This window comes from Taudactylus pleione, unplaced genomic scaffold (genome assembly GCF_031769625.1).
Source record: "Taudactylus pleione unplaced genomic scaffold, aTauple2 ptg000615l, whole genome shotgun sequence".
Lineage (NCBI taxonomy): Eukaryota > Metazoa > Chordata > Amphibia > Anura > Myobatrachidae > Taudactylus > Taudactylus pleione.
The window spans coordinates 302,246-374,334 of NW_028285017.1; positions in this window are offsets into that span (position 1 = coordinate 302,246).

The window sequence follows — 72,089 nt, forward strand, 5'->3', positions numbered from 1 at the left end:
CTTCACCAAGCAAGCCATGCCCCCAAGTCATTCTTTTCAAATGTCTTAATTATCTCCATAAGATGGCATTCTGGTCAGCATCCCGGCACAAGAAATATTTGACCTGGGAGGGTCATATACTCTTTATTTTTCAAGACTACTCCATAGAGCTAACTAAGGCCCCTAAAGCATTCTCGCCTATTTGCTCACAATTAATTTTGGAAGGCCGCAAATTTAGTCTATTGTACCTGGCTCATCTCTGTATTTATGAGGAATCCTCCCACAAAGATTTTACCACCACTGCTGATGCTAAAGCATACGTGGAAGAATTGTCTCTTGCTGCAAATGCCGATATCAGTGACTTTCCCACTGGCTGAAATTCACTAATGTATCCAATTACAGGCTGGCCATTTCTATATTTCTACATTAAAATCCTCCTAAATTCCTTTTTGAACATTTGAATGTACAACTCTGCTATTTTTCACTATGACCTTTAATGCTCATATTCCAATGATGATAGACCATATTGGGTCTATTTGTTTGTATACTAATACATATGGTTCTTCTTAGCTGCATAAAGATTCACCTAGATGATTCTCTCATTTGTTTCGAAATTATTAAGCATTTTCATGATGATTAATGCAGTCTAACACCAGTTCATTATTTATTTTGACCGACTGTTAAATAGCTGTTTGCACCCAGTTACATACAGATATTCACCATTTCCTGATACCCTGGTAATTTGGTCAGAGCCGAATCCCACACATGTTGCCTGATATTAATGTTTGCTTTCAAATACTTACATTGTTATTTAGATTAATCTCCTGTTAGTATGGTTCCTTAACAGTAACCCGACTAGAATATCCTTTTCATTTATTTTCTTTTTTTATTCTGAACTGCATTTATTGTGCCCTTTTTCTTGTTATGTCTATATCCTCCCCAACCTTCCATCCCTTCTCCTCCATCCCCCTTCCTTTTATGACTGATAATAACAAATTCATATCAACGTCTGTCTGCCAACTTTCCAAACTTTATATTGAAATATGGCTCATTTAAAAATAGGATCACTAAATGTGGGTGGATTCAATTCTCCTGCCAAAAGGCGGAACATTCTTATTTACCTAAACAAACAAAATGTAGACATATCATTCCTCCAAGAGACACACTTGACCCCAAAAAACTCAACATGCTAAACTTGGTTGTAATGGGTTCTAGTGCTTACAACTCCAAAGCACGAGGGGTAGCTATATTGATCAAACACCACATTCCAATGGAAGTTTTAAATACATACAGTATGTGAATAAGGAGGGCAGATATGTGATAACTTCCCTAAAAATCAGAGGATGTGTCTACTTACCGGCCAATATTTATGCACCAAATAAATATTCAAAATTGTTTTTCCGTAAAATACTAGCTGTTATTACCCCCCTCCTACCAACCTCCTTGATTATGTGTGGAGATTTTAATCTGATTTCTTTGGGGATTCTAGATAAGTATCAACAACCATGCCGACCACTCTCTTTACCAAAATTAGGTGTTCCATCGATAGCTAAACTCCTTCAATCTGTAGATGTATGGTGAGCCTTGCACCAGACGGAAAGGGAATACACTTGCTTGTCAGCAGCACACCATACTCTCTCCCGCTTAGATTACATATTAGTCTCACATACATTATTTCCTAATATAAAAGGGTTACGAATAGAATCAATTTCACTATCAGATCACACCCTAGTTACAGCTACCTTACATATTCCTGAACTCTCTGGTATATCTAAAACCTGGAAATTTCCTCCTATCTCTCTCGAAGTCAATAAAATTTCTAAACAAATTAGAGGTGGCCTGGGAGGAATACAAGAGTAACAACATGTCCCACCTGGAGTCTGATCCAATACTGTTCTGGATGACAGCTAAGTCAGTCATTAGGGGCATTATCATATCCTATGTCTCAGCTACTAACAAATGTTATGCCACACAATATCCAGTCATCTTTGACAATGGCTTTCCAGCAATACAAAATAGACCCCAACCCTTGCACTAAACACCTCTATGTCTTGGCTAAGACACACTTTGAGGAATTTATGGAGGGGTTGGGTAAGAGATATCTTTTCTCAGTAAGTCATCACTTTTATAGATTTGGCAATAAGACTGGTAAACTCTCACAAACCTCCTCAACAACTCTCACACTCCCAAGATAATTCACCCTCTCAAAACCCCTCAGGGCCCTCTTACTACTTCTAATGCTGAAATTGCTGAAACAATGAACTCATTCTATGCAGGCCTCTATTCCAATAGTTGCCCTCCCTCAAATACAAGTTTGGAAATCCCTACCCCTCCTCTCTTCTGGGAGACCCTGTCTTGTCCCAAACTCACAGATGAGATGGCACAGACGCAGCTCCTACAACTTTGGAAGAGATGTAAAAATACCATTTGCCATCTTAAAAGTGATAAAGCCCCGGGACCTGATGGTTATAGCAGAGACTTATACATATTACTCCTCCCGCATATTGGAGACTCCTTAGTTTTGGTACTTAACTCAATACTAGGTGTAGAAACCTTACCCCCACATTTTAATTCTGCGGTTTTAAAAATTCTCCAAAAACAAGGTAGAGATCTTACACTCCCAGGGTCATACCGACCTATCTCTTTATTAAACTTAAACTACAAACTACTCACAAAAATCCTGGCTGACCAAGTAAAACACCTGCTCCCCAACATAGTACATGCTGGGCCTGATTCAGACCCGGTCGCAAGCGCTGTGCGCTCGCAACCAGGTCGATGGTGGCCCAGAGCGCATGTGCACGACAGAGCCAGCTCTGTTGTGCACATGGGTGAGACCAGGATAGCGACGGGCAATCTGTTGCTCCGGGTCTCGTACCAAAGGGGGTGTGCTGTCAATGTTGAGTGATAGCATACCCCTTTTGGTGACCGGGCCGGGGGGGTGGGGTGGCTGCCCAGATGGAGGCGTTCCCGTGAGAACACCTACTGTCTGGGGCTGGCTCCACTGACATCACAAATAATCTCAGTGGAGAGATTCTAGCTCTGTTAGAGCGAAATCTCTCTGGGGCTTGTGGCAGCAAGACCCTTCCTCAAGAGTTTCGTCCCAAGCCCTATGGTCGCAATGGTCTTGACCATTGCGACCATCTTCCTGGCCACTCACTATAGCTGTGGGTGGTCACCCACAGCTATGCGACTGGCCAGGAGGCCGTTCGAAAAAAAAAAAAAAGACCGGCCCTGATTCAGAGCAAGCGGATTCATTATGGGCTGACACTCCGCAGTAAATATGAGAAGGGTCATCTCAGCCATCCATGCATCTACCTCCTCTACTGACTCACAAACAAAAGATATTCTCTCCCTAGATGCCAAAAAGTCATTTGATTTAAAAGAATGGGACCATCTCTTTTAGACTCTGGCTCACTTTGGTTTCCCGTTATCATTTATTGACCTCATCAAAAAATTGTATCTGAACTCTAAGACACAAATAGCATGCAATGGGATTTTTTTCCACCCCTATCACCGTCGCCTTGGAGCCCTTGGCAATAGCACTACGGGCTCCAAGTCTTTTTCAAGGTATTAAAATTAGGGACTTTGAACTAAAACTAAGTCTATTTGCCAACGACATGCTTTTATTCGTTACAAATCCGAATACTTCTAACCCAGAGACTTTACATTTAATCACTTCCTTTAGTATGAAAGCTGGATATCGTATTAACGTCACAAAATCTGAATTACTGCAACTCCCTACATCACTACCTTCATTTAAAATGGCTTCTACTAAAATTACTTATCTAGGGATTCAGGTATTGGCATGTCTGTCTAGACTCTATGAGGAGAACATCACTACTTTGATTGCCAAGGTTGTAAAACTCTTAGATGACTGGAAATCACTCCCATTCTCCATATTGGGTGAGTGGCAGTGCTCAAAAGCATTGTCTTCCCAAAAATATTGGATTTAATACAAATGCTCACAATATCCTTATCTAAGAAAGACATTGCTCTTTTACGCAAGAAAATGACACAATTTATATGGAACTCAAAAAAAAAATCACCTTTAATAAACTAATAGCTGAAAGAAAAATGGGAGTCACAGGAGTTCCTGATATTGCCTCCTACTCACTCTCCATCTTTTTTAGATACGTTTTAGACTGGCTGCTGGACAGGGCTGTGTACACAGACTCTAGGTTGGACAGAGCCCTCTTTTTCCCATTCTCCCTGGGAGCCTTACTACACTCGAAGGCCTCTGATATTCCTGCAGATATACTCTGCAACCCCCTATTCCATAACATTTATTACTCGTGGCTATCAATAAACAAAAAATTCCAGAGCAACCCGTTATCATCATCTTCCCACACTCCCTTATGGGGCAATCCAGCCTTTCCCCCATCCTTTACCAACACTAATTTTATTGTCTGGAGACAGAAAGGCCTCACCGATCTTCCAAGGTATTCGATCCTGTAGGGAAACTTTATCAGTTTGCGGATATCAGGAAAAAATACAATCTACCTTAATCCCACTGCTACATGTATGTACAAGGAAGACACTACTTCTCCTCACTTCAAACCACACATATCAAATCAGCCCCATCCTCCCCTGATATAATCCTATTGATCATCAGTCTATGCGAAAAGGTTGACTTCCGTCTCAAATACTGTACATCTATTTACTTCTTATTGGAATTCTCACTGATACCAATGGAACTAAAATGATTCTGCAATGGCAGAAGGATATCCCCTCTCTTACTTCGCCTAACCAACTATTATCACACTATGATTCCGCGATGAGAATTCTTAGCTCCTCATATCTCCAGGAGGTACAGTTATGTACGATACATAGCGTGTATATATCACCTTCGCAATATGCTCATTTTAATCCTGATGTAACAGGAGAGTTTCCTAAATGTCACTGCATGTCCACTTCCTTTGTCCACAGCATTTGGGAATGCAGGAAGGTTAAACATTTTTGGAACAAAGTTATAATGTATATAAATGATATCAATATCTCCCCTGACTCATTAGCATGTTTATGCGCAAATTTTTCTAACTGGGATTTGAAATCTTCCTTCCCAATCTCAATTGATCCCAATCCTCACTATGTTTATGACAACATAAAAAAAATTACATTAACACATTGGGTCTTTAAATCCTCCCCTTCCCTCACAGAGGTTAAGGAGAAATTTTCCAACTTCTGTATTACGACAGGAAATCCACACAACCGCACATAGAAACAAAAGAAGTGGCATTTTACAGAAAGTGGGGAAAATATATTGAAAAATATAATCAACACACTCAAACTCAGATATTTTAAATTTTTGAAACAACAGAATGGTTCTTGCACAGACAAATGTTGATGAATGCTTAAATTATTTACGGTCACCCAGTTACCTCTAATTATTGCTATTTCTTCTTATGATATAGAAGCTGCCTTTCTACTATGGACATAACTGTAATGTTTACAGATTATCTCTATGCCCCTCTCACCCTCTGTGTTTTTTCCCTCCTACCCCTCTGTCTCCATTTATGTTTTAGCGTTCTCCCCCCCCTTCGCCACTTGCATATTTTTCTGTTAGTATCACTTATATTTACGGTTGTTAGACATTTCTATCTACTCTCGTTGCTATGCCTTTTTTAGATTTATGTCTACTAGACAAGATGTACTTGTTTACATTTACCACGGGAGGAACTTCAATACCCTGTAACCTGATAAAAAACATATAACTGTATAAAATAGATATCTGGTCGAAGGGTAGACATACTGCTTATAGTCTTGTAATGAATATGCACACTGGTATTAGGCACAATTCTAGGTAATTCCTACAAGTTTTATATACTGTAGTGCAACTTTGGTTAATTTTTGGGGCAAGGGGCCCCCTGGATTGTCTTTGTTGATCTGTTTCAGGGCACCGCATTATAACACATTTTTCTTTTTTGACACATTTTAACCCTTCACTGTTTGTTTATTTTATATGTACCTCACTTTTTTTTTCATTCTTTATATGCAGCAGTAGCTGCTCCTAACTATCTTTCACACTGCACTTTTCTTACTATGGCGGTGCCCTGGGGCAGCTTAGCTTGGCTAGTTTGGGTTGTCCTGCACTCTGGATTTGAATCGTAGCATGCTAGGGACCTAGCCTATAGAGGTTACCTGGATATGGTGGGTAGGCCCATAACCTTGGCCAAGATTATGCTAAAAACCTCTGTTGATTGCAAAATTGTATTGCATTTATATATTATTAATAATTTGGAGTTGTGCACCTGAGATCTGTCTGTTTTTGTGCCTACAATTAGTCTCATCAGGAAGCACCTCCCATTATATATATTCAGGGTGTGCAGTCCAGGAACCTTCTCATATACTCCATTTAATGTGCTTTATTGCACACCTGAGGGAAAGGAGACGCCCTCAGTCTGGATTAGTACCCCTACCTTATTGGTTTAAAAGCATGGAGTCTTGTAATGAATATGCACACTGGTATTAGGCACAATTCTAGGTAAGTCCTACAAGTTTTATATACTGTAGTGCAACTTTGGTTCATTTTTGGGGCATGGGGCCCCCTGGATTGCCATTGCTGATCTGTTTCAGGGCACCGCATTATAACACATTTTTCTTTTATGACACATTTTAACCCTTCACTGTTTGATTATTATATATGTACCTCATTTTTTTTTCATTCTTTATATGCAGCAAAAGAAAAAAGAAGACCAGGCGCCGTCTTACTAGCCAATTATACCACAATTATTAAAATTAATTTAACCTTTGTTCAGCTGCTGTCAAAGAATGTGTAAATGCCACTACCCACAAAAAAGATCCCAAGGAAAATGTAATTTATAAAGACAGCGCTTTTTGACAAAAGATTTAATACATAAAAATGACCTTACATACAGATACTAAGACATTACTTTACAATACACAAAAAATGGTGTTTTACACAAAACCGGCTGGTATATACACTCATCAATCAGCTAATAGCACCTTAAAATTTTTTTGGTCTTATGGTATTGAGAATACACCTTATTTGGTGTTATATGGAGACCATTTTTTCCGGAAGCATGAAAAAAATGAATAACATAAGACTTTATCTGTTTAGAAAAAACAGATTGTTTTTTTCCAGAGATAGGGGTATTAGTCAATATTCATTGCAGATAATTCCGTGCACTAGCTTGTTTAATGATTAGTACATGCATGCATCCAAGTTTTCAGCTCTATGAATGTTAGTTGTTATGACCCAGTTGTTAGTAAACACTTATGCCAAGAGGGATAATAGGCAAGAGGACATTCAGAGCAAGCAATGAAGACAGTTTTTAAATCAATTATTCATGCAGGATGGAGTTTAAGACAAATTAACTCCTTTTGGGAACTCAGGAGCGTAACTAGGTCAGTTTATTGCTCCCGTACTCACAGTTCACCCGGGTGATGTGACGATGTGACAAGTTTTATAGCGCCAGCTGGTTTGGATAAGCAGATCCTTAACGCATTTCTCCGCCTCCGTCTATGCTCGGCGGCTTCCTCAGAAGTTCTTCTGAGGGAGCCGCCGAGCATAGACGGAGGCAGAGAAAAGCGTTAAGGATCTGCTTATCCAAACCAGCTGGCGCTATAACACTTGTCACATCGTCACATCACACCGGGTGAACTGTGAGTACGGGAGCAATAAACTGACCTAGTTACGCTCCTGAGTTCCCAAATGGAGTTAATTTGTCTTAAACTCCATCCTGCATGAATAAGGGATTTAAAAACTGTCTTCATTGCTTGCTCTGAATGTCCTCTTGCCTATTAACCCTCTTGGCATAAGTGTTTACTAACAACTGGGGCATAACAACTAACATTCATAGAGCTGAAAACTTGGATGCATGCATGTACTAATCACTAAATAAGCTAGTGCACGGAATTATCTGCAATGAATATTGGCTAATACCCCTATCTCTGGAACAAACCAATCTGGTTTTTCTAAGCAGATAAAGTCTTATGTTATTCATTTTTTTCATGCTTCCGGAAAAAATGGTCTCCATATAACACCAAATAAGGTGTATTCTCAATACCATATGACCCAAAAAATTTTAAGGTGCTATTAGCTGATTGATGAGTGTATATACCGGCTGGTTTTGTGTAAAACACCATTTTTTGTGTATTGTAATGTAATGTCTTAGTATCTGTAAGTAAGGTCATTTTTATGTATTAAATCTTTTGTCCAAAAGCGCTGTCTTTATAAATTACATTTATATGCAGCAGTAGCTGCTCCTAACTATGTTTCACACTGCACTTTTTTTTACTATGGCGGTGCCCTGGGGCAGCTTAGCTGGGCTAGTTTGGGGTGTCCTGCACTCTAGATTTGAATCATAGTATGTTAGGGAACTACCCTACAGAGGTTACCTGGATATGGTGGGTAGGCCCATAACCTTGGCCAAGATTATGCTAAAAACCTCTATTGATTGCAAAATTGTATTGCATTTATATGTTATTAATAATTTGGAGTTGTGCACCTGAGATCTGTCTGTTTTTGTGCCTACAATTAGTCTCATCAGGTAGCACCTCCCATTATATATATTCAGGGTGTGCAGTCCAGAAGCCTTCCCATAAACTCCATTTAATGTGCTTTATTGCACACCTGAGGGAAAGGAGACGCCCTCAGTCTGGATTAGCACCCCTACCTTATTGGTTTAAAAGCATGGAGTCTTTTAATGAATATGCACACTGGTATTAGGCACAATTCTAGGTAAGTCCTACAAGTTTTATATACTGTAGTGCAACTTTGGTTCATTTTTGGGGCATGGGGCCCCCTGGATTGCCTTTGTTGATCTGTTTCAGGGCACCGCATTATAACACATTTTTCTTTTATGACACATTTTAACCCTTCACTGTTTGTTTATTATATATGTACCTCACTTTTTTTTCATTCTTTATATGCAGCAGTAGCTGCTCCTAACTATCTTTCACACTGCACTTTTCTTACTATGGCGGTACCCTTGGGCAGCTTAGCTGGGCTAGTTTGGGGTGTCCTGCACTCTGGATTTGAATCGTAGTATGTTAGGGACCTACCCTACAGAGGTTACCTGGATATGGTGGGTAGGCCCATAACCTTGGCCAAGATTATACTAAAAACCTCTATTGATTGCAAAATTGTATTGCATTTATATATTATTAATAATTTTGAGTTGTGCACCTGAGATTTGTCTGTTTTTGTGCCTACAATTACTCTCATCAGGTAGCACCTCCCATAATATATATTCAGAGTGTGCAGTCCAGAAACCTTCCCATATACTTCTTATATTATAATACAAAAATGTCTACTCCTTCTTTTCTTTGTATATTGCATTGACAAACTTTTTATTTGAAAATCCAATAAAAAGAATTTGAAAAAAAAGAATGTTTTCATTAATCAAGAACTAGGTCAGAGGCCCGAGGGAGTTGGAATATGTTTAAGGACTAAAGTCATGAAATGGACAGAAGGATTGATTAGTTTTTAATTTATTTATTTTAATGTTTTGATTCTTAAAAAAATACAAGGGAAGATCAATGTAGGAACAAGTTTTCAGTTCATGAAGAAATAGAAATAGAAATATGGTGGCCTCACTTGTGGAGGTGCTGATAGTACACACTGTAAACAGATGATTACTTTGTGCTCAGGGATAGCAGCCTGAAGCTCTCCAGATGAAATAGATCTCCCAGCATCTGTGATGTTTGCCAGGCCTCCTGGAAGTTATTTGTCAACAATATGTGGCATGCCTCAGTTTACTTCAGCTTGCTTTATGTACTTTTTGTGATTTCTGGACATATTTGGCATTCAGAAACCACATGTAGATTTTAGTGGCTGTAGCAGATCAACTTCCAACAATGCACATCAGGAAACAAATGTTTTTATTATTCAAGAGGCCTGAGGGAGTTGGAGTATGTATGTAGTTGAAGGCAGGCAAAGGAAGGATTGATTAGCAGTAAATGTAATTAATTTTTTTGATTCTGAAGCAAAATTATGAGGGAGGAAAGGAGGGGACGAGGCATTTACAAAAAATATAAAATCATTATCATCAGTCATTACCCTAGAAGAATCCTTGAGTGCTATGCCTGCTGATGCTCTTGGGAGTGGATATTCATCCCATTAGTAGTTTTTTTTTAAATGACTGTTAAACAATCTTCTGTAACGGGGAGCCAGTATGACAGCAGTCACCTAGTTGCACAGCGGATTGCTGACACCATAACATCTATGCTGGTATTAGATGTGTGTCCAATATCCACCAATAATGCAGTGGTTTTAGTTTTAGACAGTTAATTAAGGACTGGTGTTCCTGCTATCAAATCCATTCTAGATTCCACTTCACTAGAAAAACAATTCCAGGATGGATGTTAAATAATTCCCCAGGAATGTTAAATAAAATTAATTAGTGTCCTCCAAAATGCCATTGTACCCACTGTCTGCTTCACCCCAGATATGTAGACAAGAAGAATAGAACAAACGCAAGATTACTTGACTCTAACAGCCCACTGGGTGGGTGTATTGCCTTCAGTGACACCAACAGCAGCAGCATCTAAGAAACAGCAGCTCATTCTGAGGAAGGCTACTCTGTGTATCACTGATTTCACTAAGAGGCATACCACTGACAACCTTTTATAAAAACTCAGGGAAGTCATTGCAAAATGGCTTACCCTGCTTGGACTCTTCTCAGTATTTGTAATTTCTGACAATGCCACCAACAGCTGGGTGGATTCCAAAATGTCCTATGTTTATCTCATGCAATCAAATTGTGGTGCATTTTTGTAAAAAAATGACAGGCCATGCTGGAGATACTCTCCCTGACCCAAAAAAAAGTCTGGACATTTTCACCATTCAGCAGGTGCATGTAGAAGTTTGCAGCACCTGCAAGAAATTTTGAATTTCCCCTGCCACCAGCTTAAGTGAGAGGTAGTTACAAGGTAGAACTCCACCCTTTATATGCTTCAGTGGATGGAGGAACAGCAAAAAGCCATCCAAAGCTACACAGTGAACTATGACATAGGAAGAGGAGGGGGAATGCACCTCACTCAAGCTAAGTGGAAACTATTTTCCATAATGTGCAAAGTGATGAAACCCTTCAAAGTAGTCACTTGTGAGTTTAGATGCTGCCAGCTTGAGTCAGGTAATACCCCTAATTAGACTGTTGGTAAAGCAACTTGAGAAACTGAAGGTGGAGCTAAAATGAAGTGGTTCTGTTGGACTTGTAGATCAAGTCCTTCAGTCACTTCACCAGGAACCAAGGATTGTCAGGACCTTCCAATCAGATCAATACATTTTGGTAACTGTGCTCGATCCTAGGATTAAGTCATATGTTGTGTCTTTCTTCCCAACAGACACAGATTTCAAGAGATGCAAAGACCTGTTGGTAAGCAAATTGTCAGTTCAAGTGGCACGTGATGCAGCAATGGCTCCTCCTTCAGTTTTTCAAGCAAGTGTGGCAGCCAAGAGAAAACTAAGCTTTCCCAAAAGACCAACTGGTGATGCAGGTGAGTCAACACAATCAAGTTTTGATATCTGGTCAGGTCCAAAAGAATTACCTACAATTAAATTAATTAGACCTCTAACATTACTTCATCTGATATGACATTCAAATAATGGTTGAGGACTATTTTTAATGATAGCATCCAAATAGGCATGTCATACAGTCTGTTTGACTACTAGCGGAAAAAAAAAGCAATTTGTAGGCCCTTGCACAAACTGGCTTTGCATTACTAGAGCTGCCCACCCTCCAGTGTGTACTCTAAAAGAGTTTTCAGCACAGCCAGGAACCTTGTCAGTGAAAGGCATAGGAGGCTACTTCCTCAAAATGTGGAAAATATGATGCTCATTAAAATGAACTACAAATTCCACAAGGAAGACCTTTACTGCCAATTACATCCTAAAATTTCAGAGGCTCCTGTAGTGGTGGATTCCAGCAGGGACAAATTAATATTGTGTGAAGAAAGATGATGTAGACACTGATGAGGTTGAGGAAAAGGATGTTAATGGCAACAACATCTTGCCTCTGTAAAGCCAGTTTATGCACATAGAGATCATTGCCAGCAATGTCAGCTGCCCGTTGGTAGCTTGTCTTTTCGGAGCCCAAACAAACCAATTACTTAATGATTGAGGATATTGTTGACGAAGGTATTGGTGGTGAAGATGGCAGGTGCTTGGATCTAGCAGAGAGAAGGGAGCTAGTTGTCATTGGACTGTTGGTACTTTTTTAGTCAAATTTTCTGAAATTTGAATAAACTGTTTTGATGGATGTGCTGTAGATGACTTTTCATGGAGGAGGTTCCTAGATGGTTAGGGTTCCCACCTCTACTTGTTCTGGCTTTATGAAGGGTACAGATGGCTTGACAATTGTTGTCCGGATTTGGGTAGAAATAATTCCACACATAAGAAGATGTGGATACTTTTATCTTATGACCAGACATGACAATGGGCTTTTCCTTATCATGGGCAACAACTGTATTTCAACTGGTGACTGATTTACACAAACAACATCCTCATCATCAACATCATCATCATCATCTTCATACTTATCATCAACATCCTTAATAGCATCAGCTACACAAATAACCTCCTCATCCTGGTGCACTTCCACATAAGCATTCTCAATTTATATCTCAGCATGTACACTTGTGCTTAAATCATCATAAAAGGCAGAACCTCCAGTTAAAAATAAAGGCCAAGGCCTTAAGCCTTTTCTTGCCACTTTGTGTGGTGAAAGGCATATTGGCAATTTATATCTTTCTGCAGCTAACTTTCCCTGTGATGTTTTTTCTTTAGTACTGTAAAATATTGTTTTTTTATTTTAGATGCCCTGACTTAAGTCTTATACGCCCTTGGGCATTGGCTTTAGTAGATTATGTAAACAAACTAGTATCATCATGACTGGTGGCACTGACAGCAGCTCCAGCACTAGTCTGAGGTTCCTGATCATACTCCATATCAACAAACACGAATTAAGTGGGGTAAGCACACATGTCAATTTGTACCATTTTTAAATATTACACTGTGTATCAATGACCTACAGTGTCACAATATTTTTTATGAATTAGAAAAGAATAACACACTGCACTACCACTTAGTGTCACAATATTTTTTCTAAAAAGAAGAAAAGAGTAACAAACTTTGCTACCACTTAGTGTCACAAGTTTTTTATGAATAACAATAACACACTTCCCTATTACTTATAGTGTCACAATATGTGGATGATAAATTGCGGTCTAGCCGGCAATGTCACCAAACAATATATTTTTACACTGGGGAGGAGCTCCCCTGGACGAAGCTGCAACCTCTTGATGAACAACACAGCACCCCTTTATGGACAACAAAGCACTCCTGCAGAGTGCATATGGACCACCTGCAGAGTTACAAATACGTTGATGATAAATTGCGGTCTAGCCAGCAGTGTCAACAATAATAGCGTAGCTAGCAAACACAAAAGAAAATAAAAAAATATATATATTTTTTATTTTTTTTGGAATGATAATTATTAATCTTAGCTTTTAATTTTTTACACTGAAAAAGAGCACCCCTGGATTGACAGAGCACCCCTGGACCACACAGCACCTCTTTATGAACTGCAGCCCTATCCCCTTGATTGATAGGACAACAGTGACACTGCAGAACCCCCTACATTATGTACTGCAGCCCCAGCCTGACAACACTGCACCCTAGAACAACAGTGAAAAACAGAGCATGTCTGTTCTGTACACTCTCCACAGCCGGAGTGAAAATAATGCAGATCATCGGGACCTTTATAGAATAGAGAACCCGCGAGAATCTGACAACATGATGATGATGTTTTGCTCATTTTGGAATCTGAATTAGTTGGGAAAACCCGAGCCAGACTCGTATCCTACTTGGATCCCTTATGTTCAGGTGGGTCCAGTTCTTGGAGAACTGGACCTGCTCATCTCTATGCAATATATAGTTGAAATATTGATTTGAATAAAAAAATAAAATAAAACAAAGTAATGCTAGTAAGCACCATAAAATAACGCACTGGGCTAAGTGTATATATATATATATATATATATATATATTTTATATGTTATATCCATCTCACTACAATGTTTGTTATATCCATCTTGCTTTATATTTTATCCATTTCACAATATGTTATATCCATCTTGCTATGTGTCATATCCATCTTGCTATGTATTATATACATTTCACAATATGGTATATCAATCTTGTTATGTGTCATATCCACCTTGCTATATGTTATATCCCTCTCACTAAATCTTATAGCCATCTCCAGGGCCACCATCAGGGGGGGACTGTCGGGACTACTGTCCTGGGCCCGGATATTCCAACAGTAGAGGGGGGCCCGGGCCACTCCGACCACCTGCCCGTTACCGCTACTGTGGATGAATGTGAATGGGGAGAGAGTCCGCCCCCTTACCCACCCATTCTTCCGCGTGCCCAAGGTGAAAGAAGCCTGCCGCCCACTGCAAAAAAGGTGCCTGTCCGCTCCTTCTGCCGATGTATCTTTATTGTACAGCCTAGGCAAAAGGGGTGGACGGCAGGCTCCAGTCCTTAGCCGGCACGTGTTACGTCATTACTTCACCGCGCTAAAAAAGAAGAGAGGAGCCGCGCCATGACCAGCCTGGAGCAAAAGGGTAGGTTTGATATGCTGCCTGCCTTGGGGAGAAGGGGGCTGCAAGAACACTGTGCAGGGCTGGAGAGACAAAGCATAATACACAAACTGACTCTCTATATATGTAATGTGTGTACCAGGCACATATGCTGCATGTGCATAAGTAGTTGTTTACTGATATACAGGACTGTAAGCAGAGGTATGCGGGGGGTGTTGCTACACAGGGTGGGTTCGCCTGGGGGCGGTACTAAGTTTCCATGTTGTGGGTCTGGCGGGGGGCCCTGCCTAGTTTGTCAGTCCCGGGCCCCACAATTTCTAATGGCAGCCATGACCATCTCACTGTATGTTATATCCATCTTGCTATATAATTTATTACCATTTTGCTGTATATCATAACCATCTTGCTTTATGTTATATCCATTTCACTATAAGTCATAGCCATCTTCCATTTTTTTGCTGCCAAATTATTGTATATCCCTCCCTGTTTTATACTAACTTTATTATAAGGTACATTCTCTGCTGTTAATTTTATACATACAGTACATTATTGAAATATCACAAATGGAACTACCAGGCAACAGGCATCTTGATCATGATTCAAGATTAAAATTAAATGATGTTATAAATCAGTACAATGCATCCTTTTCCAACGATTTTCGGAAAACAAAAAATCTTGCTTGGATCATAATAATGATATATTATAATTTTTTTACTTTTTTAGAGATATTATTAAAAAAATATATTCTTTTGTCAAACCTTATAATCATTGGAACCGCACTTTTGTTACCATGTAAGTTTAAGGCACAGATTTATCAACAACTGATATTCATGTTATCACTCATTACTAATCTTATATCATGCTTCAACCAATCAGCTCATAACTGTAATTTATCAAACACATGACAGTTAGGAGATAATTGGTTGGAGCACAATTTAAGATTTATAACAAGTAATAACAAGAATATCACTCATTGATAAATCTAGGCCTAAGTAGCATAACTTTGTGAAGCATGCTGTCAAATTAGCTATACCCCCTCCCCCCCAAAAAAAATAAAATAAATAAAGCTAAGAAATAAAAAATATATTTATACTATTACATAAATCATAAACAGCAAAAATAGCATATTTCCTAAAAGCCTGGACATTAAAGTAATGGTTGTTAGGGGATTAATCTTTCTGCCAATGGAAAATGTTGTGCAGTCAGTAATTATAGAATGTATGAATATATACCATGCTAATATAATGAAAATGTAACTGTATTTTTGAATGGACAATTATTTATGTCCAAAGCTTATTAATGGCTTCATGGTGGTCTTCGCTTATGTTTGATCCACTTAATGCACTATTATTTAAATACAACCATAAATATTTTGTAATAGATTATTGTTTAAGGTTACACAATGATAACAGGAAGCTAAACAATAAATGGAATGTGTGTAATACCTTAATTTAGATCTTCTAACTATTGCACTTAATTGTGAAAATTATTACAATTTACAGTAATTTTCTTATTGGACAAGTATTTTCAATGCTCTTTTGCATAACAAATACATAAACATGAATTTACATTGTGGCTGATCGCGCCACAAACATGTGCACGCATCGCACCATGCGATTCCCCATGCCTGCATATGCTACGGTACACTATGGCATGTACTGCGATCGCTCCATGCATTCCTATGGAGATATGGGTGGGAATACGGGGCACCAGTCCACTCGCAGGTGTGCATCTATCGTGCTATGTATGGCGCGATTTGCTGTGCCTGCGTCAAGGATATAGCTGGGCATATCTGTATGGTATATAACAACCAATTATATTTGAACTTATTGAGGTGAAGCAGACCTTGTAGAGAGAGTGCTTTGTCAGGTTCTTTGTAGTTTACACCCCCTCTTTATTGTAGTATAGGTCATAAGATGTTATTTTACATTCAATATAAACATAGTTTCCATACCAGATGCTTACAAGTGACATCATATAGTAATTACTATAGAAGGAGATGTACAGCAAATTTAAAAACAGAAAATGTTGATGCCTAAATAGGCATCTTAATATAGAACTAAGGGGGAGATTTATCCAAACTTGTAAAGAGATAAAGTGGAGAGAGATAAAGGACCAACCAATCAGCTTCTAACTAGGGGTGTGCACCGGCCACTTTTCGTGTTTTGTGTTTTGGTTTTGGATCTGGATCTTTCTTCGTGTTTTGGATCTGGATTGGTTTTGCCAAAACCACCCTTCCGTGTTTTGGGTTCTGGGTTTTGTGTTTTGGATCTGTATTTTTTTGAAAAAAAGCATAAAAACAGCTAAAATCACAGAATTTGTAGCTTTTTCTGCTCCTATGCTATTATTAACCTCAATAACCTTAATTTCCACTCATTTCCAGTCTATTCTGAATACCTCACACCTCACAATAGTGTTTTTATGTCCAAAAGGTTGCACCGAGGTAGCTGGATGACTATGCTAAGCGACACGAGTGGGCGGCACAACCACGTGACCCATCTAGGCGTGAAACTGCAGTGGCAGACAGGATGGCATTGAAAAACTAGGCCCCAAACTGTACATAATGCAAAGAAAAAAAAGAGGTGCAAGATGGAATTGTCCTTGGGCCCTCCCACCCACCCTTGTGTTGTATAAACAGGACATGCACACTTTAACAAACCAATCATTTCAGCGCCAGGGTCTGCCACACAACTGTGGCTGAAATGATTGGTTCGTTTGGGCCCCCACAAAACAAGCTGGCAATTAATCTGTCCCTGCACAAACTGGCTCTACGGAGGAAAGATGTCATCCTCATCCTCCTCATCCACCGATTCCTCACCCTCTTCAGTGTGTACATCCTCATCCTCACAGAGTATTAATTTGTCCCTGCTGGAACCACAGGTCCCTCTGTACATTCTGGAGGCTGGTCTCCCTGGAAGAGTTGATAATTCATTTTATGAACATCATCTTCTCCACATTTTGTGGAAGCAACCTCCTACGCCTTTCGCTGACAAGGTTCCCGGCTGCACTAAACACTCTTTCGGAGTACACACTGGAGGGGGGGCAACTCAGGTAAAATAGAGCCAGTTTGTACAGGGACCTCCAAATTGCTTCTTTTTCCTGCCAGTACAGGTACGGACTGTCTGACATGCCTACTTGGATGCTGTCACCGATGTAATCCTTTAACAGACAGACGCACGCTTGTCGCTGCTGCTTTGAGGATTCAAGTGCGGCTACAGCCCACACATTTCACAAAGACAGAAAAAAAAGAAGAATATTTTTATTGTTTGTGTAGCACACTTTGAGGGTGTCACCACCCTTTAACAGACAGATGCACGCTTGTCGCTGCTGCTTTAAGGATGCAGGTGCGGCTACAGCCCACACAATTCACAAAGACAGAAAAAAGAAGAAGAATATTTTTATTGTTTGTGTAGCACACTTTGAGGGTGTCACCACCCTTTAACAGACAGACGCACGCTTGTCGCTGCTGCTTTGAGGATGCAAGTGCGGCTACAGCCCACACAATTCACAAAGACAGAAAAAAGAAGAATATTTTTATTGTTTGTGTAGCACACTTTGAGGGTGTCACCACCCTTTAACAGACAGACGCACGCTTGTCGCTGCTGCTTTAAGGATGCAGGTGCGGCTACAGCCCACACATTTCACAAAGACCGAAAACAAAAGAACAATATTTTAATTGTTTGTGTAGCACACTTTGAGGGTGTCACCACCCTTTAACAGACAGACGAACGCTTGTCGCTGCTGCTTTAAGGATGCAGGTGCGGCTACAGCCCACACAATTCACAAAGACAGAAAAAAGAAGAAGAATATTTTTATTGTTTGTGTAGCACACTTTGAGGGTGTCACCACCCTTTAACAGACAGACGCACGCTTGTCGCTGCTGCTTTGAGGATGCAAGTGTGGCTACATCGCACACAAGTCACAAACACATTAAAAAAAAAAATTTGATTTTTTGGAGCACTTTGAGAGTTACAACACCTTTTAACAGACAGACGCACGCTTGTCGCTGCTGCTTTGAGGATGCAAGTGCGGCTACAGCCCACACAATTCACAAAGACAGAAAAAAAAAGAACAATATTTTAATTGTTTGTGTAGCACACTTTGAGGGTGTCACCACCCTTTAACAGACAGACGCACGCTTGTCGCTGCTGCTTTAAGGATGCAGGTGCGGCTACAGCCCACACAATTCACAAAGACAGAAAAAAGAAGAAGAATATTTTTATTGTTTGTGTAGCACACTTTGAGGGTGTCACCACCCTTTAACAGACAGACGCACGCTTGTCGCTGCTGCTTTGAGGATGCAAGTGCGGCTACATCGCACACAAGTCACAAACACATTACAAAAATAGTTTTTTATTTTTTGGAGCACTTTGAGAGTTACATCACCCTTTAACAGACAGACGCACGCTTGTCGCTGCTGCTTTAAGGATGCAGGTGCGGCTACAGCCCACACATTTCACAAAGACCGAAAAAAAAAGAACAATATTTTAATTGTTTGTGTAGCACACTGTGAGGGTGTCACCACCCTTTAACAGACAGACGCACGCTTGTCGCTGCTGCTTTAAGGATGCAGGTGCGGCTACAGCCCACACAATTCACAAAGACAGAAAAAAGAAGAAGAATATTTTTATTGTTTGTGTAGCACACTTTGAGGGTGTCACCACCCTTTAACAGACAGACGCACGCTTGTCGCTGCTGCTTTGAGGATGCAAGTGTGGCTACATCGCACACAAGTCACAAACACATTAAAAAAAAAAATTTGATTTTTTGGAGCACTTTGAGAGTTACAACACCTTTTAACAGTCAGACGCACGCTTGTCGCTGCTGCTTTGAGGATGCAAGTGCGGCTACAGCCCACACAATTCACAAAGACAGAAAAAAAAAGAACAATATTTTAATTGTTTGTGTAGCACACTTTGAGGGTGTCACCACCCTTTAACAGACAGACGCACGCTTGTCGCTGCTGCTTTGAGGATGCAGGTGGAATCTAGACGGGATTTGGAACCGAGGACACACTACCTCCATCAATTGTCTAAATCCCACTGCACTAATGTCGGATACCGGACGCACGTCTAACACCAACATAGCAGTCAAGGCCTCAGTTATACGTTTTGCTTCAGGATGACTGCTGTCGTACTTCATCCTCATCGCTAGGGACTGTTGGAGGGTCAATTGTTTAGTAAAAGTAGTGATGTTCCTACTTCCTCTCTGGGATGATGAACAACTCCCAGCAGCAGCAACAGCACTAGGAGGAAGTGGTTCTTGATCTTTCCCTATTTTATTTTTATCGGAGAAAGTTTGGTCCTCCATTTATGTTATATTGATATATATACGTGCGGCTAAAGCGCACACAAACACAGAAAATATTTTTTTATTTTTGCTGGAGAGTAGTGCACTTTGTGGGTTACACCACCCTTTAAGAAATGAGCTAGCCGGCTCTTTACTTATGGGACACAGGCGCACGCTTGGCGCTGCTCCTTTGTTGATGCACGTGCAGCCACAGTGCACACAAGTCACAAACACAGAAAATATATATTTTATTGGTTTGGAGTGTACTTTGGGGGTTACAGAACCCTTTAACGGTCAAGCCAGCCGGCCCTTTACTTAAGACACAGGCGCACGCTTGGCACTACTTTGTTGATGCACGTGCAGCTGCTGCGCACACAATTCACAAACACAGAAAATAATTTTTTTTTTGGTTTGGACTGGAGTGTACTTTCGGGGGTTACAGCACCCTTTAACGGTCTAGCCAGCCGGCCCTTTACTTATGACACAGGCGCACGCTTGGCACTACTTTGTTGATGCACGTGCGGCTACTGCGCACACAATTCACAAACACAGAAAATAATTTTTTATTTGGTTTGGACTGGAGTGTACTTTGGGGGTTACAGCACCCTTTAATGGTCAAGCCAGCCGGCCCTTTACTTATGACACAGGCGCACGCTTGGCACTACTTTGTTGATGCACGTGCAGCTGCTGCTCACACAATTCACAAACACAGAAAATAATTTTTTTTTTGGTTTGGACTGGAGTGTACTTTCGGGGGTTACAGCACCCTTTAACGGTCTAGCCAGCCGGCCCTTTACTTATGACACAGGCGCACGCTTGGCACTACTTTGTTGATGCACGTGCGGCTACTGCGCACACAATTCACAAACACAGAAAATAATTTTTTTTTGGTTTGGACTGGAGTGTACTTTGGGGGTTACAGCACCCTTTAATGGTCAAGCCAGCCGGCCCTTTACTTATGACACAGGCGCACGCTTGGCACTACTTTGTTGATGCACGTGCGGCTACTGCGCACACAATTCACAAACACAGAAAATAATTTTTTTTTTGGTTTGGACTGGAGTGTAATTTCGGGGGTTACAGCACCCTTTAACGGTCTAGCCAGCCGGCCCTTTACTTATGACACAGGCGCACGCTTGGCACTACTTTGTTGATGCACGTGCGGCTACTGCGCACACAATTCACAAACACAGAAAATAATTTTTTTTTTGGTTTGGACTGGAGTGTACTTTGGGGGTTACAGCACCCTTTAATGGTCAAGCCAGCCGGCCCTTTACTTATGACACAGGCGCACGCTTGGCACTACTTTGTTGATGCACGTGCGGCTACTGCGCACACAATTCACAAACACAGAAAATAATTTTTTTTTTGGTTTGGACTGGAGTGTACTTTGGGGGTTACAGCACCCTTTAACGGTCAAGCCAGCCAGCCCTTTACTTGTGACACAGGCGCACGCTTGCACTACTTTGTTGATGCACGTGCGGCTACTGCGCACACAATTCACAAACACAGAAAATAATTTTTTTTTTGGTTTGGACTGGACTGTACTTTTGGGGGTTACAGCACCCTTTAACGGTCAAGCCAGCCGGCCCTTTACTTATGACACAGGCGCACACTTGGCACTACTTTGTTGATGCACTTGCGGCTACTGCGCACACAATTCACAAACACAGAAAATATTTTTTTTTTTGGTTTGGACTGGAGTGTACTTTGGGGGTTACAGCACCCATTAACGGTCAAGCCAGCCGGCCCTTTACTTATGACACAGGCGCACGCTTGGCACTACTTTGTTGATGCACATGCGGCTACTGCGCACACAATTCACAAACACAGAAAATAATTTTTTTTTTGGTTTGGACTGGAGTGTACTTTGGGGGTTACAGCACCCTTTAACGGTCAAGCCAGCCAGCCCTTTACTTATGACACAGGCGCACGCTTGGCACTACTTTGTTGATGCACGTGCGGCTACTGCGCACACAATTCACAAACACAGAAAATAATTTTTTTTTTGGTTTGGACTGGAGTGTACTTTGGGGGTTACAGCACCCTTTAACGGTCAAGCCAGCCAGCCCTTTACTTGTGACACAGGCGCACGCTTGCACTACTTTGTTGATGCACGTGCGGCTACTGCGCACACAATTCACAAACACAGAAAATAATTTTTTTTTTGGTTTGGACTGGACTGTACTTTTGGGGGTTACAGCACCCTTTAACGGTCAAGCCAGCCGGCCCTTTACTTATGACACAGGCGCACACTTGGCACTACTTTGTTGATGCACTTGCGGCTACTGCGCACACAATTCACAAACACAGAAAATATTTTTTTTTTTGGTTTGGACTGGAGTGTACTTTGGGGGTTACAGCACCCATTAACGGTCAAGCCAGCCGGCCCTTTACTTATGACACAGGCGCACGCTTGGCACTACTTTGTTGATGCACATGCGGCTACTGCGCACACAATTCACAAACACAGAAAATAATTTTTTTTTTGGTTTGGACTGGAGTGTACTTTGGGGGTTACAGCACCCTTTAACGGTCAAGCCAGCCAGCCCTTTACTTATGACACAGGCGCACGCTTGGCACTACTTTGTTGATGCACGTGCGGCTACTGCGCACACAATTCACAAACACAGAAAATAATTTTTTTTTTGGTTTGGACTGGAGTGTACTTTCGGGGGTTACAGCACCCTTAACGGTCAAGCCAGCCGGCCCTTTACTTATGACACAGGCGCACGCTTGGCACTACTTTGTTGATGCACGTGCGGCTACTGCGCACACAATTCACAAACACAGAAAATAATTTTTTTTTTGGTTTGGACTGGAGTGTACTTTCGGGGGTTACAGCACCCTTAACGGTCAAGCCAGCCGGCCCTTTACTTATGACACAGGCGCACGCTTGGCACTACTTTGTTGATGCACGTGCGGCTACTGCGCACACAATTCACAAACACAGAAAATATATTATTTTTTTAGCACTTGGGGGGAGCACCCCTGATGGACAGAGCACCCCCTGGACAACACTACAGCACTCCTTTAGGACTGGGACACTGCACAGGACTTTGGAGTGGACACAGCCCCTATGGAGAACTGACTGCACAACACAGTCCAGCCAGCCCCTATGGACTTTGAAGTAGTGGACACAGCCCCTATTAACAACAGCAGCACAGCACAACACAGCCAGCCCCTATGGACTTTGAAGTAGTGGACAACAGCAGCACTACACTACACTACACTACACTACACTACACAGCCCTAACTCCCACCCTCCCTCTTCACTGTCCACAGCCAAGTGAGAAAATGGCGCCGACGTGTGTACCTTATATAGGATCCAAAACCCGCGAGACTCGGAAGGCGGGAAGATGACGTTTTGCCTCGATTTCAGATCCGAGTCAGGCGGGAAAAGTCGAGCCTGACTCGGATCGGACTCGGATCGGGGGGGCTCGGGGGGGTTCGGATTTCAGAAATCCGAACCCGCTCACCCCTACTTCTAACTGTTATGTTATAGACTGTGCTTAAAAATTGACAGTTAGGAGATTAGTCAGCACTTTATCTCTCTTCACTTTATCTCTCTTCAAGCTTTCATTCCATAAAAATTCCTATCTTGTCACGTTCCACCAAAAGGAGGACAATGGAGATTTACTGCATAATGTTTTTAATTTATGCCATATTGTCTTAACTATTCATTTTTTGGAGAAATGTGTACTGTGTCCTTCATGTCATTCAATTACTCCTTTTCATTGTTTTACATCTAGAAAAAAACAATGGATATGGTAAATGAGGTTTTCCAAATTAACTCTTAGCTTTAACTAATGTTACAATGCATAAATTTATGCATAGGCAAATATTCATTTTATTTTCCAATCTGAGTTATAATCTTGAGTAATAATCCTCCTATTTTAATGTATCTTGTTGTTCATTTGAAGCATGTAATCACAGTTAATTATTTAAATCTTTTTTCTTCTTCCAATAAATGCCACTATGTGGTTGATTAGTTTAATACAAACCAGGTTTATATTAAATGTAATTCTGCTCACTTTCACAATATGCACAGCAGGAGTAAAAAGATGTAAAGTCATTTTGCTGCTTATTTTATTATTCAATAACCTAGCAGGAATATGTAAAATATTATCAGGAGGGAAAATAACAATCTAAAGCACACAGAATGTAACAGCTTCAACTTCACTGCAGTTAAAGGTTTTAAAAACAGTTTTGTGTATTTATGGTTTTGATATCAGATTGTCTGTTTATATTATGTGTTTTAATCAAGAGAAAGTTCATGATATATTCGTGATATTCTTTACTGTACTGTCTAACTAATAGCTTTGAATTGCAATAGTGTGAGGCTACTTAGTTTAGTTCATATACTGTATACAGGTTTGATGTTAGGACCTTTTGATGATGACAGAGTCATTTGAAGCATTAATGAGCCTTTAATCATTAAATGTTTAGAGGGTAGTAGGTCTCTGTTTGGTCACTTTTCAGGTTGGAAGCTATCAATATGCTCCAAGAAGATATTTGTAGGTCACTTTCTGGAGACTGTTTTATTTTTACAGCATAGATTGTAGTCCTTTCATAATTTTGCATAGAACCTAAGATGTATGTTGTTTATCACCACTAGATGTACAAAAAATAGTAGTTTTTATTGACACTGACTCATTGAAACATCAACACATAAACTGAAATGAGTTAAAACATCTTTTATGAAATATTCATGTAGGATAGGTGCTCCTTCTTCAGTAAGACAAACTATATACAACAAGATAGAAGAAGGAAGGATCCAAACTCTGGAGGGGCATTCTGGTGTCAACAATAATCAAGGTTGTAAATAAAAATTAACTTTTATTGATATATTCTAAAATATCTATATACAGTATGATACAAATAAATATTGTAGAAAGTTCAAGTTTAAAGTATGTAGGTGTTGTAGTTCCAGATAATGATTGTTTTGGTAGAAACAGCAAAAAGTCGAATGGGTGTGCAAAGTAAATAGAATAAACTAGAGATGTGCAGGTCTGGCTTTCTGAAATGCAAACACAACCAAATTTGGGTATTCTGAGTAGAACCAGGTCAAGTTTTGGATTCACTTTTGTGACCCGGTTCGAACCAAGTCCCAGTTCATATCTGTTGCCCGTTCAGTTTTGGATTCTGTCCTTTTAGCTGTTTTTATCTATTTTTATCATTTTCTGATGATTTTTTTAATCAATTTTTATCCAATTCCAAAACACTAAAGGGTGGTTTTGCAAAACCAAAACACGAAGATAAAACTAGTTTCAAAACCATAATCAAAATACGGGTGTCCGCACACATCTCTAGAAAGTAAAGAAGTGAAAAGATAACACAAAAGTAAGTGTGAAGATATGATGTACATTACAATTAATCATGTCAATAAATATTAGCAGTAATTACAGTGGAATCGGTATGAAATACCGCTGGCCGCATGGCTGGCGGTTCGATTCCCGGCAGCACCTGATCAACCACAGCAGAGTTCCTGGCAGCAGAAGCCCGACAGCACTGGAAATCCTGATCGTCGATAGGTAAGTATTGACTAACCTAACCTAAGCCCCTAACCCTAACCCTCCTTAGGGGTTCCTAACCCTAACCTCCCCCCAAAGTGCCTAACCCTAATCCCCTCTCTAAGTGCATAACCCTAACCCCACCTTCCCCACTGCCTAAACCTAAGTCCCTCAGGGGGTGCCTAACCCTAAGTTCCCCGGGGGTGCCTAACCCTAACCCTCCCTCCCCCTAGCCTTACCCTAACCCTCCTGGGTGGGTGCCTAAGCCTAAGTTCCCCCTGGGTGCCCTAAACCTAACCCTTCCCTCCCACAGCTGTCTGCTTGCAGCGCCCGGCAACCCTTCGATCGGGATATTGTTATGCATTTATAGTAATATTCAATTGGGAACAATCTAAAGATTCAATTTGGTTGATGCATTTTGAGAAGATGGTACATCTTTCTAGTTTTAAAAGTAAATTGTATACATAGAAGCCTCTTAGTTTTTGTATTTTTTTTGCCCATTTTGGGCCAATTGTCATTGTCTTGTGAGGAAAAATAAGCAAACAAATGTTTTACAGGGTGGTTCATAAGTGAGGAAACACCCTTATAAAAAAGGAAATTAGTAAGGAAATATTAATCCAGTGTCTACACATATGATATGAGAGTTAGTGAAAACTTTTAGGTTATGTCACCAGTATGGTGTCCATTTTTAAGTCAGCCATCTTGGATTTTACTCTAATTTTTAATTGGGAAGGCAGTCATGTGACATATCAAACAGATGCAGAATCTCATAAGAAAAACAATGGTGTTCTTCATTTTAATGTATCTTTATTAATTCTCGAGTTTTAACATAAAGTTTATAGATTATGTTTGAAGTGCTGTCCACTATGTTGCAGTGTTAAGGCTATTCTCTTTTCCCATTTCTGATGAATCTTGACCAGAATGTCTGGCAGAATCTGAGCACAAGCATCAACAATTCGTTGTTGCAGCCGATAATGAAAGACATCCAACTGAGTTAAATCTGGGAATCTTTGTAGCCACTAGACTAGTTCTCTATGGCCAATCCACCTTTCGTAAAAGTGCACATCAATATATTCTCTGGCAATCAGTCCATAATGAGGGGGGACACCTTCTTGCTGGAAGAAATTAGGATATGACATATCTTCTGATAACAATGAGGGAAAAATCTTTTCATCTAACAACCTCTTGTAATGTGATGCTGGTAATGTTCCATCAGTGAAGAATGGTCCCACAATATGGGTACTGCACAAACCACACCATACCAACTGTTTTGTCAAGGCTACAACCTTACAGGAATCCACCCAGTGACAGTTTGTTTCTGACCAGTACCTGTAGTTCAGGTTTTTGACTTCACCATTAATAAAATAATTTGCCTCGACACAAAAAAAATACCTGGTTCAGAAAATGAGGGTTCAGTTGAAGTTGCAGTGTTACCCAGTGTAAAAACTCATCCCAACAGTCTAGGTCATCCTCAGTCAGGTGTTGCAACATCTGAATCTTGTAGGAGTGCCATTTATGTGTAGACAAAATTCTCAAAAAAGGCAGTGTGACTAACCCCCCATTCATGAGACAGATGACAAGTAGTACATTGTGGGCTCTTTGAAAATTATGCCATCACAGCAGTTGTTGTTGCTTCATCTGTAAAAGTTTTTGGCCATCCACTTTTTGGTTTATCTGCAACTGATCTGGTTTCTTTATTAAAAAAATTACTTGGCAAGGACTTTGTCAACTGCACTGTGAGTAATGGGTGGCCTATTTGGGTGACGATGGTTGAAATAATTTGCAATAGCAAGTGTGCTTCATTCTCCAGATATCAAGACAATCTCAACATGTTCTGTTTGTTAGTGCCATTGTCATTAATTTCACTACCTGCAAAAGAAAACACAGCTAAAACTCAGTTAAAGCTTGAGCATGAATAAAGATGTGTTAAAACTAAGAACACCATTGTTTTTCTTATGTGGTATGTCACATGACTACCTTCCCAATGAAAAAATTAGAGTTGCGTCCAAGATGGCCAACTTCAAGATGACCACCATACTGGTGACATACCCTAAAAAGTTTTCCCCACTTTCACATTATATGTGTAGACACTGGATTGATATTTACTTACTCATTTCCTTTTTATAAGGGTGTTCCACCATGTATTTTGGAAATTCAAAGTCTTCTAAAATAAAACAAGGAATAATTTGTGTGGGTACTGCAAAAATAATCTCTGACTTGGATGTTTGAATGTGACCAAAACGTGCCAAACAGTTTAACAGTTACAGTTAGCTCATAATTTTGTCCATTTTGTAGAATGCATTTTAAAGCATTGTGAAATGTGGGAAACCATACTGTATAATATTTATTCGTATCTGTAGCGGGTAAGCTAAAATAACCAATGGGAGACTGAAGTTTTGCAACCAAGTAAGCATTTTATTCCAGGCTTGAGAAGACAAAGCCAGTGCAACGGCTTTCTTACATAAGGCAAACACAGTTCAGGAGCAATCATTTTAGCTTACATGAGACAGCAGTTCAAATGAGCAGAGTATTCAAAGCACAGTCATGCTTCAGATTGTCCAGATGCTGAAGGTGCAACATCTCCCTCACATTTCCACTAACTAACTCAACTTACCAGGTTTGTATAATTTAGCTGGTCTTAATTGAGGTACAGGTGTGGTTCCTCCCTGGCTATAGGAGGTTAACCCTTTCCTCATTATGTGGGAGAGACTCACTATGTCACAGCATCAGTATGAATACATTCTGTGAATTGCAAATTTTGTGTCTCTAACCTTATCCATTGACACAATCCAGCACAAGTAAATTTAGATTTAATTTTGTGTAAAGTAGTGGAAATAGATATATATGACTAACTGAGAGGGTCTGAAGTAAATATAGCATTCTGGTTTAGACAATCATTTTTATTGGATTCCACTTTACTTAACAAAGGATTGATTTTAACTGGGGTTGATTGCCATTTAAATTTACAATTTTCTTTTCTTCTTAACATGAGAAGTTATATTTAGATCTGGTACCTCTATATTACATGGATTCAACTTATATCCATATTGCAAGCTGTGCATCTGATTTCATGGTATAAGCTTAGGAGAAAGGATTTTGAAATCTTAGATTAATTTTGACCAACATGAATAACTACTATGTCTACAGTGGCTCTAATTTCTTTCTACATCAAAGGCAAAGATCAGTGGTGAAATGGGGTATGCCTTTCTTTTGCCCTTTAATATTTAAAAATGTTCTGAGTTGTCAAGAAGCCAATAAAAAAGATAGATGCAGAAGGACTTTTTTAGAGTGATAAAATGTCATGGAGGAAAATTACTATAATGAAGGTCCAACTCCATGTGAAATTCTAGTTCCTAAAGTTTTTTTATTATTTTTTTCTGCAAAATTAATCAGTTTACAGGAGATGACAGCTTTGTGTATCTATAGCTTGTCTAAGATGAACATTGTTATTTGTAAAGTAGGTATATACAATACTGATACTCTGCAGGAAGGTTTCTGATATGTTTTCTTACTTCAAATAGTAGAGTCATAGAAATCAAATGTGTTAATTCAAAGCTTGATGTGTGTTTTATTGTAATGTGGAAAATATTGTGCCTCCTGTGAGGGTATCAATAGAACCTTGAAGTGAGTGGTTCCATATAATATATATATATATATATATATAGCAGCAGGAAGTGGACAGCACTCACAGAGACTCTATCAATAATCACACAACTACAGTCATGTAGTCAGTGTTTCGAAGGGGAAACCTTCTTTATCAAGCATGAGCCAAAAAACACTGAGAGACATAATGGAGCACCCTGGAGAGGTAAGTTTTAATATAATATGGGTGCAGGGTGTGCACCGCACACCCTGCACCCATTATAGATACGCCCCTGGTACTAACACATTCCATTCCCTCACCTCTGCAGCAACACATTTCCCTCCCTTTCCTGTGTTATAACATATTTGACACTCCCCTCCATCACCTGTGTAGATATAGAATCTCTTTCTCACACTTGTAGTAACACTTTACCCACACTCACACCTGTAGTAATGTATTCCCTTCCCTCACTTCTGGAGTAACACATTACCCTTGCTCACCCCTGTAGTAACACATTCTCCTCCCTTTTTAGTGGGCACCTACATTATGGAAGGAATATAGTCCCCGATTTTCATGTTTCTAGGTTCAGAGTCCTGGCATTGATGAGTCAGTGAGTCAGGACATTTGGTTTTATATATATATAAATATATATTTATATATATATATATATATATATATATATATATTCAGAGAGAATCCGGCACTCAGGTATATTCACAACACAGTCAGGTGCCTTTCCTAGAGAAAATGTATCCAAAGCAAAGTGGATGGCACTCTGGCATAAATCAACCAAATAAAAAAGCTAGTGAAACAGCCCTTGTGGTCGATGTTTCAGAGTTCTACTCCTTTATCAAGACATACAAAAAGACAATACAAACACAAACCTTACATTACTTCACCCCGTCTCTCTCAGTTCAGCCCACGTCAGAGACCGGAACACGTCACCAAGTGCGCATAGCGCCGACGTCCCGATCATCTCACAGGGGCATGGTTAAAAAAGTGTATACCTTCACCATGACAACATGGTAAACGGACCAAGTATTCGATGACAACCTGAAAAAAACAATACTGGATGTAATACATCCAAACTTACAAATCAAATATCATATTGGAGACATAATGGGTCATAGTCAGAACAAGAGGAAAGATTATAGTACTTAGAAAATTTACATACTGCAGCAATAAATATCTCTATAAAAATATTATAGAGGAACCCCACTGGAACTAATACAGAATGGAGGAGAATATCAGTCACATAATAGCAACAGAACTCAAAAATAACTATAAAACACTACTAAACTTAAATTAAAGCATAACCAACATTCATAAGAAACAGCTATAGAACATAATTTCATTAAGTCCATATGGATGTACTGTGTTTAATATATGCATTCATTTTGTTTCAAGTTGCAGCAGTTTGCGACCCCTGTATACTTCTCTGGGTTTGGGGGGGACCCAATCAATCATCTTATATCTAATAGTGGAGAGTCCATGCTTGAAATCCCTGAAGTGTTGAGCTACTGGTAATTTTTCCATCGATGGCTGCCCTAATACTAGACCGATGTAAAGCCATCCTTTCTTTTAATTGCCTTGTGGTTTTCCCAATATACAATAAACCACATGGGCATCTGATATAATAAATCACAAAGTGGCTTGTACAAGTTAAAGCATACTTTATCTGGAATTTCTTTCCAGTATGGGGATGTACAAATGTATCCCCCTTCTCTAGGCTACTACAGGTAATGCAGCCCATGCATCTGAAGTTGTTAGGTTTACAAGAAAGGAAATGTTCTATTTTAGGCTCGCAGTGCGCGGAGATATCATTATGCACTATGATATTTTTCATATTCTTGCCTCGTCTGAATGATGGTAGTAAAGTTGTATTCCGCAATGCTGGCAATTTCTCATCACCGGACACAATGGGCCACAATTCTCTTACTTTTTTCGTAATTACTGGACTGATAAAAGAATAGTCTTGGGTCCAGATTACATGATGATCCACTTTTTTTGTCTGTTTCTGTTTCAATATAGCATCTCTCGATAATCTCAATACTTTTTCTTTGGCCAGCTTTAGGGTTTTATACTTGCATCCCCGTGTTAAGAATTTTTTTGACATCTCATCAATTTGTTTAATAGCATCAAGTCTGTTGCTAAAGATACAATAAATTCTGAGGAATTGGGAAAAGGGGAGAGCTCACTTCAGCACTGGCGGATGATCACTCCCAGCTTGTAAAAGCATATTCCTGTCCGTGCTTTTAAAGTATATAGATTTTGTGAATCCAGTCTCATCAATACTTACAGCCACATCCAAATAGTGTACCGAATGGAAACTGTAATCATAGGTGAATTTAATGGCAGGATCCCCTTGGTTGACAGTTAACTTCATCTGCTTGAAGCTTTCCTCACCCCCGGCCCAGACCAAAAATATGTCATCTATGTAACGACAATATGTAATAATATTCTTTGCTACATCGGGGTCTGTGAAAAACAAATCTTTTTCAATTTGAAACATAAAACAATTAGCAAAGCTTGGGGCTATGCCAGAGCCCATTGCGCAGCCAGAGCGTTGAATGTAAAACTTATTGTCGAAAAGAAAATAGTTACGAGATAATGTTAATTCTAGATGTTGCAGAAAAATCTGTAAATCAGGTCCTTGATATGTCAGGTTGTTAGACAATAACCTCCTTACCGCTTCAATACCCCTATCAAGGGGGATGCTGGTGTACAGACTTACCACATCGATGGTACACAACAGATGTTGATCTTTCACAGGTGTTAAATTCTGTAATTTTAGAATAAATGCCGTAGTATTCTTTAAAAAGGTAGATTGACTTTGTACCACTGGCCGTAGTAAATAATCCAGATATTGCGATATTGTGTAATACAGGGAATCATGAGCTGATATTATAGGCCTTCCAGGAGGAGTAACAGGATTTTTGTGCAATTTTGGGATGGTATATAATAGAGGGACTTTAGGCCATTCGTGTCTCAGCACATCTTTGGTTGACTTAGAAATAATCATCTACTCTAGTGCTTCATGTTTATACTAGGGGTGAGCGGGTTCGGATTTCTGAAATCCAAACCCCCCGATCCGAGGCCGATCCGAGTCAGGCTCGACTTTTCCCACATGACTCAGATCTGAAATCGAGGCAAAATATCATCATCCCACCTTCCGGGTCTCGCGGGTTTTGGATTCTATATAAGGTACCCGCGTCGATGACATTTTCTCACTTGGCGGTGGACAGTGAAGAGGGAGGGTGGGAGTTAGGGCTGGCTGGGCTGTGTAGTGTAGTGTTGTGCTGTGCTGTGCTGCGCTGTGCTGCTGTTGTCCATAGGGACTGTGTCCACTCCTCCAAAGTCCATAGGGGCTGGCTGTGTTGTGCTGTGCTGCTGTTGTCCATAGGGGCTGTGTCCACTCCTCCAAAGTCCATAGGGGCTGGCTGTGTTGTGCTGCTGTTGTCCACAGGGAATGTATCCACTCCTCCAAAGTCCATAGGGGCTGGCTGGACAGTGTTGTGCAGTCAGTTGTCCATAGGGGCTGTGTCCACTCCAAAGTCCTGTGCAGTGTCCCAGTCCTAAAGGGGTGCTGTAATGTTGTCCAGGGGGTGTTCTGTCCATCAGGGGTGCTCCCCCCAAGTGCAAAAAAAATAAATATTTTTTCTGTGTTTGTGAATTGTGTGCACAGTAGCCGCACGTGCATTAACAAAGTAGTGCCAAGTGTGCGCCTGTGTCATAAGTAAAGGGCCAGCTGGATTGACCGTTAAAGGGTGCTGTAACCCCCAAAGTGCACTCCAAACAAAATAAAAAAAATATTTTCTGTGTTTGTGAATTGTCTGCACTGTGGCAGCAAGTGCATCAACAAGGGAGTAGTGCCAAGTGTGCGCCTGTGTCCCATAAGTAAAGGGCCAGCTGGCTTGTACGTTAAAGGGTGCTGTTACCCCCAAAAGGCACTCCAAACAAAATAAAAAAATATATTTTTTTGTGTTTGTGAATTGTGTGTGTAGTAGACGCACGTGCATCAACAAAGTAGCGCCAAGCGTGCGCCTGTGTCATAGGTAACAGGCCAGCTGGCTTGACCGTTAAAGGGTGCTGTAACCCCCAAAGTGCAATCCAAAAAAAAATAAAAAAAATTTGTGTTTGTGAATTGTGTGCGCAGTAGCTGCACGTGCATCAACAAAGTAGTGCCAAGCATGCGCCTGTGTCATAAGTAAAGGGCCAGCTGGCTTGTCTGTTAAAGGGTGCTGTAACTCCCAAAGGGCACTCCAAACAAAATAAAAAAATATTTTCTGTGTTTGTGAATTGTGTGCACTGTGGCTGCATGTGCATCAACAAAGGAGCAGCGCCAAGCATGCGCCTGTGTCCCATAAGTAAATGGCCAGCTGGCTTGTCTGTTAAAGGGTGGTGTAACCCCCAAAGGGCACTCCAAAGAAAATAGAAAAACATATTTTTTTGTGTCTGTGAATTGTGTGCGCAGTAGTTGCACGTGCATCAACAAAGTAGTGCCAAGCATCCACCTGTGTCATAAGTAAAGGGCTGGCTTGACCATTAAAGGGTGCTGTAACCCCCAAAGTGCACTCCAAACAAAATTAAAAAATATTTTCTGTGTTTGTGAATTGTGTGCACTGTGGCTGCACGTGCATCAACAAAGGAGCAGTGCCAAGCGTGCATCTGTCTGTTAAAGGGTGGTGTAACCCCCAAAGTGCACTCCAACAAAAATAAAACATTTTCTTCTGTGTTTATGAATTGTCTGCACTGTACATGCATCCTCAAAGCAGCAGTGCCAAGCGTGCGTCTGTCTGTTAAAGGGTGGTGTAACCCCCAAATTGCACTCCACAAAGAATAAAAAAATCTTTTTTTTCTGTCTTTGTGAATTGTGTGGGCTGTAGCTGCACATGCATCAACAAAGGAGCAGCACCAAGCGTGCGCCTGTGTCCCATAAGTAAAGGGCAGACTGGCTCATTTCTTAAAAGGGTGGTGTAACCCACAAAGTACACTAGTCTCCAACAAAAATAAATAATAATTTTCTGTGTTTGTGTGCGCTTTAGCCACACGTATATTTCAATATAACATAAATGGAGGACCAAACTTTCTCCAATAAAAATAAAATAGGGAAAGATCATGAACCACTTCCTCTAAGTGCTGAAGCTGCTGCCAGTAGTCATGTCATAGACGATAACATGCCATCAACGTCGTCTGCCAAGGCCAATGCCCAATGTCATAGTAGAGGGCACATACAATCCCTAATGATAAAGTTCAGGAAAATGACCTTGAACAAACATTTAACTCATCTGAAGAGAAACGTAAACTTGCCAATATGCCATTTACGACACGGAGTGGCAAGGGATGGTTAAGGTCTTTCCCTATGTTCATGACCAGTGGTTCAGCTTCACATGACGATGGAAACCATCCTCCTGCTAAAAAAATCAAAAGAGTTAAGCTGGCAAAAGCACAGTGAAGAACTGTGCATTCTAAGAAGATATCACAAATCCCCAAGGACAGTCCAAGTGTGGTGGCGGTTGCGATGCCTGACCTTCCCAGCACTGGATGGGAAGAGGTGGCTTTTTCCACCATTTGCACGCCCCCTGCAAGTGCTGAATGGAGCACCCACAGTCCACTTGCTGATATGCAAATTGAAGATGTCACTGTTGAAGTACATCAGGATGAGGATACTGGTGAAGCTGGTGCTGAGGAGGAAGTTGACGAGGAGGATTCTGATGGTGATGTGGTTTGTTTAAATCAGGCTCCCAGGGAGACAGTTTTTGTCCATGGGATGAAAAAGCCCATCACGGTCATGCCTGGGAAGAAGACCAAACATTCCACCTCTTTGGTCTGGCAATATTTCTATCCAAATCCGAACAACAACTGTCTTGCCATATGTACCATACGTAAAAAGTGAAATAAGTAGGGGTAGGACGTTAACCACCTAGGAACATCCTCCCTTATACGGCACCTGCAGCACGTTCATTAAAAGTTACTGTCAAGTTCAGAAACTTTGGCTAAGGGCTTAAGCAGTCCAGGGACACCTAAATCCCGTTGTCCTGTTGTATCCAAGCACTTGCAAACCACACCGTCAACTCCCTCCTCGTCAATTCCTCCTTAGTCAGGATCGGAAGTAGTCCTGCAGGCCATGTCACTGGTATGACTGACTCTCTAATCTGGGATTTCTCCGGAGGATCCTGCATTGCTACACCTCCTGCTGCCGCTGCTGCTGTTGCTGCTGCTTGGAGTCATTCATCATCCCAGAGAGGAAGTAGGAACAATACTACTTTTACTAAACAATTGACCCTCCAACAGTCCTTAGCGAGGAGGAAGAAGTATGACAGCAGTTATCCTGAAGCAAAACTGAGGCCTTGACTGCTATGTTGGTGTTAGACGTGCATCCGGTATCCGCCATTAGTGCAGTGGGATTTAGACAATTGATGGAGGTAGTGTGTCCCTGGTTCCAAATCCCATCTAGATTCCACTTCACTAGGCAGGCAATACCGAGACTGTACAGAAATGTCAGAAAAAGTGTCCTCAGTGTCCTGAAAAATGCAGTTGTACCTAATGTCCACTTAACCATGGACATGTGGACAAGTGGAACAGGGCAGACTAAGGACTATATGACTGTGACAGCCCACTGGGTTGATGTATCACCTTACGCAGCAACAACAGCAGCGTCACCAGTAGCAGCATCTCAGAAATGCCAGCTCGTTCCAAGGCAGGCTATGCTGTGTATCACCGGTTTCAGTAAGAGGCACACCGCCGACAACCTATTAGAGAAACTGAGGGAAATCATTGCCCAGTGCTTACCCCACTTAGACATTCCTGGGGATTTGTGATATCTGACAACGCCACCAATATTGTGCGGGCATTACATCTGGGCAAATTCCAGCACATCCCATGTTTTGCTCACATGATAAACTTGGTGGTGCAGAATTTTCTGAAAAGCGACAGGGGCGTGCAGGAGACGTTTTGGGTGGCCCAAAAAATTTCTGGCAACTTTCGCCATTCAGCGACTGCGTGCCGAAGACTGGAGTGCCAGCAAACACTCTTGAACCTGCCCCGCCATCACCTGAAGCAAGAGGTTGTGTCGCGGTGGAACTCAACTCTCTATATGCTTCAGAGGATGGAGGAGCATCAAAAGTCCATTCAAGCCTATACATCCACCTATGACATAGGCAAAGGAGGGGGTATGCACCTGACTCAAGTGCAGTGGAGAATGATTTCTGTGTTGTGCAAGGTTCTCCAGCCCTTCGAACTTGCCACACGTGAAGTCAGTTCAGACACTGCCAGCTTGAGTCAGGTCATTCCCCTCATCAGGGTTTTGTAGAAGCAGCTGGAGAAAGTGAAGGAGGAGCTTAGACGGAGCGATTCTGCTCGGCATGTGGGACTTGTGGATGAAGCCCTTCATTCACTTTGCCAGGATTCCAGGGTGGTCAATCTGTTGAAAGCAGACCACTACATTTTGGCCACCGTGCTCAAACCTAGGTTTAAAGCCTATGTGGTGTCTCTATTTTCAGCCGACACAAGTCTGCAGAGGTGCAAAGACCTGCTGGTAAAAACACTGTCAGCTGAAGCGGAACGTGACATGTCAACAGCTCCTTCTTCATTTTCTCCCGCAACTGGGGCTGCCAGGAAAAAACTTAGGTATCCTAAGCAACCCACTGGCAGTGATTCAGGGCAGGCAGGACCAAGTTTGGACATCTGGTCCGGACTGAAGGACCTTGCAACAATTTCTGACATGTCTACTGTCACTGCATATGATACTGTCACCATTGACAGAATGATGGAGGATTACATCGGTGACAGCATCGAAGTAGCCATGTCAGACAGTCCGTACCTGTACTGGCAGAAAAAAGAGGCAATTTTGAGGCCCCTGTACAAACTGGCTCTATTTTACCTGAGTTGCCCCCCCTACAGTGTGTACTCCGAAAGAGTGTTTAGTGCAGCCGGGAACCTTGTCAGCAAAAGGCGTAGGAGGTTGCTTCCACAAAATGTGGAGAAGATGGTGTTCATAAAAATGAATTATCAACTCTTCCAGGGAGACCAGCCTCCAGAACGTACATAGGGACCTGTGGTGGTGGATTCCAGTGGGGACGAGTTAATACTCTGTGAGGATGAGGATGTACACATCACTGAAGAGGGTGAGGAATTGGTGGATAAGGAGGGTGAGGATGACATCTTGCCTCCGTAGAGCCAGTTTGTGCAGGGACAGATTAATTGCCAGCTTGTTTTGTGGGGACCCAAACGAACCAATCATTTCAGCCATGGTCATGTGGCAGACCCTGGCACTGAAATGATTGGTTTGTTAAAGTGTGCATGTCCTGTTTAAACAACATTTCCCAAGGACAATTCCATCTTGCACCTCTTTTTTTTCTTTGCATTATGTACCATTTGGGGCCTAGTTTTTCAAACTGCCATCCTGTCTGCCACTGCAGTGTCACTCCTAGATGGGCCACGTGTTTGTGCCACCCACTCGTATCTCTTAGCATAGTCATCCAGCTACCTCGGTGCAACCTTTTGGACATAAAAACACTATTGTCAGGTATTCAGAATAGACTGGAAATGAGTGGAAATTAAGGTTATTGATGTTAATAATAGCATAGGAGCAGAAAAACCCACAAATTCTGTGATTTTAGCTGTTTTTATGCTTTTTTTTAAAAAAGTACAGATCCAAAACACAAAACCCAGAACCCAAAACACGGAAGGGTGGTTTTGGCAAAACCAATCCAGATCCAAAACACGAAGAAAGATCCAGATCCAAAACCAAAACATAAAACACGAAAAGTAACCGGTGCACACCCCTAGTTATATACAGCAATGTCCTGGACAACAATCCCCCCGCCTTTAACGGCAGGACGAATGACCACATCTTTATAGTTACCCAAATCTTTTAAATCTTTCTTTTCATTTGCAGAAAGGTTTGGTATGGGCATGTTCACAGTTGTTAAATAGTCATTCAGGATTCTATCCATTCTGCTGGTAAAATATTTAATAGCTGCATTTTTGGATGCAGGTTCAAATGTGGAACTGCGTGTAAATGGAAAAGACTTTTCCAGATTACTTGTTACTTCACCAAATTGTTCCTTCAATCTCAGACGGCGATTAAGTTTATATAAATCAACCTTGCTATGGAATAAGTTAGGCTTCATGGAAGGCACAAAAGAAAGCCCTTTATTGAGCACTTTAATTTCATCAAGGGTCAGATTTTTGGAGGATAGATTAATTACTAAATCCTCTGTTTGTAGACCTTTCTAGTACATCCGCGCCCACTGGCTGCCCCTCTGGGTGTATGATCTGGTGGAGCTTTGTCCTGTCCTCCTATTGCTACCCCTAAAGGGGGTTTCTGAGTGAGGGTGTTCTCTGTTCCCTTTGCACATTCCAACTTACTGGAAGATATACCTCCACTGGATGTGTCTGTATCTAAACCAAACCTCCTTGGTTGTCTGTATCTCGGTCGTCTATCCGGGACCTGAGTCCGATTATTGACCCAACTATAGATTTTATGTTCTGTGTAATCACGTTCAACTGTTTGTAGTTTAGACTTTTCAAATTTAATTAAAACTGCTTTATACTTGTCAACCTGTGAGCTCAATTTATTCAGCCAGTCTCCTGAAATATCTACTTTAAGTGTATCTTTATGCAGAGACTCAAATGTTTTAAATTTTGTCTCTTACCACGGACAGTTCCCTTGCGGATTCTTCCACGACTAATAATATTATGTCAAAAGATCATTTATTTAAAATGGCAGCCCATTTCCTGCAAAATTATGGGTTATGTCATCCTATAGTGGGTATGTTCTTCACACGAAATCCTCTGGGGATCTTTTTGATCCTAAAATAGTCCAATAATGTCACACCATGCAGATGGTAGTCAATTTCTCGTTTTCTCAAATGTAACCACTGTACAAACAGTTGTTCCCCAGTTTCTTTACCTGCAGTATCTTGTAAATTATCCTTAAATAATATTGTATCAGCATCCGATTCTGAAAAGCTTAATACATCTCCAATCGGTAAATCAATATTATGAAATTGACTCACTTCCGTTAAAGCCACAGTTGACATTACTTAAAACAAATCTGCTAACCAAATATAAGCAGAAAGATTCCCAATAAACACAGAAATAATCCAAATAAATCTTACAGGTGCCCTGATTGATGTCCTTAGACTGAGCTATAGTCCAGGACTAGTATACAGTCAGAGAGAATCCAGCACTCAGGTATATCCACAACACAGTCAGGTGCCTTTCCAAGAGAAAATGTATCCAAAGCAAAGTGGATGGCACTCTGGCATAAATCAACCAAATAAAAAAGCTAGTGAAACAGCCTTTGTGGTCGACATTTCAGAGTTCTACTCCTTTATCAAGACATACAAAAAGACAATACAAACACAAACCTTATATTACTTCACCCCATGTTCACGCGTCTCTCTCAGTTCAGCCCACTTCAGATGCATGCAGCCAATGCATCTGAAGTTGTGAGGTTTACGTGAAAGGAAATGTTCTATTTTAGGCTCGCAGTGCGTGGAGATATCATTATGCACTACGATATTTTTTATATCAAGCATGGACTCTCCACCATTAGATATAAGATGATCGATTGGGTCCCCCCAGTCCCAGAGGAGGAGACCGAGGTTGTAAACTGCTGCAACTTGAAACAAAATGAGTGCATATATTAAACACAGTACATCCATATGGACTTAATGAAATGATGTCCTATAGCTGTTTCTTATGAATGTTGGTTATGCTTTAATTTAAGTTTAGCAGTGTTTTATAGTTATTTTTGAGTTCTGTTGCTATTATGTGACTGATATTCTCCTCCATTCCGTATTAGTTCCAGTGGGTTTAATATTATCGGTTCCTCTATAATATTTTTATAGAGATATTTATTGCTGCAGTATGTAAATTTACTAAGTACTATAATCTTTCCTCTTGTTCTGACTATGACCCGTTATGTCTCCAATATGATATTTGATTTGTAAGTTTGGATGTATTACGTCCAGTATTGTTTTTTTCAGGTTGTCATCCAATACTTGGTCCATTTACCCTGTTGTCATGGTGAAGGTATACACTTTTTTAACCATGCCCCTGTGAGATGGTCAGGATGTCGGTGCTATGCGCACTTGGTGACGTCATCCGGTCTCCGACGTGGGCTGAACTGAGAGAGATGCGTGAACATGGGGTGAAGTAATATAAGGTTTGTGTTTGTATTGTCTTTTTGTATGTCTTGATAAAGGAGTAGAACTCCGAAACGTTTACCACAAGGGCTGATTCACTAGCATTTTTATTTGGTTGATTTATGCCAGAGTGCCATCCACTTTGCTTTGGATATATATATATATATATATATATATATATATTCATTTAATTGCCCGAAATGTATAATAGACTCACGTCTAACTAAACTAATCTGATTATGAAAAAGTATTAGCTCTTTGAGTAAAATATTTTCTGTGTATAAAGGTAGTGGTGTTAGGGACTGGTGTCACACTGCTTTACAAACCTAATGAGGGATGTAGGTGTTTTAAGATTCCGTATCCACAGTTAACAAAATGAATCCTTCATGTACTGGACCTCAAATAAGTTGTGTCCTGTGGTTATCAACATTTATATAGATAAGATCTAATTTTACATGACATATTGTTTCACCAATTTTTTAAAATCAATACATCTATTGTACTCTTAATTCTTGAAAATGCTGTCCAGAAGTAGATATGCTTTACTGAAAAACAAACACACCTGAAAGTAGGGGTTCCAATTCAAATTGAGTTCCAGCTCTGATCACTTTTGGGGGCCCAAATACAACTGAGTACCAACTCGGGTCTGCTGTAAATTCTGAACTCTAATTATAAACATAATCTCAGTTTTAGATTGCATGTAAACAGGTTCTAATCACATTATTTTAGCTGTTTTTATCAATTTTATAAAAATTAGAAAGCAAAACCAAATTTAAACCAAAACATTTGAGGGTAGTTTTGCCAAAACCAAAACATGGGGGTCCGTGCACATCTCTATTCAGAAACCTGTCAAAGCAATAGTAATATGATAAAAAAATATTGATATGACAATAGGAAGTAATAAGTAATAAAAATAATATGTGAAGTGCAAGGAGAACCACTTCTCAGCTATGCAGAAGGTCCCAAAAATCCATTCACATGATAAATTAGGGTCGAGAATTCCTTGACACAAAATAATTAGAAAGGAATTTGAAAAAGGATAGTAGTCCATGATACAAGGAGGTAATTCATTCACCAAATATTTAGGGGTTTATCTATCAAGAACTTAAAAGCATGGAGAAGTGGACCAGTGAAGAAGTTGCCCATAGCAACCAATCAGCTCCTACCTATTATTTTATAGCCTGTACTTTAAAAATGCTACTTCAAAGCTTATTGGTTGCTATAGGCAACTTCTCCACTGGTCCACTTATCCATGCTTATCATTGCTTGATACTGTACATAAACCCATTAGTCCAATTTCAAACTGCATCATCATGCAGTAGTCTATGATCAAAATATTACTCATTTTTCCCCAAGTGTTCATAAAATACTGTAAACACTAGTAATGTATTACAGGAGATGCTGCCCCTTCATGAGACCTAAGGAGAGTCTATTTTATGGTACCTGGTGAGTGTCTCTATCTATGGAGCTGTTTTATTACTAGTGACAGTAAGATTGCAAATGATTTTTCAATTATTTGATTATTTTTCGATTCTCTTGTATAGGATTTTAAACAATCATATATATTATTACCAAAACTCTTGTCTGGCCTGAACTGTACTATGTGTGCACTATAAAGCTGCTGCGGCAGTAACAATAAAAAATTAGTTTAAAGTCTGATGTCTGACATCTTGATTGAAGTTGTGATAATTGTGAAGTGATGTCAGGCTAAGGGGTCTATGTATTGATAATTGCAGCACTGCTGCAATTATTAACAGTCTTTAGCACGATTAAAAATAAAATATCCCCACTATGTACTAAAGTTAACCCACAGGGACAGCAGTAGCGATAACCTCTGTACCTGCAAGTTCTTTTCCGGGCATATTTAAGGAGGTTTATACATTTTGGTACAAATAGTTAAGCATACAGATAAGCTTGCTTAGATCATGCCCTCATCGGAGAGTGGCTCCAAAACTATATTCTATAATTAATAATACATTAAACACATTTTCTAATAAGTACTTTTAAAACATTTCAATTCTCACTCATGAACTAAGCTTATATGAGTTCCTAGGACTTACCTCTACATTATTCTTACAGTATATTTATTTAGTAATAGGCATTTGGAAATAGCCAATCCACATTTATAGATTATGTAGATAATTATAATCGTACCCATAACTATTGAATCTAAGAAAGCCTCAAAGATGCTTGAAAACGAACAACCTACTCCTAAGAACTGACTTACTGAATTAAGATCTTCCAAAACACTGTCTTTTTTTGGACCTTTTGTATAATTTACCTACTTTTTGCAGAGGTTTCCCTGTTTAATCTTTATAATCTAATACGTACAGTAGGTACAGCATTCCTTAAGGTATTTCTTTCTTTAACATAAAGTCTAATGCTATTCTATTTTATAGGGTTTCTTTCCTAATCTGAGCTATTTCCTCATTTATCAGCCTTACAGTATATCCATCTCTGTTATATTCAAGATCTTATATCAATTTTTGAAATACTCCCTCCTGGGGAAACATGGAATAAAAAGTGAGTTTCTTCTTATTTATTTAGTTTTTTAGGGACTTTCCCTCCAGTGTTTATGTGTTTCCTGGATAAAACTACTCTACTTATCATTGTAGCAAGGATGACTCTCCCTAAAAAGCATGTAATTTATTATCCTGTAGGCAGCCAAGAATAAGCCTTCTTCTTGCAAATGTTATGCACACATTGTGGCAACTGATTACATTTTCCTTCCCATAAAATAGTACAGTGATTTTTCAAAAACATATTTTTTGTGTGCTTCTAGCATGTGTCTAATGTAACATTAATAAACACAATTCTTCGGATTGAGAAATATGAATACACACCCAAAAAAGGTTTTTCAAAAGTCTCAGGTACTGTCTTATTTAATTGATGAAGGGTATTGTTTTGCCATGTCCATTTATTTTGGGCTCTACCACCTTTTAATGTGCTTTCATTCTTAGCTTCTTTTATCCATTGAAAACTGGAGTTATTTAAATATTCTGTTCTCTTATCTACTGTATGAATCTAGCTTCACAGTTTTCAGTTACTTCCTGGGTAGGAACCAAACTCCTTTCCTGTCTTAAGCTAGGTACACACTTTGCTGATCACTCGGCAGATCAGATAAATGGTATTTCTAGCACAGGGTTAACATTCTTGAATGGATTTGGAGGTTGGGCATCTTAAATATTAAACTGCTCATAAGATGCAACCTCTCAAGCCAACCATATCCAAGAGCATTTTAAGCTGTTTATCGGCTAACGCTCCAGCATACACACATATACAATTATTAGCCGATCAACCAATGGCGGGTAATCAGGCCAATAATTGTATAGGTGTGTATAAGGCTTTAGCCATATATTTTTCCCACATTGCACACTTATAAGTAAAATCCTATACAGAGCATGCTACATTAGTTGGTGAGATGTATGGTTTAGCTGTACCATGAGTAGAAGAAGTTCACGCTGTTATTAAAGCTTGAAAAATGGGAGTTGTCTGAACCTATTTCAGTGCCTAATATTTGTGTTGTGTATAGTGTTTGAATTAAGCTTGGAATGATGGCAGTGATGGTGGGATTGTTTGTGACATTCTATAATATCTGCCCTATTTGTGTATAAAGTTGTAATTTGCATTTGGAAATTACATATTCTCACCCACAAACTAAAAGAGCTGTCTAGTGTCAGCTGACATTGTTTTATAAATAGGAAAGTATAACAGTAGGTCAAATAAATATTGAATAAGTACTGAGTTATGTTGTTGGCTGTTAAATGTAAGGTTGTTATCATGGGCCTGGTTAAAGATGGTTGGGCTATCTACAAAGCCATGAGAGAACCCAGCCAGATGTATTGCTGACCCCTATAGGTGAATGCAAACAGATATTGATTATATTAGTGTATTGGTATTGAGTAGAAGGTAAAACAGAGATTAATTACCAAAAAATATGTGCTGGATTAGAGACCACCAGAAAAAGTGACTGGACAATGATGTTTACAGTGATTAAGTCCTGAACAAGTAACCATCCTCTTCCATATAATTTCTTCAAGGTGTAAATACAGTATAGATGTGTCCTCATACACCTTGCCACAATATGCCATGTGGCGCGTCAAGCCTAGCATGAGTTATCAGCCAAGTCCCTTGTGACTCTGCTTGCACCAAGCATCTCTATTTGCATTTTTTTCAGGAAATAATAGATCTTTCCTACAACAGGAGATGGTACTGATTAAACTGATATTGATATTTTCGCACAGCAGCTGCGTTTGGGATCACCGCTGCAATTACTGGTTATTAGCATACATCTCTGAATCAGGCACATGTAAATTTCATAGAGCAATAAATTGAAAACAATTAAGATACTACCAAAGAAGGAAGGCTGGAATGGGGCATAAATTGCTAGCCATAATCCAGCTCTGTATTTTAATTCCAGCTCTGGATCCAAATATTGCATCTAGACAGTTTCTTTGAAACACAGGAAAAAGAGGAAGATAATGGTGCGCGGATGATCAGTTACTGCCCGGTATAGAAACTTGTTGCTGACACTTGAGGGGTTCTTACAAAAAGCCTCAAAAAAATCACGTGAACAGAAAAAATGGTGTCTGCGCTAGTGACTACACAGAATTCCCAAGGCTGTATATGTTCAAGTATAAAATTTGTTGTACAAATAATGAACTGCAGTTCAATCTTAAAAACATGTAAATACATTATGCATTGATTAACATAATTGATATGCCTCAAACCTAGTTTGCATATGGCAACAATATAAGTTCAATGTTACTAATCCCTCAAAGAATTATAGAAGGATATTCAGGCACAATGTATCTAAATCACAATGTGATTGCAAAGTGATACAATTAATCCATGAATAAAACCCACCTCTATGTGCAAAGGAGGGAAAAAACAGATAATCAAGTAAAATATACAGTACAAAAGAGAAATGTCAGCCTGATATATTGAACGATCAACTGTTGTATAGTTACCATATATGGCCCTGTATGGAACTCAACTCCTGTGGGGCTGTGTGTGTCCGCACAAATGCCGCTGTGCTGTAGGGCTATTTGCTCTCCCAATGAGTGCCACTGTTATGTGTCCCGTGCTGTACCGGTTGGTGTAGCTGACCAGCTCCCAATGTATCCACGCTCCAGCATCTCACTGCCGCTTTGCCGCACCAGCGGCCCTCGGTCACTAGCACAGCGGCAGTGAGATGCTGGAGCATGGATACATTGGGAGCTGGTCAGCTACACCAGCCGGTACAACATGGGACATGAAACAGTGGCACTCATTGGGAGAGCAAATTGCCCTACAGCACAGTGGTATTTGTGTGTGGACACACACAGCCCCACAGGAGTTACACAATTGGGGAATGCAGCCAGGTGTGCTTCAGCTGATAAGGTGCAAACTTATATTGTTGCCATATGCAAACTAGATTTAAGGCATATCAATTATGTCAATCAATACTTAATGTATTTACATGTTTTTAAGATTGAACTGCAGTTCATTGTTTGTATAATAAATGTTATATTTGAACATATACAGCCTTGGGAATTTCTGTGTAGTCACTAATGCAGACACCATTTTTTTCTGTTTTTTGATACACAGCTTGTTGTAGTGATCACCTCCATGAGATTTTGATTTAATGTACTCAACACAGAGATTTCAAACACACAAGGGGCAATTCAATTGTTTTTTGGGTGGCTATTTGTTTTGGACACCCAACAGAGCAATTCAATTGTTGCTCCATTTGGGCACAATAGCCACCAGCACTGGCATTTCTGCTCACACGCTCAGGAGGGTGCGAGCAAATATGTGCACTAAACCTGTGGTTTTGGTGTTTAAACAGCAGTTTGGGTGCAAAAACCAGGACTTTACACAGGTTTAGCCATTTTACATGGCTAAACCTTGTCTAATAGGGCACAATGACCGTGATAATTAATGGGCACCCAGAACAATTCAATTGCAACACTGGGCACCCAATAATTATTGCCACCCACAAAATAATTGTATCGCTCAGACAGAATGTACTTGAGAAAAATACTGTGGTCTTCTACCTTATTTAACATTTTGATACAGAGCTTTAATAATCAGGATTTTAATGATCTTTTAGTGCACCCTATATATTGCATTTCACAAGAAAATTATAAAAGATTGATTATATAATTGCATTCACAACTCATAAAAGTTTTAATTAGGAATATATACCATGTGATATCAAAACACATGATGTTTTTATATGAGTATTAGGTTTGCATGTTATATATCTCTCTTAGGCACACATCAAGCATCCTTACTGTGGCTATGATTTAACCATTTAGATGACTGTGTTTCTTTCTGCGTACCCTTAAAACAGCTTGGAGACAAAATATTGTACAGAATGACCACTTTCTTGAAAATTATATTAGGAAATGGGTTCAGTTCTGTTTTGGGTACAGTATCCAAACATAAAAAAATATATTATGTTTTGATTATGTTCTTAACTTTTTGAGAAGCATTATAGTTTTTTGATTTAACCAATTAACTGACGTTTTTTCCAGCAAAACCGGTTAGAAATTGCCGGCCCATAGGAAAGTCCTGGAAGTCAGAGGAGATCCATTCTGCACATGTTTAGAACAAATTTCCTCTACAAAATCACAGTGGGGTGGTGCAGTCACACCTTATCAGCTGAAGCACAGCTAGCTGCATTCGCATCCCATACAACCAAATCAATTGAGTGGTTAAATACTAGAGTTCCATCAAAAGCAGTTGTTTATTTTTTACTTTTCTTGTTTTTATCAAACTTTCTATTTAATATATTTTCATATGTATAATATATATATATATATATATATATTGTAAATATCAATTATTTATGTATACTATATACAGTATAACATAGTATATGTTCATTAAAGATGAGCGGGTCCAGTTCTAAGAGAACCGGACCCACACGGATTTCACAATCTGAGCTCGGATTCGAGTCTGGCTAAAGTTTTCCCTCCTGACTTGGATACGAAACTGAAGCAAAACATGTCACCCTCCTGCTGTCAGATTCTCACGAGTTTTGGATTCTATTAAGGTTTCGGTGATTGGCACCATTTTCACTCCGGCTGAAGAGAGTGTGCAGAACAGACATGCTCTATCTGTGCTGCTGTTGTTCAAGGGTGCAGTGTTGTCGGGTTGTGGGTCTGTGCTGCTGTTGTTCAAAGGTGCAGTGTTGTCAGGCTGGGGATGCAGTACATAAAGGGGCACTGCAGTACATTATGGGGTGCTGCTGTGTTATCCATAAAAGGGGGCTGCAGTACATAAAGGGGTGTTGCTGTGTAGTCCTGTCCATCAAGGGGCCAGGGTTGTAGTGCATAAAAGGGTGCTGTGTTGTCCAGGGGTGATCTGTCAATCCAGGGGTGCTCTTCTCCAGTGTTAAAGATAAAAAAGTTAAATAAAATTATTGTTATACAAAAAAAAGATCTGATTTAATTTTTTTGTGTGTGTTACTGTAGCTACAATATTATTGTTTGGTGACACTGCCGGCCAGACAGATGTTTATTACAGATGTTTATCATACTCATATTTGTGACTCTGCAGGTGGTCCATCTGCACTCTGTAGGGGTGCTTTGTTGTACATAAAGGGGTGCTGTGTTGTTTTCCATCATGGGGCTGCTGCCTTGTCCTGGGGTGCTTTTCACCAGTGTAAAAAAAATAAAAGGGAAATAAAATTATCATTCCTCAAAAAATAAAGAAAAAATATTTTTTTTTTGTGTTTGTGTTTGTTAGCAACTTAGATACGCTGTTATTGTTCGGTGACACTGCCAGCCAGACCGCAGTTTATCATCTATGTATTGTGACACTATAAGTCTTAGAATAGTGTTTTATTCTTATTCATAAAAAATATTGTGACATTATAAGTCTTAGAACAGTGTATTATTCTCATTCATAAAAAATATTGTGACACTATAAGTGGAAGCACAGTGTAATATTCAACTTTTTCATTCTTTCATCAATTGTGAATAAATTATTAGTCTGCACACCGACTTCAACAAAGTGCTAAATAACATGTGTAATATATAAAACATAATGATATCACTCTAAGTGGCAGTACAGTGTGTTATTCTTTTCTTATTCATAAAAAAATTTGTAACACTGTAAGTGGTAGTGTAGTGTATTATTATTTTCTAATTCATAAAAGATCTTGTGACACTGTAAGTGGTAGTGCAGTGTGTTATTCTTTTCTTATTCATAAAAAATATAGTGACACTGTAGGTCATTGATACCGCAGTGTATTATTTAAAATTGTTACAAATTGATGTTTGTGCTGTACCCCACTTCATTCTTGTTTGTTGCTATAGAGAACGAACAGTTGAGAGGAGAGCAGGAACAACATACTAGTGCTGGAGCTGCTGCCAGTGCCACCAGTCATGACAATACTAGTCTGTCTACATCATCTACTGAAGCCGATGCATCTAAAATTAATGAACCAATCTTTTACAGTGGTAAAGAAAAAAATATCAAAAGGAATGTTAACTGCAGAAAGACATAAAATTGGCAATATGCCTTTCACCTAATAAATTGGCAAGGAAATGCTATGGCCTTGGCCTTTATTTATGACTAGTGGTTCTGCCTCTTATGATGATGTAAGCACAAGTGAACATGCTGACAAATAAATCGAGGTTGCTTCTGTGAAAGTGCACCAGGATGAACAGGATATTTGTGTAGCTGAAGTTAATAAAGATGTTGATGATGAGTGTGTTGATGATTATGTACAGTAGGAAAGCTATCAAACTAGCCTTCAATCAAGCCAAAAGTAGAAATAGAGAAACACAATTTTTTCCTACAAATAGATATAAGAAAAAAGAAGACACAGGTGTGAGATTCATTTGAACATTCTACAATGAATGGAAGCAGATAAAATAAATATTACAAAGACATTGGAGAGTATGCACCTTAGATAAAGATCTGGAGAGGATACTGGGCAACAACATTAATGTCAGTTGGCGTAGATCGGACAACCTGAAAAAGAAGTTCTTACACAGTCACTTTAGTAGACAGGAAAATAAAACGACATAAAAAATAAGTGGATGTTACAAATGTGATGATTGTACTACTTGTAAATATATACATCCACACAGATAATAGACAGATATGGTAAGGATATAATTATTAAGGATTACATCAATTTCAAGACCACTGGAGTTATCTATTGCATTTTTTGCACATGCGGTATGAGCTACATAGGAATGACAAAAAGACAACTTAGGTTGAGAATTTCTAAACATGTCAGAAATGGAAAAAATGCAAGAACAGATCTTCTGAGATTCAAACCCATTACAAGTGTTGCAAGGCACTTTTTGAGAAAACATAATGGTGATCCAAATCACATAAGAGCATATGGAATGGAAAAAATCAAACTAGGAATTAGAGGAGGTGATATGAACAGAGAATTACTGAAGAGAGAATCAAAAATGATTTTTTTGTATGGACAGTGTAGATCCATATGGGATGAATGAAAACAATCAATATGGAGCCATTTTTAATTCCAATCAACCTCAGAATTTCCTGATGAATTTTAATAACAATAAAAACATATTTTCATTGAGATGAAAAGATATTTGAAAACCTTTTTGCAGACAACTGTCTGAGTATAATAAATATTTCTGTTAAACTAATATGTTATGAATATATACATTGAATAAGTTATTCACAATAATAGCAATATATGTTGAAGTATATGATATGGAACATAAGAGAATTCTCCATATCAGGTATCATAACAAAACTTTAATAAAATATACATACTAGATATACCATTACCCTCCATATAGTTAGGTGAGAAAATGAAGATCAAATGGTAGGAACTCTGATGTTATAATGTAAACATATATGAAACTAATTGAAAATAGAATAGAATGGAAAGCACCTAGATTGAAATTAGAAGTCACTTTCAATGGTTTAGAGATGACACAATGATACACTGCACATTTTTCACAGTCATACAGTATTTAGAGTGTCACTAGTAGATGGAAATATATTTATTACTTGATAATTTGGGCACAGACACTAATAATTTAACACATAGATTAAAGAAATCATGTTTGCTGTGATTATATGAATACGGTTTAGTCTTTCATTTTAGTTTTATTAATGGAGGTAGGTATTGTAATTTATGATAATAGATAAACTATTAGCTTTTTGGGTAATAGGGACCTATGAAGAACTCACTAATCAGACACGATATGAAGCAATTTATGAAATATTTTATCACATTGAGGTTATAATATATTGATTATTAGATAACAAATACACTACTCCATAGATAATGTATATATTAGTATTGGTAGTATAAGAAGATCACTAATGTACACATGAATTTAATGTATGGAATTAGGAGATAGACGACATTAGTTTCATCATAAATCTAGTCAGAGGACTTTAAATGAATGAAAAATTGAAAACAACACACAAGAGGAGGGAATAAGGTTTAATATTTAATATAAAATAGTTTACAAACCAATTAATAATTTATTTAGGTTAAACAGAGAACAGTATGTGATAAGAGAGTATTGAACATTAATCTATGTTATAAATAACATTACTTACATGCTCTACAGATTAAAAGATAACTGATTAAGTTACACATTTGATTCTGAACAAAATTTTAGAGATAAAGAATTAATCAGAATTGCTAAATTATGATTGCCGGAAGGAATCTTAGAAGGTTAAAGCACAAATTAGAAAATACCAAATATATAATTTATAATAACATAGGGGAACTGATGTATAATATCTTTGTCTGAAGAAGTAATCATGGATAATAATTAATCTATTTAGATGATTTTCAAATAAATAAAATGATCTCGATGGCTTCCACATAAATAGTAAATACAAACAAGATAAATGGGTTCATTTACTGAGAAGAGATGTGAATATAGAGATATTCTTTAATCACAATAGGATATTATAAATAATAGTTATACTAATTGACACTAATTATGTAGTCATGATGGACAATGGTCCGTGAAATGTGTAACCCTGTGACGTTAGTCAGTCAGTATTACGAGGCCACGGAGACAACATCAACCTACCAAAAATGGAAGTGATAGATGAAAAATTTTAACTGATGAATAGAAATTATCAGGGGGATAGACAAACAGACATGACAGGTAATCGGGTTGCACTGCCTTGACAAAGCAGCCCCTGGCAAAAAAGTGCTTCAGTGTTCCATATGCTGCCATTGGTCACTGCATTACCATTTTCTATTCTTGTGGAAATATAAACACGCTGATATATTTAATTGAGATGATATAAACCTGTCTAATAGTGTTACAGAAGGGTTAAATGAGAGTGAAGAGGTATCGGTAACAGTGAGAGATGTGGATGGTATACTATATACAGATAACTATCTTATGTGTGTATAGCAGCAAATACCAGGAATATTAAAGTACTGAAATATATTAGATGCCATTGACATGTTAGATTAGAGGCATATCAATAGCTGGTGATAAAAACTACTGAGTTAACCATACGCCACATATCGATTTCTAACAGCAATTAATAAAGCAACACACTAGCCAATAGTTACATGTGAGAGTATCTGATTAATAAGAAAATGATACTAAATTGCAGATACTCACAACAACATTACAGGTTACTCTATATAGATACAGTAACCCCTTTTTGGTGAGAATATATTAATATTCACCATAGGGTAAAGCTCGTTGCCATACAGATAGAGATCACACTGTATAAATTATTGAAGATTATTTTTACTTATCAAGAATAATTTTATTTAAATGTGTACTATCATGAAACAGTGACATGACCAACGGCAGTAGGAAATATTTTAAACAGTTTTTCTATTTTTCGGCACACTTACTTTTTTACTACTTTAACTTGTTTTATATAATATTCTACCTTTTTTAGAACACTATATTTTAATGAATTATGAATAAAGATTAAATAATTAATTTTTTTTCCAGAGAACAATTTCTAAAATAGAATTCATCGACTCAATAAGTGCACCTGAACAGAGCCTAACTTTTTCTTTTGTTGTAACACATATAACATTGAGGTTATCAGACAGCACCTCCAGGAAATAAATATTGGTATTAAAAATATGGAAAAAAGCCGTTATCATTACGAATGGAGTTTTGAGATCAATATCTATTCTCTGGATAGGAGATATAAATTTAGTTATTTACCAGTGCGGGATCATAATAATTTGTGTGTTATTGATGATTAGGATGTTGATGATGAGCATTTTGTTGAAGAAGATGTTGTTTGTGTAAATCAGGCACCAGTTGAAGAAACAGTTGTTGCCCATGATAAGGAAAAGCCCATTGTCAAGTCTGGGCACAAGACAGAACAATTTACTTCTTATGTGTGGAATTATTTCTACCCAAAATCTGGACAACAATTGTCAAGCCATCTGTACCCTTTGTAAATCCAGACTAAGTAGAGGTAGCAACCTTCACCATCTAGGAACCTCCTCCTTGTTATGCCATCTGCAGAGCATCCATCCAAAAACTTTTTTCAAAATTCAGAAACTTTGGCTAAAAAATACCAACAAGCAGTCCAGCGTCGGCTTGCTCCCTTGTCTCTGCTATATCCAAGCACCTGCCATATTCACCACCAACACCTTCATCAACAATATTAATCATGAAGAGATTGGTTTATTTGGGCCACCACAAAACAAGCTATCAATTGGCAGATGACATAGCTGGCAATGTTCTCCACATGCACAAAATGGCTTTAGACAGGCAAGATTTTGTCACCATCATCATCTAATTCCTCACCCTCATCAGTGTGTACATCATCTTCATACAATATTAATTTGTCCCTGCTGGAATCCACCATTTTAGGTCTCTGTAATTTTTGGATTTAATTGGCATAGAATTTTTAGTTCATTTTGATGGACATCATTTTCTTCCACATTTTCAGGAAGTAGCCTCCTACGCCGATTGCTCACAAGGTTCCTTGGCTGTGCTGAAAACTCTTTCTGAGTACACACTGGAGGATGGACAGCTCAAGTAAAGCAAAGCCAGTTTGTGCAAGTGCCTCCAAATTGCCATTTTTTTCCTGCCTGTAGTCAAACTGACTGTCTTACATAATAAAATACATAAATGAATATAAAAAATTTGCAATATATCAGATTTATCTGAGCATTTAGTTTAGCATCAAAGAACACAGTCAGGACCTACTAAAAGGTTTCTGTATATTCTTATTATACTCCATTCTTCTTTGTACATATATCTGAATATAACCCCTCTGTTGCCTTAATGATCCTTTCTTCCAGATCGCAAAAAAATTAAGAAAAAATAACAACCTTATTGATTATATGGACAGTTAGCTGTATTGCATCTGATCCAAATTTGGAAAATCACAGTCAGTTTTTATCCATGACCATTTTGTTTGGTTAGTAAAGGACAGTGCTTTCAGTTCCTTGATAAATAAGGGAACTTGTCCAGGGTGTATCTGAATTCGCAAGATATTGTATATCAGTCTTAAATAACAATCACCTTCAATAGGGGAGTCTCTCCTATAAAGGTATGAATCCTCCCTTGTTGTTTTAAATGGGATATAGATAGCCAGCCAGATTCTAATTTCACTGCTGTCCTTATACCAGTCTTTGTTTTATGGGATACCTTGCAATGATCACGTGATGGTACTCATGAAAAGTTCTTAATGTGATTTCTCACAATAGGCAATTCAGCAGCGGATCTTCTTATGGCACAGATGTGTGGAGAAAAGGGAGCTTGTAATGCATCTCCCCACCTTGTAATGTATCTCAGCAGCTTCCTCAGACAGAGTGACTCCATAGCTATTTGTGAGGTTGTTTATACCTCCTTAATTGACTGTTTAATTCCTTCATATTGAACTGCTGTGTCCACTTACACAGAACGCATGCTTAAGCCCCGCCCCTTCCGGTTATGCATTCCACATGACGTTATTAGGCATTCCAGCAGCCATTTTGCTCAGCCACTTCCTGTATTTCACAATGTTTGCGTTTCAGCTGGTGTTTATTATGCATTCCAGTGATCCTGTCACAGTGGTGCAATAGTAATTTCCTACTTTTGGCTTTAATATTCCAGCAGCTGGCAATGTAATCCAGCAGTCATTACATCAAGCAATAGGAAAAAATATAAAATATATCATATATCTTTCTATAGATATGAATTTATGCTGGATTCTCACTATCTAAGAATGTTTTTTCCTATTACTTTAATGTTCTGTATATGTAATGTCTGCTGGAATACATTGCCGGCTGCTGGAATACTAAAGTAAAAAGTAGGAAATTACTATTGCACCACTGTGACAGGATCGCTGGAATGCATAATAAACACCAGATGAAATGCAAACATCATGAAATACAGGAAGTGGCCGAGCAAAATGGCTCCTAAAATGCATAATGATGTCAAGTGGAACGTACAACCAGAAGGGGCGGGGATTAAGCACGCGTTCTGTGTAAGTGGACACAGCAGTTCAATATGATGGAATTAAACAGTCAATTAAGGAGGTATAAACTACTTCACAAATAGCTATGGAGTCACTCTGTCTGAGGAAGCTGCTGAGATATATTACAAGGCAGGGAAATGTGTTACAAGCTCCCTTTTCTCCACACATCTGTGCAATAAGAAGATCCGCTGCTGAATTGCCTATTGTGAGAAATCACATTAAGACCTGTTAGTGAGTACCATCACGTGATCATTACAAAGGCTGGTATAAGGGCAGCTGTGAAATTACAATCTGGCTGGCCATCTATATCCCATTTAAAACAACAAGGGAGAATTCATAACATTATATGAGAGAATCCCCTATTGAAGGCGATTGTTATATAAGACTAATATACAAGATCTTGTGAATTTAGATATGCCAAGAACAAGTTCCCTCAATTATCAAGGAACTGCAAGCATTGTCCTTTACTAACCAAACAAAGTGGTTATGGATAAAAACTGACTGTGATTTTCCAAATTTGGATCAGATGTAATACAACTAACTGTCCATATAATCATTAAGGTGGTTATATTTTCTTAATTTTTTTGCGATCTGGAAGAAAGGATCATTAAGGCAACAGAGGGGTTATATTCAGATATATGTACAAAGAAGCATGGAGTATAATAAGAATATACAGAAACCTTTGTGAAGGTCCTGACTGTGTTCTTTGATGCTAAATTAAATGCTTAGCTATACTTGATATATTACAATTTTTTAATATATTGTTATTGATGTATTTTATTATGTTTCATTGTGTCTATGATATGGCCATATTATTATGCATTAATAAAATGTATTTAAATTTAAAATGATTGATGTGATTGATGTATTTAAAATTATTGATGTTTACAAATTGGCAGTGCTTCCTATACCTTTATTCTTTCTTTTTTCAGTTTTTAAGGTGTGGCAATTACCTTTATTGGGAAGCTGCAGCATGGATTGGTTAGAAAGACATTTGTCCCTACTTGATTAGGCACCAGGTTGTTTATTTTGTTTATTTTCTGGACTGTCTTACATGCCTATTTGGATGCTATCATTAAAATTTTTTAAATAGTCCTCAACCATTCTTTGAATGGTGAACGTGTCACATGGAGTCATGGTAGAGGTCTCATTAATTGTAGGCAATTATTTAAACCCGACCAGATGTCAAAACTTGGTTGTGTTGACTCATCTGCATCAGCAGTGGGTCTTTTGGGAAAGCTAAGTTTTTTCTCGGCAGATGCACTTGCTGGAGAAACTGAAGGAGAAGCCATCACTGCATCACGTACCACTTGAGCTAACAATTTGCTTACCAACAGCTCTTTGCATCTCTTCTGGTCTGTGTCCATTGTGAAGAAAGATACAACGTATGACTTAAACCTTCAATCCTAAATCTTGCGTTTGCTCTGTTCAGCTTGTCCACATATCTGTGGTTAAGTGGACAGTGGGTATAAAGGCATTTTGGAGGCCACTAGTTAAGTTTTTTTTACATCCCTGTAAAGGTGGGAACTGCTTTTCTAGTGAAATGGAGTCTAAACCATTATTGGCGGATATTGGACTCACATCTAATACCAGCATAGATGTTATGGCGTCAGTGATCCGCTGTGCAACTGAGTGACTGCTGTCATACTTGATACCCCTTGCAAAGGATTATTTAACAGTCAATTGATTTTTTAAAGTACTACTAGTAGTCTCCCTGGTCCCCTACTGGTATGAAAATCTACTCCAGGAGCAGCAGTAGCAGCAAGGATTATTCTGGGTCAAGGACTAATGTGAGTGATTTAAATATTTTTTTGCAAATGCCTCCCCTCTTTCCTCATAAATTTACTTCAGAATAAAAAATTTAAACTAAATGTAATACTAATAAAATCTACATTTCCCTGCCTTCAACGTCATACATACAACAACTCCCTCAGACCTCTTGAATAATAAAAACATTAGTTTCCTGATGTACCATGTTGGAAGTTGAACTGCCACAGCTGCTGCAATCTTTGACATGCAGTTGCTGAATGCCAAAAATGTCCAGAAATGTTTACGGCCACAGGCAGCATCTCCTGCATGCCCCATTAATTTTAAAAAATATTCTGAGCCACCATGTTGGTTTTGTGGGCAAAACAGGGACATATTGTTCACCCATGTTCTCCTATCCAACCTCATAAATTTGCTTCAGAATCAAATAATTTAATTCAATTTACTACCAATCAACCCTTCATGTCCCGGCATTCATCTACATACATACTCCATCTTCCTTAAGCATCTTGAGTAATGGAAACATACAGTATGTTTCCTTACGTGCCATGTTGGAAGTTGAAATGCCACCTGTCTGTGTTGCCCACTGCTGCCGCTTAGCTTAGTCAGCCAGCTAGCATGGTGCAAATTTTGGACCTAAACTGGAAGAAAACAATATTGTGAGCTGTGAGGTGGTCAAAATTTACTGGAAACAAGTGGAAATTAATGTTATTGAGGTTAGTAATACTGTAGGAACAAAAAAGCAAAAATTATGTGATTTTAGCAGTTTTTATAAATTTTTGAAAACAAATACAGATCCAAAACCAAAACACGCAAGGGCGGTCTTGGCAAAACCAAATCTAGATCCAAGACACAAAGGAGATACTGATCCAAAACCAAAACAAAGGGGTCAGAGCACATCCCTAATGTACATATATTTTCTTGTTATTATTTATGACATCTCTCTCCAAACAGATCTTTCAATATTCCTTTCATAATTATAACTGTTGTTTCTTTGCCATCATCTTAATTTATGAACATGTGGGAATATAATAAAGAACAGATTTAAAAAAACTGGTGAGATTTTCCATCGAGTTTCAAGTTGTATGTAATAGAATGAGACTGCAAGCAAAGTCATCTGAAATCCACCAGTATTTCTCTCAACTGGCTGCAGGTTGCCTTCCCAATTGTATTAATATCTGTGACTTACTGGGGTAATTTTAGCTAGTTAGAGGGGTCACAGGTGCAGTGTCTAGGTGTATAATATAATATAGATCCACAGTCAGCTTACATAGTAAAAATTAACTAAATTAAGCTTTGCATTGAGCAATTAGCATACAATGGAAAACAAAACCATCCTAATGCTCACTCAGGGCACTAGCTCACTGCTTGACCCCTATCTATAATGGGTAGCTAGTCTGCATGCAATCTCTCAAAAGTGTCAGCCCTGTCTTTCACAGGTTTAGCCACAGGCCTTTTGGACTGGATTGGCTGCCAAAACTTCCCACGTACAGTCTTAGAGTTTTTGTTGTCCTTCCTGCCCTGCAGGTCTGGACACTGGCTTTATAGTCCCCACTGGCCTCCAGGCACACTGGCCTATTTATTGTACACTCCCACCTGGACTGTCTCCACTTGGCAGCCATTAAGTGTGGCCACACCTCCTTTTTGTTCCCTGTGTGTGCTATCCCTCCAGACCCACACAGTATCTATGGCTCACTAATGCCACATTGCTTGATTTTGACAAATGTCAAACACAAAACTTGTCATATATAACAGGCTGCAACTTGTAAATTCATCCGATATATTCTAGAAGAGCTTGCATGCTTGTTTTGATATCTGTCCCGACAGAACATAATGTTTGCTCAGGGACCCAATAAAAATAATAAATTAATAATGAATTTAATTAAATCTGTAAATAATTATATAGGTGCTTAATTAAGTATGAATGTTACAAAGTAATACATATGTTTAATGTGAGTCTTTATTAAGTTCTGTCCAGACTAATCGCTAAAATACATGCAATTTGATCCATCTCTCTGGCCTGGGCCATTTTTTTGTGAGTTTCTGGTGTCAATATGATGAGCGCCCAAGTTGATGAACGTATAGGTGATAGAAAAGATGGTCTTGTGGGTTTCTAAAGCCTTTTGCACCTTCTGCAGTTAATACATGGACAGCTGAGTTTCAATTGATTTCCTTTGCTCCATATCTCTATTTAGTCGTGGCTAGTGAGTCTGGTGTCATGATCTAACTGTTGACGTCTTTCACAAAAATTGACAGCTACTCCAGCAGAGGAACTTAAGGTTCCTAAAGTATCCTCTCCCCTGAAATGTCCCCTCCCCTGAAATGTCCCCTCCATTTTTCCAAGATCTGGTTAAGTGGCCCTCATACCCTCCTTCACTACTCAATAGGATAGAATCTGGTGGAGTATGGCAGCACTTTATAAAACAAAAACAACAGCTCCTGCACTGAATTCTCAGTCTGATCAATATACACTTCCAGCAATCACTTAAGTATCCTGTTGAATTGGTCACAAAGTATATTGATCTGGGGATGGTATGGAGTAATGAGAACCAGACAATCCTTGTCCCACACAATATACTGAAACTTGGTGCCCTGGTTGATTAAAATCTCCTGTAGAAATTATGCATTGTAAAAATATCTGTTAGTGCTTGTGCTACATATTTGGCTTCTATGGATGCTGAATAGCCTCAGATATCTAATCTTGTAGTCCACCACAGTGAGCTTGAACCTCTTCCTAGTCCTGATGGGTTTATTCAGTGGACAAATGATGTCCATGGCATACCATTGGCAATGATTGTTGATGATGGGCATTAGCTATAGTAGAATTCAACCAGGAGGACCCCAAGTAATTGACACATCCTGCATGAGGCTAGGTAAATGGTAACATCCTGCTTGATTCCTGGGGAATATATATTTTCAAAACCTAGGTACAAGTATTGCTGACTCCTAAGTGCCCTGCTGTGGGATGTCATGAGCAAACTCTAACAATTCTGCATCTCAGTCCCCCAACATGAACTTATCTCCAGTGGAGTCCAAAAAAATAAATAGCTGTCTAGTGCTAAGTCATTACCCAGTAATATCTGGGTGTGCAACCCTTCATTTAACCTTGCTTTACTTCAACCTTACACCCCAAACTCCCAATTTAAATAAATCGGGATACATTTTTGGTAGGAGGGAGACGGATGATCCTGAATCCTGTAGTCTCTGGCAGGCTTGCCAATGTAATGTGATATTCTGCAAGTGTCCCCTCATGTTTTAAGTGTGTGCTTTCCATGTCAGCCACTATCTCCACTTGGTAAACCATACATTTCTACACCTTTATCTAAGTGTCAGAGTATTTACCAATATCCCCCAAGTCAGGTTCCTTGTGAAAAATTAACCAGGACTCAACCATGGTCTTTTGGACAATCACAGTGCAGATGTCTCTTTTGAAGGCACTTAAAGCAGCAGCATGTCTTAAGAGTTTCGGACCTTTACTGTCTTTATGGGGAGATGGGAAAATTATTATTAGAGCAGTTGCAATAAGGTGAAGTGAAAACAAGCCAGCAAAAAACATCCATATACTCCAGAAGAAGGACTTTTATCCCTTTGATAAATTGAGTCCCTGTGTTCTATACCTAAAGTCACTTTCTTAAGGATCTACTTCTGTTCAGGGCTAATTTACTGTCCTTTGAAAGTCAGCCCCTGCCATTAACTTAGACAAAAATCATATGTATAATTTGCAAATTACTATGTAAAATACTTAAATTGGGCCAATATATATATATATATATATATATATATATATATATATATATATATACACACACAATATGTATCTGTAACACTTTAGTACTAAGCTGCCCAGGTTATATTGCCCTGGCATAGTTGTGTGCAGGTTTATGCTTTCAATTCCACTTACTGTGTGCAAGTTAAGTTTAGTTTTTAAATTATTCATTGATTTAAAAAAAACATTTGAGTTTCCAAGCTTATGTTCCTCTCACAAGATACAGAGAAATCCCTTGATAAGCTGCATATTCACAATTTTTTAACTCTTTTTGACATTCTTGGCCCCATCCTCAACTCCATATTAGTTCTGTCCCTTCTGCTAAAATGTTTAGTAACAACTTTTTGTCCAGTGCATTATTGCTAATGGCACTAGGTAGAGGTGTCTCCTATCCCCATTGATCTTTGCCCTTACTATAGAACCCCTTGCTCCAAAAATTTGTGTTTCTGCAGAATTCCTCGACTTCTCAATGTGGCTGGAGCCCAATAGCTATGTTTTTTTGTGGATGACGTATTACTTACTATCTGTTATTAAGACCTCATTGCCAGTTTTGCATCATATTTTTAATAAATTCAGTGAGGCTTCCTTTTGCAAGTTAAATATCACAAAATATGAAGCCCTATCGAAAAAATGTCCCTAAAAATTGGATCTTTACTATCAAACAGAAATTCAGGTTTGTCTGGAGAGATGCTTCCCTAACTTTTCTGGGCATACAGATACAGGCCTTGATTAAACATGTGTTTGAAATAATATAGCCCTGATGCTATTTCAATTGAATGTCATTATTAAAAAATTGATTAACTTTGAAGTTTTCTGGCTAGGCAGCATAGTCATTTTCAAAATTATGTAACTCCCAATTGTAATGTACTTGTTTTGAACCATCAGTTTTATTTTTCTGTTAATTACCTAACCACATTTAAAAAACTTATGATGACTTATGTGTGGAAAAATAAGCCCCCACGATTAGCATTCCCCCCCTGTTATTCAAATATTCTATTGATCTAGACGGATCTGTTTGGCTGGAGTTCACTAGTAAAAATTTGCTGTGGACTTCAAAAGAGTCTTTGTAATCCACAATGAATTCACATTACTGCAATATCCAATGTCATTCAGGTCTAGGGTTATAAACTGGGTTCAACCCACTGGGAACCTAGCCATCACAGCATTAATTTGATGGATACCTGATCTAAATTTGGCAGGATGGAAGGTCTATTCTAAATAATAATTTTGTTGTCATGATCCCTACAAAGCAACTTTGTTCTACCCTTCTCTGAACATTATAAATATTTACAGATATCTCTTAGGGTATTGGAAATGATCAGAGTGCCTTAAACCCTCTGTCTTTCATCAGCGTTGCTTTTAAATAGGTTGGCCAGTACATCCTCCAAGGGTTAGATTACATTTTGATTCCAGTGCCTCCAACAAGAGTTCTAGACAAATCCATGTTTCAAACTTGTTGAGAGTTAGATCTACATTGTTCTTTTACCCCTGCAAAATGGGAATTGAATTATCTTAACTCATTCTGCTGTTTCAAAATGTATGAGATGCATAGAGATGCACGTAAAACTATTCCACCTGTAATACCTACTCCTGTTAAAATACATACAATGTGGCCTTATTTTGTTGATGTAGCTGTACTGCTGTTGGAGACATTTTTCATATATATTTGGGATACGTCCATTTTTGTCTGAAGTGTTCACTTTATTTTCTATAGTGTCCCCAGACCCTGCATTCAATCTACTGCATTGGTATCTATCAAATATCCCTAAGTCTGAGTGGTACAGTATATTCTGGGTCAAATTTAACTTGCTGCAAGAGCTACTTTGGCACAAAATCCTCCCAGTCCTTGTCTAAGGTTATTTCTACCACAAGGGTCTCGTCGCAAGCCCGATGGTCACAATGGTCTTGACCATGATGACCATCAACCTGGCCGCTCGCAATAGCTGTGGGTGGTCACCCACAGCTATGCGATTGGCCAGGAGGCCGACCCCCCAAAAAAATGCCCTGATTCTGAGAGAGCGTCTGTCTCTGAATCAGGCCCAGAATGCATTTATGATTGATTTACACCTTATACCCACAGCCTGCAGGTAATATTGTACAATATTTTTAATAATTCTGTGTATCAAACAAAGTTTGTGTACAATCATGAAATTCATTTACTCTATGTTTTATATACATCTTATACACACAGCCTGAATGTAATTGTTTACAGTATTATTAAAAATGTTGTGCCTTAAGCAAAGTTTGTGTACATTGAACCATGAGAAAACAAAGGTTTCACTATCTCAGTCATGCTAAATAAAATCTGTATTTCAGAATATACTGTATTTAGGACTATTTGAATATGGGAGACTCAACCTGTATTTCTGAAAAAGTCATTTCTGAAAAAGAACAATTGGGTACATTACCACCAGCATTTAGATTTACAATGAATAATCTAATTAAATATTAAAGATGGTACCACTAAAAGTATTTCAGCTAATTACATGCAAATCATAACTTGTAAATAATGCTGCATAAACAGTCACATTCAACACACATTTTGCCTGCTTCCACTGTGCTAGGAAATGTCAGGATCTGTTACATAGCTAAATATCAATGCTGATGACCTGCAGTAATATGAATAAAACAAACAAGCATGTTAAAAATATAACTAAACAAGCATTCGGTATGAACACAGTAAATAAACACATTACATACATATGAAACAATGTAGAAAATATTTGTTTATGATTTTAAAGTAAACAATAAAAATTAAATCAAAGTGCATAAACAACATAACATTACAGGCCTCCTCGTATTAGTAGTGGATAGCGGCTTTTTAATTTAAAATAGATCTATTCTTCTTAAACATGTTCCATTTAAGTAGTTATACCTTGCCATCTGCAACAAGATTATAATTAATTGTGTACATACAGGATATACAAAATTATCTATATATAATTACTTCTACTGCATTCCATGTTGCCATTACCATTTGAGTGATTGCACTCCATTCTTTCTGTCTAAACCAACACAATTGATATCACACATATATGAATATATTCACTCTATGAGGCTATTTATTTGAAACAGCACAAATCAAAATGGTTTGTATTTTATACACACACCTAGATAAACATGAAATGTATAAATTGAAATTGTATTTTTAAATATTAGATTAATATAGAAGAAGCACAGTACTCTAAGTGCCAAATGATGATAGAAAAGCACCTTTATGATATCTTGCAAAACAACTTACATACTTACAAGTGATACTTGACATGGAATAAAATGTTATAATGTTTTAATGTTACATCATTATTTGAATATTAAAGAAACCGCATATAATATTATAGCCTTGTGTTTATTTTGTCCAATCTCCACTTCACTTACTACCTAGGGTAATCCACTCATGTCCACCATTGAAGTCTATGGGAAAAGTGATTATTAGCTGAGAGAGCTGGGGGCTCGGCTCTCTCAGCCAATGAACATCCAACACATAGATTTCTATAGACAATACTGACTCCGCCTTCATTAAGGAAGTACTGTACTTAGCATAAAGTACTAACGTCCGTGGGCATGAGCACCTTGTTTTTTTATTTTGCAAAGTATCGGGATGCCTACATGGAGAAGAAGACAGACCAGCACCATGGAGAAGGTGAATATGTAGTGTTAGTGTATGAGTGCGGGTGAATTTGTAATAAAGTAATACAATAATCAGTTTGTGTGTTATGTATCTTGTTTAATATTTCCTTTACAAGGGCCCAGCAGGCCCTTAGGAACCAGAATGTTGGCACTTGTGGATCTCCAAGGGCCGACATGCTGGCAGCACCTAGCTGGGACTAGTAGTCCTACTGCAAAGGACAATATTACTCTTCTGTGTTTTACACAATCAAATCTGCACCCACTGGCAAGGGGTCAAGAGGATAACCCCGACATTGTGTACTAAAGGAGAGGGGGATCCCATTTCTGGGGGGTCTTCACCTCCCCAGGGTTCTCTGGCCTGGGCTGACTAGTGTGGAGTGCTGAATGCTTTGGCCGGGGGAGCCTGTGAAGCATGCCCCCCAGCTGCAACACTACACCCCCGCTAGTTAGAGCCCAGTGCTGCTTGAGGATAATACAGGGGACCCCTACTAATTTTATCCCCTGTATTTCCATAACCAGGATTGGCTCACAGAGCATGGTGCAGGTTGATGAAAATACAGGGGTCCCCTACATTTTTTTCCCCTTTTATTTTTAAAACCAGGTCCAGCTCACCTAGTTAAACAAAATGTATTTGGTGGGTGGGTATATTTCCCACCTCTGTTTATTAGGCAGCAGTCAGAATTATTCTGTTTATCTAATTCACCTGGGAGGTGTAGCGCTAGATTGTTTAGGTGTTTATAGCAGCTCACATAGCCTGATGCTGGTTACAGTTTTTTGGGGACCCCATATCATTTTTATTTTAACACTATAATTCCTTTTTACATACAGAAGCCTACACAGATCTCACTGAGATATATACAGGGCCGCCTACAGCTGCACCGGGCCCAGGTGACATGGGGTGTGACCTAATCACAGGAGGTGTGGCCACATCTCCTTTGGAAAAAAAATGAAAAAAAATCATTTTTGCAGTGCCACGAAGGGAGTGGGGTGCTGTGTGCCCCTTAGCCCAGGGCACAGCCTTTAGGGGACACAATCAGTGTGATTGCTCCCCCCATAGGCATAGCAGACTGCTCTGGCTGCTGCTTTAGCAGCCGCGAGCAGTCTCCCAGTGCAGCCCAGCACACAGCAGCATGTGCTGGGCTGCTGTGATGTAAGAGGGAGGGAGGGGGAGCAGTGCCAGACTCGAGCCCCCACCGGGCCACTCCAGCAAGCCTGGGCCTGGGCAATTAGTACCCACTCCCTCCCACTCTCGGCACGCCTGGAAATATACACGTATACATGCTGCTGCTCAGGTTAAACTCACTAGCCTGATGCAGGTCTATTATTGTGCAAGATTTTTTTTACTAGTATTGTGTGAGTTCTATGTTTTGCAAACATCTGGATGCAACTTTGTACAGGACAAAATCACATGATGCAAGTTTCATGCAAATTTACAACTTCCAGCACTCTATTACATTCAGTGAGTGCAAACTCACATGTTTTTTGCCTCAAACTGGCAATTTTTTTAACTCAGACTCTATTACATTCCCCCTATGAGCTTATTACATTTACTTGTATTGCCTTTTGTGTGCCACTGCCAGAAGTGCTTGTAAAGCGGTGGCTTTGAAAAGTTGCCATTAAAATTATCCCTATGACTTGTGACACAACTGCCAAAACTGGAATCTGTTGAAGTTACTCCAAAGATTGAAAATCATTATCTGAAATTATCCTTTTCCAGATTTACTCAGAAATTGTAACATTTATTTGTATGGCAATCAAATTTTTCTTATTACATTTTTAAAATCTAATGCCTATAATAAGCTCTTCACACGTTGTACAGATGTGAGATTTGTTTTTCCTGAAAACAGTACACACCAGAAAATTGGGGTTCCAAGTTCAATCAAGTCCTGGCTCAGATATTTTTTGAGGTTCCATTTAGAAACAAGTCGCAGCTCTGGTTTGCTGTTAGTTCGGAACTCTGATTCAAAAAAATAATCTTGGACTTTGTATTGCATGTATACAAATTACATTATTTTATAATAATTTTATAAATTTTAAGGAAATCCTATACCAAACCTGAAGCCAAACCAAAACACTTGAGGGTGATTTTACTAAAACCATAACCAAAACACGGGGCTCCACTTATATACCGAACAAATTATCACCACTCTCACATTACTATTATTGTTATAGGTTAATTCCTAGAATGTGACTTGTTTTTGATAATATTACTGTGATATAACATTCTGACCTTTTGACTAAAAACATGATATTTACTTGGTGTAAGCAAAACATTTTGGACAATTTAAGGTAGATAGAGTCCATTACACAATTTTCAGCCACTTTCTGTGAGCTTCTTAAAGGATTTTTTCCACAGTTATTTTTTCATAACTCCATTTCCTTTCCTGGGACTATAAAATTGACAATAAATGCTAAAAGACAATGGGATAGCTTTATTTATTGTATAATTTACAGATGTGCCCAGCTAGTTTGTTTTTCATGGCGTGCCATTCAGGGCTCTGTATCGCGCCATTGGAAAGTTACGTGATGGCTGGACTTGTGGCGTACCATGGTATTCTTCAATGAAGGATATGCTACAGCATACAGCATGTAATACAGCGCTTATCCGCTGGGTGGCTAGTGCTCCACTGTTGCAATTTGTGCTGAATACCATACTGTTAAATTGGATGGATATCACATTGACGCACTGTATAGTATTTGTATGTTCGCACAACCAATATTTTTAATATCACATACATACTGTACAGTAAGCTCTTAGAATGGGACGCAAATCAGTACACGTACTGTAAATACAATAACTGTACAGTAGTGAAGTTGCCCAATTTTTTATCACGGTATAACCAATACTGTAGATTAATGAGATGCATGCACAGCTTTCAATGAGATGGGATGAATTAATATTTAATGGTGGGGTACTATGTATATACAGTACAGTGTGTACTAGTACAGTATAATATTGGAAAGGAAGACCATTTTTTATTATTAAAAATAGCAGCGGGTAGGTGGCATGCACAAGGATGAGCCCGCTATGTGCGTTTCTTAATATAGCTGGCTTGTGGGCTAGTGGTTAGGTGATCGCTTTGCAACAATGCTGGTCCCAGGTTTGAACCCTGGAAAAGAATAAAACTTATTTGGCACTGTTGGCTCTGGACACTATAGTGAAATTACTGTGGTAGTGGGCTGTTTAAAAGTAAGGCAAAACAAATGCAAAATTGCGGCACTGTCTCAGACTTTTACACTATGGAGATTTGTCATGACTTCAGTAAACAGTAGTGGTCTCAGAGCCTGATTCAGACCCAGTCGCAAGTGCTGAGCATTCGCAACTGGGTCGATGGTGGCCCAGAGCGCATGCGCACGACAGAGCCGGCTCTGTTGTGTGCATGCGCGAGACCCGGATAGCGACGGGCAATCCTTCGCTCCGGGTCTCGCACCAAAGGGGGTCGATGTTGAGTGACAGCATGCCCCCTTTGGTGGGCGGGCCAGGGGGGTGGCTGCCCAGATGGAGGGGTTGCCATGAGAATGCCTACCATCTGGGGGCGGCACCACTGATATCACAAGTGATGTCAGTTGGAGAGCTTTCGCCTCTGTTTGAGCCGAAAGCTCTATGGGGCTTGGGGCCACGAGACCCTACCACAGGGGTCTCATCGCAAGCCTGATGGTCGCGATGGTTTTGACCATTGCGACCATCAACCTGTCCGCTCGCACTAGCTGTGGGTGGCAACCCACAGCAATGTGAGCGGCCAGGAGGCCGCTCCATAAAACAACAAAATGTCGTGATTCAGAGCGAGTGCTCTGTCAGAGCATGCAGCTCTGAATCAGGGCCTCTGTTTGAGAGAGGTCTCTGTATTACAAACTGACTGTTCATTTAAAGTGAAAACTTCCAGCACTGAGAGACTATGACGCGTGTGCGCGCGTGCGCGCAACCAGGAAGCGCACGCAGCACATAGAGAAGCCACAGACAGCCACAGCCTATATAAGGAGACTAAACAGGAGGTTGGGCACCCTTGAAAAAGTCCGCGAAAAACGGATGAAACGCGTTGGAACACGCCCCCTATTGACAAGGACTTTTTATGAGAGATTTTTTCTGTATATTCTCATATTGGTTATGCTCTCAGCCATATGTTTCCTATGTCAGGAAGCTTTTTTTTAGATATTATGACCTACTGGATTTTATATTCAGTTTAAATAAAGTAGTTCAATTCAGACCGGAGTCTGTAGTTGTTTTCAGCTTATAACAGTGCACATCAGCATTCCTTACCCACCATATCCCCTCATATATATCCATATAAGCACCGGGACGAGCATACGGGGTAAGTACGATTCCTTCTTACCTACCTGCATGATAGCATTTTCCAAGATCCCTGATACTGTACCACTATTATATTTGAGGTGGAGAGGAGTTAAAGGCGGTTCTGGTACCTCGAAGCACACTGTAAGAACACCCACCCTACAGATACCTCGAAGCACACTGTAAGAACACCCACCCTACAGATAATATTACAGCTGTATCGATGGGACCATCCAAGGACATTTTTTAGATGAGAGATAGCATTACTTCTCCACAGACGTAATCCCGGATAAGGATAAACATCGCAACACCATCCAGTCAATTATTTATAACAACATTTTTTTAAGAACACCCTGCCTACAGTTTGACAGATTCTCAGCCGTTAAATTGGGACTTTGGTATCTATCTACATGACATTGGTCAAATCATAATCACTAATGCATTGACACTTTCATTAAGTTACATCTACTTATTGTCCCACTATAATTTACTTTATTTAAACTTCCATCAATGTCTGCACGGTTGGCACTGCGGTGGCTGTCAGCCAACTCTGAGGGGTTACAAATTGGATTTTTGGTGCATTCCCAGTGGAGGGGTTGCAATGGGATTTCTGGTGCATGCCCAGTGGAGCCAAGCCATACAGTATGCCAAGTAGTGTTACAGTATGCCATGGTGTATAGAAGATTACAGCACTGCACATACCCAGTGGGTCAGGAGTCAAACACAGCGAAAGTGGGATGTCTGTATTACAGTACATACTTTAAAGTGCAAACTTGCGTCATTATCGGCGCTGTACCAGACTTGGACACTATAGTGATTTCTCATGACCAGTAACTGGTAGTGGGCTCTATTTTAGAGAGAGGTCTCTGTATTACAAACTGACTGTGCATTTAAAGTGCAAACTTCCATCAATGTCTGCACAGTTGGCACTACGGTGGCTGTCAGCCAGCTCAGAGGGGTTACAAATGGGATCTCTGGCGCATGCCGAGTGGAGGGGTTGCAATGGGATTTCTGGTGCATGCCCAGTGGAGCAAAGCCATACAGTATGCCATGCAGCACTACAGTATTCCATGGCGTATTGAAGATCACAGCACTGTGCATGCCCAGTTGGTCAGGTGTCAAACACAGCGAAAGTGGGAAGTCTGTATTACACTATATACTTTAAACACTTAACTGACAAATTCTTTTTCCAAAAACTGCTCCAAAATTGTCGGTTTCTTTTATGATTGAATTAGGTCAAGAACAACTTTTTTAAACTTATTCAACTCAATTTTTAAAAAAAATTTTTTTTTTTCTATATGCTGTATACCATAAAAAACAATTTTTATGGTAGATAGTAGTGATGGCCATTGATATAAACATTGATTGTGACCACAGCTGACGATGTTTCCTTAACATCAGTTGGGGGCTGCCATCTATATATGTGTGAGTATATATATATTATATATTTATATATATATATATATATATATTCATACATACATATATATCTATACATACATACATACATACACACACATATACATATATATATATATAGTATATACACACACATATATATATAGCAGGGCTGCCGCTAGGCTATGCTGCACCCAGCGCCATCCTGTGTTAGCGCCCCTTCCCTCCTCCGCTCCCTCCCCCTGAGCTTACGTATTCACTATAGCGCCGGGAGGGATGGTGGGCATTTCTTGCGCCCGCTAGACACAGTGGCACTCCGGGCTATGGCCCGGCTTGCCCATGCCTAGAGCCACTTCTGATATATATATATATATACACATATATATATATATATATATGTATATATATATATATATATATATCAGATATGACCATGTCAGGGAAAGCCCAGTCTGGTATGGTCGTATCTGATACGACTGTGCCAGGCTAGTGGTTAAAGCGCAAACTTGTGTCAATGTCAGCGCTGTCCCAGACTTGAACACTACAGTGATTTCTCTTGACTAGTAACTAGTAGTGGGCTCTGTTTGAGAGAGAGGTCTCTGCATTACAAACTGACTGTGCATTTAAAGCACAAACTTACATCAATGTCTGCACAATTGGCATTGTGGTGGCTGTCAACTAACTCAGAGGGGTTACAAATGGGATCTTTGGCACATGCCATGTGAAGGGATTGCAATGGATTTTCTGGCACATACCCAGTGGAGCCACCCTGTAGCTGTGGTGTAAGGAGGCTCATACAGTAATAATGCACATGCCCAGTGGGTTTGGAGTCACACACAGTGCATCAGGTCCCTTCGGCCCCAAAGCAAACAAGAGTCTTTCAATACTGTAATTAAGGATACTCTGTCAACCATTTATTGTAAGCAGTCAGCTCTGGCCTTGTGTCCTGAAAAGGCTATGAATGGTGACTATTGCCAAGGACACCATCCCTCATCTGCTTGGATAACTAATGTGCTGCTATGAATGTGTATGTACTGTATATTAAAAACTGACTGTGTAGTTGAAGTTGCACACTTGCACCACTGTCAGCGCTGTCCCAGACTTGAACTCTATAGTGATTTATCATGACCATTAACTGGTAGTGGGCTCTGTTTGAGAGAGAGGACTCTGTATTACAAACTTATTATGCATTTAAAGTGCAATCTTGCATCAATGTCGGTGCTGTAGTGGCTTTCAGCTCCGAGGGGTTACAATGGGATCTCTGGCGCATGCCCAGTGGAGTGGTTGCAATGGGATTTCTGGTGCACGCTCAGTAGAGCTGCACCATAGCTGTGATGTAGGAGGCTCATACAGTAGTATGCATTGCCACCGTAGCCATCTGCAACAGCATCCTCACATGTTGTGCTGCAGCCACCAGTTTCTGCTTCTGTGCTTGATTGTGCTGTTTGTAATGCAGATGTTTCAAGTTTTCAGGTTCCTTTGGTTCATACAGTAGCGGCTGCTTCAACATCCATATCCATAGTCACAGACATAGTGGGCACACTGTGCATTGAGGGACAGGCTTCTACTGTACATCTGCGGTCGGGGAAGCGGTCCCTTTGACATCAGAATCAGGTGAGAAGAGCATTTTAGCTAATGTTAGCACTCCATTATCCCATTCAGAGGAATCTTTTGATTATTCTAGCTCCCTGACAGTTTGTTCTTTGGGAAACCCAAGGCCTTATGCCACACACTGCTAGGGGGGATTTGGTTCTTTTCAATTTTGCCCAAAAAAAGAAAGGTGGTGTTCACCTACATCTGGGTCACCCAAATTCTGTCTTGTTTTATTTATTTTTTTGTAACTAAATCGTTATACTGGTGTTTGAGCACCTACAGTATAGGTGAAACTCTGGATCTGAGGCCAAAAGTGCAAGTGATGACTTTCACTTAAAACCCTAATCTTTTTGTGTAGTCCTCGGTCTGGTAGGGCGTATCGGTCACCATAGAGGAAGGACTGTTCTCATGTCATCTCCTTCCTCCTAGGTACTGTACAGTAGTCATGTCCATGTCTAGCTTGAAATTCCAGAACCATATGAGGAACATACAGGCTAAAGGTGAGATGGTGCGACGCAAGCTACGAAAGTACACCTGCACGGCAACAGGCACTGCACCCCTCTTAGAAATGCATGCTAATGTCATAGTGTAATACAGTTGTTGAGTAAAGACCTAAAGGTGCTCATCCACTAGACGATTTATGTGAGCGAATGAACATAAATTGCTCACAGTGTTGTGTTGTGTTTGCTCAGCTGCCATCTTGTTTTTAGTAGCAATATTACTGTGTTTAATGTCCCGCTGCTACAGTATGCCCTGTCCTTTGCCCATAGCGGCTCATTTGTGTATAGTTTCTATCACACACCGTATACCGCTGATCGTTTCCTAGCCTCCCGCTGCCCCCTTTAGTCTCCCATGAACGTCTTGTCCTCGCGGCCATCTTGTGTTTGCTCAGTAGCCATCTTGTTTTTAGCTGCAATATTGCTGTGTTTGATGTCCTGCTGCCACAATATGTCCCATCCTTTGCCCGTACCCATAGACGCTTTGTTGCTTATCGAGTTTTTATCACACACCATATACCGCTGATTGTTTCCTAATCTCCTGCTGCCCCTTTTATTAGACTCCCGTGACTGTCTTGTCCTAGCAGCCATCTTGTGTTTGCTCAGTGGCCATCTTGTTTTTATTCGCAATATTGCTGTGTTTAATGGCCCGCTGC